The sequence below is a fragment of the Nicotiana tabacum genome, chromosome 19 (assembly GCF_000715075.1).
Source record: "Nicotiana tabacum cultivar K326 chromosome 19, ASM71507v2, whole genome shotgun sequence".
NCBI classification, from domain to species: domain Eukaryota; kingdom Viridiplantae; phylum Streptophyta; class Magnoliopsida; order Solanales; family Solanaceae; genus Nicotiana; species Nicotiana tabacum.
Genome location: NC_134098.1, coordinates 136426134 through 136498222, shown reverse-complemented (window position 1 = coordinate 136498222; position 72089 = coordinate 136426134). Strand labels below are relative to the sequence as shown.

Here is a 72089-nt window from a genome sequence, read left to right as displayed (position 1 = left end):
GGCTTATAGGACGGCTTACAAAACACCGATTGGTATGTTTTGGTATCGGTTAGTGTTCGGGAAAGCTTGTCACCTACCGGTGGAACTTGAGCACAAGGCTATGTGAGCATTGAAGAAGCTTTATCTTGAATGGGATGTCACCGCCAACTTAAGGGTGGCACAATTGAATGATCTTGATGAATTCTGGTTCCATGCATATTCAAGTTCGTCCTTGTATAAGGACAAGATAAATAACCTTCATGATAAGTACATCCAGAACAAGGAGTTCAAAGAAGGCGATCTTGTGCAATTGTTCAATTCTCGGTTGCGGATGTTTCCAGGAAAGTTGAAATCCAAGTGGAGTGGTCCATTTGAGGTTGTGCATGTGACACACTTTGGTGCATTAGACTTGAAGAACAAGAATGATGAAGTGTTTAGAGTCAATGGTCACCGGGTGAAATATTATCTTGGAAAAGTTAATGATGGCCACGTTGTGGCGTTAATTCATTTCAAGTGATTGATGGTAACCTGCGTCGTGTCACGATGTTAAATCAGACGCTTCTTAGGAGGCAACCCATGTGTCTTTTTCTTTTTATTTTTTATTAGATAGGCTTTGTTTTGTGCTAACTAGTTTTGAAGTGTATGCAGGAATGGATGTGCATTGCAGGGACTGTGTCAAAAATTTTGGCTAAGTGTTGAAAGAGTGCGGACCGCAAAATTCAAAAGGCAGCAGCAAAAATCACTCTGCGGTCGCACAATTCTGTATGCGGTCGCATAACTGGAAGACCAAAATTGAAAAGTCTCTGAAGTTGGCCTGTCAAAATTCATAGCCAATCTACGACCGCACACAAAATTGTGCGGTCCGCACAAATTCTGCGACCGCACTCACTTTTATGCGGACCGCAGAGTTGCTTCAAGGTCCAGGTAAAGAGTGAGGTCCGCACTCAAAATTGTGCGGCCGCACTCGTCTTAAGTTTGGGGCGACTTGGTCAAACTACAATAGAACCTCAAGACACTATTCACAACTTTACCACTTTGAAGTCTTGAACCCTAAGCAAACACAGTGCACGATCAATTAATTCACAATCTTCTTTCATTTCATCACTGTAGAATCTTACCTGCATCCTTCATAACTGGTATGTTCATTACATCTTTAGATTTTACAATTTCTTTTAGTTTTTGTTCTTTTGTGGTGCGAGCTGTTAGACCTAAAATGTCAATTGTTAGTCATGGGTGCTTAAAATCATGTGGGTAGTTTCATATATGTTCATTAGGGAATGGGTAGACCATTAATCATATTAATTTGTGCATGCCATATCTAAATTGTGAAAAGTTGCATGAAACCTAACTTTACTGCCATAAATGCTCAAATTGTGCGGCCGCACACAAATTTGTGCCGTCTGCAGACCACTTGATTAGGGCAAATATTGTGCTTGAAAAGTGCGGACCGCACTTAAAATTGTGCAATCCGCAGAAAAGATTGTGTGGTCGCATAAATATGTATGCGACCGCAGTTTTGAACTTCAGAGAATCAGTATCTCAGAATTGGACTTGTGCGGCCTTGAGAGGTCGAAGAAAAAGGAAATGTGGGAGGATCGGTTCATTTGCATGACAGCCTTCAACATGTTCCGGGAATTGTGGTCCCAGAGGTCGCTCACACTTGGGCGACAATTTTTAATGAAGGATTTGGATATTCATAATCCAAATGTCCTTACACAATTCCACGAGCGCAAGGGGTGGAAGTGGTTCACCCACAGTGTCATCGATGCAAATGAGCACTTGGTCAGGGAGTTCTACGGCAATGTGGCTCACATCAAGAAGGGGCCGAAAGTGACAAAAGGTGAGAAATTTGAAAGTCCGCTTCGACACCTGCTCTTTGAACACTTATGTAGGATTCGAAGACGTGGAGGCAATCCAGTACCTAGAGAAGTTGGCTTTGGGTGACGCAGCTCGCCCGTGGCTAGCCGAGATTTTGGCCGCCCAAGGACCATCACCACCATGTATTACCGCAGGAGTTCTTATCCTCCGGGCCACCCTAAATTTTGAAGCTAAAGGGTGGCAAACCTTTGTCTGTAGTCGGATTAATCCGAGTTTGAATGAGAACAACCTCTCACTTCCCCGGGCAGTTCTGGTGACTTCTATTATGGTGGGGTACCCGATCAATGTGGGTGCCATCATGTCAACCAACATCACATTGGCGGTCCGAAAAAGTGAAAAGTCCTACCCTTATCCAAACACCCTCACAGAGTATTTCAATGATGCCAAGGTGGAGCCGAGGCCATATGACACAAAAGTAAAGGCCAAGAAGCCTTTCTCATGGTACCACCTGCAGGGTGTTGACAACCCAAAGTCAAGGGTAAGGTCACTACCACCGTTGGTCAATCTGACGAGCCATCGGTGGTGGGTTCTGATGTTGCTGCTGATCCATTTACAACTCCCATGCCTTCCACAGCAGTCGGGCCTTCCACCGGGACATCCACTATGCCACCATCTTCATCTTCTAGGCCATCAGTTGCAGTACCAGTTCCAGCCTCATCCACTTATCCTCTCACTGCACTGCGAGTCTCCCAAACTTTGGCGAGCCTCAACAACTGGATGCAGATATCCACTTCTAAGTTGTCTGACATATCTTGTACTGTTGCATCACAGTCCTCCACCCAAGCAGCACCACAAGTCCCTCCGTCATTGGAGGAAACATTGAAGAAGATTCTAGACAAACAAAAGACTGTTATGGATACTCTGGTGGCTCACGGGGGTGTTATTGAGGAGTTGACCAAGCAGGTGAAGAAGATGAGGAAATCACAGGCTTCAAAGAAAGCAATGGAGAGTTTGAGCATGGGAGGTGAAGAAGATAGTAGCAGCAGGTGATTTTCCCTTTGACCTACTAATGGAGACATCCATCAGTACCAGCTGACCCAGTAGCACCATCAGCAGAGGCACCAGCTGGCCAATCTGACAAGCCAGATCTCACTGCCCCCACTGTTGAGGAGATGCTTCGGATGCTCACCAACCTTGTTGTCCCTCAGCCCGATGATGATAAAATACAGTTGGTGGAAACTGAGGGTGGTGATGCTGCCAGTCACCCTGAGACCACATAGGGATTTTTCTTTACTCTCTATCCTTTTTTGTTATGATTTTGCAAAGCATTGAGGACAATGCTTATTATTATTCTGGGGGTGGTCTATTTTGGTTTATTTTGTATGACTGTGATGACATTTGATTACATTTGAGCCTATAATAACTTTAATACTCTTTTTCTTTTATCTTTATTTTTATTTTCTCCCTCATTATGTATATATTCATCCCGCTTGTATATATTATATTCCTCTCGGTTTGTATATTCATTTGCCTTACTTTCAGTATTTTATTTCATAACTTCTTCATTTTGTTTTCTTAATAGTATAGCTTCTTAGTTACTTTATTAGATTCTTTTTGATTTGTTAGCTTCTTTTTATGTTTTAGTGAACAATAAACCTTTGGTTTTCTTAATGCTACGGTTCTTTCCAAATATGGGTCTTGTGTGAACCTGGTGACTCTTCCCAACGATGGATGGCGTAACAACCTTCTTAAGGGATCGAGTCAGTTTTTTATGATTAGGTAGAAACAAGTAGTATTAATGAATAAAGAAGGGTCAAGCATGCTTCATTTGGTACCAACACACTTAACTACGCACTTATGGTTAAAATAAGTTTTTGTAAAGAAATAGCCATAGTTAGTGACCTTGTGACTCTTGTGTTGACTTAGGCAATTATCACGTGGTTTAATTGAACCATTAGAGACTTTCAATCTTGAATATGGCTATCGTGGGCCCTCGACTCTATTCTCTTTGACAATCCGATTGTGTGAGAGGTGAGGTATTTTGTTACAAGTCCAAGTACCCGTGTGAGTGGTCTAAAACTTGCCCCGAATGTATTTCTAGGCGAAATTCTAAGTTAGCCTAGCTTGAGAAGTGATTGTAGGCTTTCCTTGACCCGTTTTGAAACCTTCCATGGCCCACCAATGATATCATTCTTAGTAAACCCTTTTGAGCCTAAAAGCCTTTTTATTCGATAACCACATTACATGCCTTTACCCATTTTATAGTGACTCTCTATTGGCACCCGAACTTTCTTTAGCACTCATGTGATTCAAATGGAAAAAACATAAGTTTGGGGGAGAGACGAGGAGTTTAAAGATGGTCTCAAGGCACAAAAAAAAAGAAATAAAAAAGAAGAAAGGCAAAGAAAAATAAAGGAAGAACAAAAGAAAAACACAAAAAGAAAATGAATAGCGTGAAATGGTTGAAAAGATGCAAAAGATAGCAAAAGTTCAAAGCATGGAGATACCAAAGAAGGAAAGTATGAATAGCATGACAAAGAAAGAGTGATGTCAAGTCTCTCTAATCCCCGTAAGGGAAAAGAAAATGACTCAAAGAGTCGGCAAAGTAAGAGCCAAAAAGAGAATATAAAGCGCTAAAGGGACGATGAACCAATTCCATTCTGACATTTCCCTCCTTAGTCCAAAAGCCTTCATTACATGCCGAAAAAGCCCTACGTGATTTCAAGCCGAGCGAACTTATATTAGTGGTGATCTACATGAGGGGCAAGCATATAGTACTTAGAGCCAAGCTTGTGACATTCTTTTGAGAGCGATGGGTGAATCTTTCTCGAGTCATTCAATTGAATTCTTCATTCGTGAGTGAGATGAGCTTACGGATAGTATAGGAGGAAGAGTTTGGGATCCACAGTGACCTGCATGAAAGTGCGAGCTTCCTTAATGAACAAAGTTAACCCTTGATGCTCAAGCGTCACATTAGAGCCATTTGTGCTTTAACATTCAATTCATAGGCTTGTTATTGATTCATGAGCGTGTGGGTAATTGTTGGTCCAAATTGATTTATGTTTGATTCAACTTAGGCCATCTGAAATAGCCTTTTTCTAGTGGAGGAGGGAAATTGCCTCAATTTTTTGAGTACAAGCAAAAGCTTAAGTTTGGGGGAGTTGATAAGTAGGGATTTTGACCGCTTATTTGCTCTCTTTTACTTACGTTTTAGCTCAAAAATGCTTAAAGGTATTCCCAAGAACTAATGAAATGTGCTTTCTTGCAGGAATATTAGGAAACGAGCCAAAGAAGTGAAAATCAACTCAAAAAGGAGTAAAATTGGACAAGAACCAAATTGGACAAGCGCAAGGGTGCGGCCGCACTCAGAATTGTGCGGACCGCACAATTAGAGGAAGTGCGGCCGCATCTCACTTTTGTGCGACCACAGAAAGTCATACCCACCAGTCAGTCTCAAAGTGCGGACCGCACACAGAATTGTGCGACCGCACAACCTTCGTAGGGGCAATTTTCTCAGATATTTTTAACTAGGTATAAATAGATCTTTTTGTCATTTTTAGGTTAAGTTTTGTGCACCTGAACACTGAGAGCCGTTTTTATTTTTTGTATTGGGTAACTTTATACTAGTTTAGCATTTAAACATTAGATTTTCTTTCCTTAATCAATTATTATGCATTTTATCTTAGTTTCTTCTTTAATTTCTTCTTTGTCCATGAGTAGCTAAACCCTTAGCTAGGGTTGTGACCCAACCCTAGTATGGGTACTTAATGGGTGATTGATTTAGGGCATATTTATGATTGGGTATATGAATTTTAGCCTGGTTCTTGCTTGAATCTGAGAATTGATGGTTGCAAACATTAATTCATGCCTAATTGACTTAGTGTATACTTGAGAAAGTGAGACTAAATCTAGGAAAACTTGGCTAACAAGAATAAAGTGATAACCCAATAAGGGTTGAATCTAGAGATAGTAAGACCCGACTTGAGCATTTATCACTTGTTTCGTGAGATACCCATTTGGACTTGAGAAAGCCGAATTGGGCAAAATCACTCAAACTACCGAGAGCTATAGAGTGAGTAATTACGTATGAATTCTATATTGTATCCCGATCAACCAAACATGCTCTAAAGCTATAAATCCGTTAGGTAACCAACTAGGCGGAAGCCGCAACCCTAGATCTTTTATAACTTGAAAAACAACCAAAACCAAAAATATTGTGTCACGACCCAAAATCCCAATCTGTCGTGATGGCGCCTATCTCGATACTAGGCAAGCCGATAATCTCAATAAACCAAAAGTTCTCTTTAAGGTTGAAAATATAATATTTAAATACAATACAAACACTCCCCAAAACCTGGTATCACTGAGTACATGAGTATCTAATATGAATACAAGTCTGGAAAATATAGTCTATAATTGTCTGAGACCAAATACAGTAAACAAAGAGATAGAGAAGGAGAGACAAGGTCTGCGGAACATGGCAGCTACCTCAAAATCTTCTGAAAATCAACCGCGCGAAAGGATCAATACCCGTTATGTCCGGGAACACCTGAATCTGCACACGAAGTGCAGGGTGTAGTATGAGTACAACCAACTCAGCAACTAACAATAATAAATAAGGAACTGAAGATAGTAACGAGCTACACAATTATGGTTCATTTCCAGTAATTCCAGCAAAGAATAGACATGCTATCAAATCTGGCAATTTAATGTCAAATCAATTTTTTATACAGTTCATGTTCATGTAATTCGTATATCAACAATCTTTCAGAGATTTCACAACAATGAAAGATAACAACTAAGTGCAACAACAAATGAAAATCAAGTACAACCTCTTAGGACAATAATCACTCACTGGACTCCCAGCCCTCATCACTCCCTCGGCTCCCAGCCCTCATCACTCACTCTCAATGGGTACCCGCGCTCACTGGGGGTGTACAAACTCCAGAGGGGCTCCTACAGCCCAAGCGCTATAATTTGCACGAACAACTCACATGCTGCAAGGACAACTCACGTGCCATAATATAACTATCTGGATCCGCACGGCCAACTCACGTGTTGCACGGCCAACTCATGTGCTATAGTATAATATAAGGATACACACGGCCAACTCACATGTTATAGTATAATATAAGAATCTGAATGGCCAACTCACGTGTTGCATGGATAACTCACGTGCTATAGTATCAATATCTCACAATCAGGCACTCGGCCTCACTCAGTCATAAATCTCTCCAGTCTCTCGGGCTCTTAATAATCATGAAATCAACCCTAACAATAATGATATGATATATCAATAATAACAACAGAGACTCAGATAAAATGTGCAAGTAAAAACTGAGACTGAGTACATATAGCATTTAGCAGGCAATTCAACAAGTACGCGACTTTTGTGGGTCCCAACAGTACTATCACATAGCCTAAGCATGATTTCTAACATGATTTACATTCAAATTTCTATCAACACATAGAGAGCATATAGCTAACAATAAATTATTCAACTTTACAGTTTCCCGGGACGGACCAAGTCACAATCCTCTCGGTGCACGCCCACACGCCCGTCACCTAGCATGTGCATCACCTCCAAAATAATCACATGATACCAAAATCTGGGGTTTAATACCCTCAGGACCAGATTTAAAACTGTTACTTACCTCAGAGAGTGAAATTCTTTACTCTGCTATGCCTTTGCCTCACAAATCGGCCTCTGAATGCCTCGAATCTAGTCATAAATAATTCATTTCAGTCAATAAAATTTATTGGAATTAACTTCATAAGAAATTGCTAATTTTTCATAAAAAATAGAATTTTAGCTCAAACAATCGCCTGTGTGGACCACGTCTCGAAACTCGACAAAAGTTATAAAATCCGAAAGCCCATTCAATCACGAGTCTAACCATACCAATTTTATCAAAATCCGACCCCAACTCGACCCTCAAATCTTCAATTTAAACTAAAAGGATTTTCAAACTTTTCCAACTTAATTCGCCAATTAAATGATAAAAATAATCATAGATTCGGGTAATTTAACCAATATTGAGTTAAGAACACTTACCCCGTTATTTTTCTTGAAAAGCTCCCGAAAATCGCCTCTTCCCGAGCTCAAATCCGTCAAAAACTGATTTCAGAACTTAAACTCTCTCTCCAGACCTATCTTCTTCGCGAACGCGACAGGTCCCTCGCGTTCGCGAAGCACAAGTCGACTGCCCACAAATTTAACCCTTCGCAAACGCGACCGTGACCTCGCGAACACGTAGAACAAGGACTCGGGGGTCCCCAATAGCCTCACTCCTCTTCACGAACGCGACACCTCTCACTCGTTCGCGATGCACACACAGACCATACCTTCGCGTTCGCGTTCGCGTCCTCCCCTTCGCGGACGCGAAGAACAAAACCTCATACTCAGAAAATACTCTTCGCGAATGCGAGGGCCCACTCGCGAACGTGAAAGAGAAAATCAGAAAAATGCAGTAGCAGATATCAGCAATCTCACCAAGGCCAAAAATGATCTGTTAACCATCCAAAACTTACCCGAGCCCCTCGAGACCTCAACCAAATATACCAACAAGTCCTAAAACATCATACGGACTTAGTCGAACCCTCAAATCACCTCAAACAACGCTAAAACCATGAATTACACCCCAATTCAAGCCTAATGAACTTTGAAATTTTTAATTTCTACAAACGACTCCGGAACCTACCAAATCACGTCCGATTTACCTCAAATTTTGCGCACAAGTCATAAATGACATAACGGAGGCACTCAAATTTTCAGAATCGGGTTTCGACCCCGTTATCAAAAAGTCAACCCCCGGTCAAACTTCCCAAAAATTTAACTTTTGGCATTTCAAGCCTAATTCCACTACGGACCTCTAAATAATATTTCAGACATGCTCCTAAGCCCAAAATTACCATACGGAGCTATTAGAATCATCAAAATTTAAATTCGAGGTCGTTTACACATAGGTCCATATCCGGTCCACTTTTCTAACTTAAATTTTTAATTATAAGACTAAGTGTCTCATTTCACTCCGAATTCCTTCCGGACCCGAACCCACTAACCCGGTAAGTCATAAAATAACTATAAAGCAGTATTGTCTGAAATAGTTGACACATGCTTAATTAAACGGATAACAAAATATCAGATATTTCAGACAATATCTAAAAATATCAGATATTTCAGACAATATCTGAAAATCAAACTATGACAACCATATCTGAAAATAAAGAATAGATATGATCTTGTCATAGTCTTTATCGAACTTCTTGTGTCAAAATCATATCTATTCTCTAAATTAATTAAGCAGTATTGTCATCGAAAACCTATTTGTTTTTTGTTTTTTCCTAACGTCACTGAAAACCTAATATGCGGTTGGTTTTTAGAATACCAATTCAACATACATAATCCAATTACTTCTAATTAATTAAGTATTTCCCATGTAAACTGTTGCATCGCCCTAGCGAATTACCTTAATCTAATATGTAAAATAAAATTATCTAGTAGCCATTTGTTTTATAAAATAATGAACCTTTAGTCATCTCTGACCCTCACCATATATAATTCCAAATGACTTGATCTCCCCTTTTTCTCGCTATAAAGTTAGTTAGGATGACGCCAACCAGAATTGAACATGATGCTAATTTGGTTTCTATCATTCACTTTTCTGCTTTCGCAAAAATTTGGAATCCCTAAATATCTTACGTACATATCTTACCCATAGTTTTTTAGCCATGAGTTAGAAATTTTAGCTTTAGCCTTTTGATTAGCTTAACAACAAGTGATTAAAAATATTTTTTTATTTTATTCAAACACTATAAAATAGCTACTTAAAAGTACTTAAAATACGTCAATCCAAACGGGTGCATAATATCATTTCTTTCTTACCTATAGTTTGATGTAGACTAATGGCTATTGCTCAAGTGCAAATTTAATTAATCTTAAAAATTAAACTCATTAAGTTTAAATTGTAGATTTGTCTCTCAAATTTGTAGGTTTGGATGCTTTGCTTGCTTTCTTTGATCAATTGGAAAATTAGTACTTAAAATATAATGATCAATGGAATGAGATCGAGGACCAATCTGGATCTCGGAAATAGTGAGAATAAAATTTAGTCATGTAAACTAATACTCCATCCGTCTCATATTATCTGTCATGATTATCTTGTACGCGCTCCTTAAGAAAAACTAATTAGGATGAGATTTTCACTACTTTACCCTTATTCATGTCTTAATATTTAATCTTTATTCATTGGCAATTGAACAAAGTTAGGTGTTTGTAGTCTTCAAGGATAATTATTACTCCCTCCGTTTACTTTTACTTGTCCATTATTGATTTTGCACGTCCCTTAAGAAATAATAAATAAAGTGTATAATTTATCATGATACCCATATTAATTGGTGTATAGCCTTAATGGATTTGAAAAATAATTTGGAATGAGTAATTAATGCTAAGGGCAAAACAAAAAAAAAATATTTTTCTCTTGATATGCGAAAGTAGACAAGTAAAAGTAAAAATTTATTTTTAGAATAGTGGACAAGTAAAAAATGAACGGATGGAGTACTAAGGGTAAAAAAAGGAAAAAAATAATCAATTTTGTCTTGAATTTCTAAAATGATAAATAATTTGAGACAACTAATTTTAGTAACCACGTCTGATAATATGAAATGGAGAGATGAGTTGAATTGAGATTCTTTAGTTTCCTCTTAATTATTAACTGAATACCTCTTCCTCCTAGCTAGTTTCTTTAGAGTTTAGACCCTTCTCATCAGTTCGCGGTGGCCAAAAAACCATGATTTAAATTGCATTGTTATGAATATTAAATTAAATCCAATCGTAACCTTTATATATTAATGTTCAATTAGATCTCACAACCTTATTTTTGAACTTTTTTTAATAAGTTCTTCAAAAAGAACACCCCCCCCCCCAATTAAACACTATAATAAAAGAAGCCATCTTTTAGAGCTCTATAAGACTACATATAAACATGTTGTGGTAACAGGTGGTCCAATATGTGTATATATTTACACTAGGTAGACCCAAATTAATTATTTAGTATAGCATAACTTAGCATGAGGCGAGGCTACTTTCACGAGGAAAAATTAACTTTGATCACTATTTTCGGCTGTTATGATGTAAACATGTGAAAGTTTTATTTTAATCTATGGACGAACTAAATGGTGTTGATTTCTTATGTGTAGTACAAAGTTGGCAAAATAATATGCAGTGCCATAAAAAAGTTAGTTATTTGTAGGTATTACACACATAACTAGCCTTAGAATTGCGACGGTAGGTTTTTACTTGGTTTACTTCAGTCGAAGCATGATGGACCAGTTATTTAAATAAACATATAATCCCTCCGTTAACTTTTACTTGTCCACTATGGATTTTGCACACCCCTTAAAAAATAATAAATGAAGTGCACAATTTATCATGATGCCCATATTAATTGATGCATATTTTTAATAGATTTGAGAAAATGATTTGAAATGAGTAATTAATATTGTGGGTATAACAAGAAAAAAGAAATTGTCTTCTCTTAATATGTTAAAAGTGATAAGTAAAAATTAAAATATATTTTTAGAATATTGGTCAAGTAAAAGTGAACGGAAGGAGTATATACCTCTTTAATTAATCAATCTCCTCTAGATCGCTACAATTAGTTTACTATAATTAATATTGAGCAGTAAAACAGCCAAATACTAATTAGTTTTTCCAGCTTTAAGTTTTTAATTTTTTTTAAAGGTCTATTATATTGCAAACTGATACAACGGATAATTAGTATAATCAGGGAAAGACAATGCAACTAGTCTCTCTTTTTTTAGTTTTCATTCGGTGTCATATAGTTATTTCAGGGTCAGACTAATCCGAATTCGCACTGAGAAGTTGACGAGATAGAAGAATAAATTCAGAGAATTTTTCTTTTCTATATTGATTGTGTGTCTTTCACTGTACAAGGAATGTGTATAAATAAAAAGAGAAAAGAATTTGTACATAACTAAATATCAAATGTATCTTTATTGTATTGGCTATTCTATAACAAACAAAGAATAATATTTACAATTGTTATCTTTCTTTTATTCCCTTATATTGGGCTTTATAATGGGCAGACGGATAAAAGGCCCAAAAGAGTGATATGAGCTGAGTTGAGAAGGCCCAAGTCGATGAAACCATCCCATATATAGGAACAATCTAGAACATGCATGTGCCAAACATGTGCAATCAAAACAATACAAAAATATTTGGTCTTTACAGACAAATTAATTTGACCAAACCCTAGATTCAACTCAAATCCTCTTCTCTGTCAAACACCATCGAATAATCAGAAATTCCTTTGTCTCCAACAGAAGTCTTATTTTAGTAGTAAAGCGTACCCAACTTGCCCAAAAGTCTATGGTGAAGCGGCCCTGTGAGGGATTTTGTGAAAAGATCAGCCTACTGAGAAGAGGAGCTAACAAAGGATAGAGAGATCAGACCTGCAAGAAACTGCTGACAAATAAAATGACAGTCGATCTCCATATGTTTCGTTCTCTCATGAAACACGGGGTTCTTCGCGATGTGGATTGCAGCTTGGCTATCGGAGTACAAAGGAACGGGGAGATAAATTGGAATGGCAAGGTCATCCAAAATAAGCACAAGCCATGTGTGCTCTGCAACTACACGCCTCATTGAGCGATACTCAGCTTCAGCAAAGCTTAGGGCGATGGAAGTTTGTTTCTTTGACTTCGAGGAGACGGGAGAACCTCCAAGTGAAATGTAAAATCTACTATCGGATTTACGCGATTCAGGACAAGTACCCCAATCGGAATCACAAAAAGCGAGTAGCTGAAAAGAGGGTGACGAAGACATAAATAACCTAAGACTAGGGTCCTTGAGCAAATTTCGAAGTACAAGAAGGGTTGCATGCATATGAGGCTGCCGGGGATCCTGCATATATTGCTGAGGTTCTGCACTATAAAGGAGAGATCTGGCCTTGTATGGGTTAAGTAATTTAGCTTACCCAATAAATGGTGATACAAGGTTGGATCTTGAATAGGATCACCAGTTTTGGCCAAGAGTCTGATAGTTGGATCAGGTGGGCAGGAAATAGGGATTTTGTTCAATACATCAAATTCAGTGAGGAGATCCAATACAAATTTACGCTGGGACAAAATCAGACCTTCAGATTTTCGGAGTACTTCCATGCCTAAAAAATAATGTAAGGTCCCTAAATCCTTGATTTTGAACTCTTGGTTTAAAAATAACTTTAAAGCATGTAGTTCTTCAGTATTATTACCTGTTAGTAGAATATCGTCCACGTAGACTGCAACTATGGATATTGAGGAATCCATCTTCTTAAAAAATAGGGAGTAGTCATTTAAGGAATGTGAATAACTCTTAAAATTTAGAGTTGATGTTAACTTAGCATACCATTGACGGGAAGCTTGGCGTAACCCGTAAAGTGACTTCTTTAAACGATAAATTTAAGTAGGAGAAGAATGTGAAAAAACAGCAGGGAACTTCATATAAACCACTTCATTAACATCACCATGTAAAAATGCGTTATTAATATCTAATTGGTAGATCATGCATCCCCTTTTCACAGATATAGCAAGAATACATCTAATTGTAGTCATTTTCACCACTGGGAAAAAGGTTTCAGTAAAATTCACTCCTTCCCTTTGAATATCTCCTCTTACTACTAGCCGAGCCTTTAGTCTTTCCACGCTACCATCAGAATGGTGTTTAACCTTATATACCCACTTGCAAGGTAGTGCTTTTCTACCAGGGGTAGTTCCACTACTTCCCAGGTTTGATTCTTGTTCAAGAGCTTCAATTTCCTTTGCCATGGCTTCCTGCCAACCTAGGTAATGTGGTTCTTCACTGTAGCTGTAGGCTCTTGAATACTAGACAGGGGATTTGGTAAATTCTGATTAGAAATAGAAAGACCAGAGAAAGAAAAATTAGGTGGTGTAACAGGGGAAAGGAAACAAGTAGTGCTCACATCTATAAGTTGAATAGCATTGCATATGCAATCTTTGAGATAAACTGGAGGATTATGAGGTCTAGATGATTTTATGATCAAATTGTCTATCATAGGTTCAGATGTAGAAGGTGAGGTAATAGGAACAAAAGAAGGTGAGGCAGTTGGAACAGAAGAATGCTGAATATGGGAAGATGTGAGTGAGAGAGTAGGAATAGGAGAAAAAGGGGTGGTAGAAGAAGAGATAGGGTCAGAGTTGGATGTAGGAGAGATGGGGTGTGCACTATCATTAGTAGATGGTGTGGGTTGTACTTCTAAGATTGAGTCAAACATAGTAGTGGTGGAATTAGGTATGGATGACAGAGGCAGAAAAGAATCAGGAGAATGCTGAGGTAGTTTAGAAGAGAAAGGAAAAACTTCCTCATGAAAAACAACATCGCTGGATATAAAAGTCTTCAAAGTCTTGAGATCTAGGATTTTGTAATCTCTTTTACCATGTGGATAACCCAGAAATACACATGGGATTGCCCTGGGTTGAAACTTTGTTCTATGTATGGAAAGGGTAGAGACAAATATAGACATCCAAAATATTTTAACTTTATGTAATCAGGTTTAGAATGAAAAAGAACCTCATAAGGTATTTTAAAATGAAGAACCCTTGAGAGAAACCTATTAATGAGATATGTTGTTGTTAAAAGACAATCACCCCAGTAAGAAATAGGTAAAATTAGACTGAAAAAGTAGGGCTCTAGAGGTTTCCAACAAATGCTTGTTTTTTCTCTCCACAACTCCATTTTTGTTGTGAGAAAGCAGTACATGTAGTCTGATGTATAATCCCTTGGGAAAGAAAATATTCTAACTGGGCAGTCCCACTCCCTAACTCAAAAGCATTATCTGATCTAATGGTCTTAACTTTTGTATGAAACTGTCTTTCTACCATAGCCAAGAATGATTTTAAGATTGAAAAAGTATTTGATTTGTTGATGAGTAAGTAGGTCCATGTACCTCTACTATAGTCATCCATAATAGCTAGAAAATACTTAAAAGCCATCATAAGTAGGTTTATTATAAGGGACCCATGTATCAATATAAATTAATTGAAAAATATTCTTTATGGTTATGCTGATTGTGGGAAATGAAAGTCTAGATTGCCTTGCCATAGGACAAATAACACAAGGAGAAGAAGAATTGGATGAAACAGAAACAAGAATAGTAGAAATGTTTCTCATATTACTGAAAGGCATATGGCCTAATCTATAGTGTCATAGCTTATCATTAACATTGGAAAGAGAACTAAAACAGGAATGTAAAATAGGTACATATTGTCCTAGATTAAGCTTCTTGCTAGAAAGAATACTATTGCTAGACTTGGATGAAATTATAGGAATGGCCGTTGTTGGCCTTGATTGAAGGATGTAGAGTCCTATCTTCTCCTTATAACCAATCTCCAAAGGGCTCTTCAGTGAAGGGCCCTGCAGAAAATATGAAGATGAAGTACAAAAAAATGGGTGTTTTAACTGTTACACAACTTGTGAACAGATAAAAGATTATATTTAATAGAAGGGATATACATGATATTTTGTAGTATTAGATTAGAAAACAGAGTGACTGAACCATAATGAGTTACAGAACTTTTTGAGAATTTGGTAAGTTAACAATTCTAGGCTTGATTAAAGGTTTAAGGACACAGAAAAATTTTCTGTTGTAGGACATATATTCTGAGGCTTCACTATCTAATATCCAAGACTGACTACTGATTTCAATGAAACAAGCAGGAGAATTAAAGAAGGAAGGTATACCAGCACAATTAGCATTTGCAAAAGCATCAGATGAAGTCCCTGTCACTTGTTGTCCAAACTTAACTTGCTGAAGAAGCTGAAGTAGTTGAGCTACATTCTCTTGGGTGAGTGATTTTGTCTCTAAAACACTGATTGCCTGCTCATTTTCATCAACTGCATTAAGAGTATTATTTGTTTGTATTGGTCATTGGAACTTCTTCTGTCTTGTGGACTTAAAGTCTGTTGGAAAACCATGGATCCTGTAACACTTGTCTATATGTGTCCTGGCTTCTTACAGTAGGCACAAATGGTTGAACTCTTCTTAGAATCAATTGCACCCTTTTGACCTTTGTGTTTATTGTGTCTCTTCCCCTCTTCCCCCATCCTGGCTGATTAGCAACAATAAAAGAAGCAAAGTCTCCTGGATAAGCAGGGGAAGCATGAATTTCTCTCTGCTTTTCATCTTGGATCACTAAGAAGTATGCATGTCCAATAGTAGGTAGAGGAGAAGATAACAGAATGTTACTTCTCACACCTATGAAGCACTTATTTAACCCCATAAGAAATTCCAGCAGTCTTTCATCTTGATGAGCTTTGTGGTTCTTTATCTTAGCTCCATAATCACAATCACATACACAAGCAGAAAAGGTGTTAAGAGCATCAAGCTCTTCCCATAAGATCTTCATCATAGTGAAATAAGTTGTAACACTAGAGTTTCCCTGCACGACAGCACTTAGTTCTTTTTGAAACTAGAAGAGTTTAGCACCATTTATGTGACCAAATCTGTCTTCCAGGTCAGCCCAAAGGTCTTTTGCACTTTGTGAATACAACACACTTTCTGATATTTCTTTGGAGAATGAGTTGAGAAACCAATAAAGGACCATATTATTGCAGCGTGTCCAAGCTCTTTGCAGCCCTGAAACAGCAGCAGGAACAACTAGGGATCTATCAATGAACCCTAGCTTGTTCTTAGTAGACAGAGCTATCACTACTGCTCTTCTCCATCCTCCATAACCTCTGCCATCAAACACAGAAGAAACGAGGTTTATGCCAGGATAATCTGAAGGATGGAGGTAATAAGGACGTACTGAATCAACAACACCAGAAATAGCAGTTCTTGCTACTATAGAAACTCCAGCCGCATGTGTGGAAGAACCTAATACATCGTTGGGCTGACTTTCAGTTGCCATTATAGTGAGAAAGAAAGAAAAGGAAAATGATGTAGTTTGAATCTATAGCAGATCAAGTATGCTCTGATACCATGACGAGATAGAAGAATAAATTCAGAGAATTTTCCTTTTCTATATTGATTGTGTGTCTTTCACTGTACAAGGACTGTGTATAAATACAAAGAGAAAAGAATTTGTGCATAACTAAATATCATATGTGTCCTTATTGTGGCTATTCTATAACAAACAAAGAATAATATTTATAGTTATCTTTCTTTTATTCCCTTATATTGGGCTTCATAATGGGCAGACGGATAAAAGGCCCAAAAGAGTGATATGAGCTGAGTTGAGAAGGCCCAAGTCGATGAAACCATCCCATATATAGGAACAATCTAGAACATGCATGTGCCAAACATGTGCAATCAAAACAATACAAAAATATTTGGTCTTTACAGACAAATTAATTTGACCAAACCCTAGATTCAACTCAAATCCTCTTCTCTGTCAAACACCATCGAATAATCAGAAATTCCTTTGTCTCCAACAGAAGTCTTATTTTAGTAGTAAAGCGTTCTCTACTACAGCCAGACTTCTCTATAACAACATTCATATATAATAATCATTCACGATAAAAGTCAAGTTTTTTTAGGAACTGATTTTTATATTTTGTTGTAATATATCTCATCTATAACAACACTTCACTATAACAACCCAAAAATAGCAGAACAAATAAGTTTGTTATAGAGAGGTTTAATTGTATATGTGACTTTATTCCTTTACTTCAAACTTGAGATATCTAGTTAAAGATATTGCAAACCTTTGATCCGCCTATAAATTATTTTTACTTAATTCATACCTAGTAAAGTAAAAATCATTTATAGCTAGAGGATTGCATCAATAACTCCATTTTTTTTTGTCCCCTCAAATGTGGATAGGGTGGGTTTCCCTTCTAGTATTGTGCATGGGCCCATGTGAATATATACGCCTTAGAACTGCTTCCTCTGTCTCAAATTATCTATCATATTTGTTTACACGACTCCTAAGAAATATTAATTAAAAGGGATTTTTGACTATTTTACGCTTATTTATATCTTAAAATATAATCTATTTTCATTGAATATTTATTCTATTTGTATATCATATCCATCTTCAAGAACAATTACTACTAAGGGTAAAATGAGAAATAAATAAATAATTTTGTCATGAAATTCTAAAATGACAAATAATTTGAGACAACTAATTTTAAAAACCACGATAGATAATTTGAGACGGAGGGAGTAAAGATAAAAGAATATACTAATTTGGAACGAATAACTATTTCGTAGTTAATATAATTTTATTTAGTGATCAAATACTAAGTTCTTTTTATATACTTCTAGCAACGTATGTTATATGGACGAACAATTAACAAAAAAAAAAAAGATTGTCAAAAAAGATTTCTTCCGACGAAGTATGACTTTTAAGAAATTTATCACTGATAATCATATTTGTTAGAATGCTTCCCTTATAATTTGCTCCTATAGCTAGAGGTATATCATCATTTCTTCTTCCTTCTAATTATAAATTTTTAAACGTAGCTTGTATTTCACTCCAGTACTGATGATAAATTTTTTAAGAGAAGTGAATTGTTTATGCCCATGTGTGTTCTGGTAGTCCCGCCAATATTGCTGTATTTGTAAATAATAATTCTGGAAAATATAAGTTATCGTAATGAAACAGTAATTAATTCGAACCCACTGAATTCACAGTGTTTCCTTAAGGAATTTAATCCCCTCCTAGTACCCAAGGTTATGGATTATTTCCTCCCAGGATAGAACGAATCACACACTGGTGTAGCGGTACTTCAAACCCCAGTGTTTCAGCGAACACAAAGTTCGGTAGCAAATCACACTTACAGTTGCTTTGTTTGAAGTTAAAACAATGCAGAACAAAGGAGTAGAAACTCAGAAAATCGTATGAAAATGCTGAGAGGAAGGAGTGCAATGTATAGCCAAAGTTGAGCATTTTAAATTTGGTGTTTTTTAATTCTTCAACAGCTGCTGCACATATTTATAGCAGTCAGCTTTGAAGATGAACGACCCTCCACCCTCCATGGTGGAGCATGCACTAGCTTGTTTGTGGAGCAAGCACTTGGCCATGGTGGAAAGGTCAATACACGGATTGGAACATATCCGTTACAAATGCGGATAATCTTACGTTAATATTTACTATTAACAAATAAATTTGGTCCAAAAAATTAATCAATCAATCATTTGACCAAATTCAAATCCGAAGCCGAAGCCGAAGCCGAAGCCGAGCCGAGCGAGCGACGACGAAGGCGGCGCGAGGCTTGCTTTCTTCTTAACTCTTTAAGAGCTACAAGAAGAGCAGTTATATATATACCCACCAAAAATCTTTTCCTCTTCCAATATGGGACAATGTCTCATTGTCAAGAGGGGGAAACTTAAAATTTTACTCAAAAATTTTATTTTCCCTCCATTTTCCATTCACCCTCATTTTAAGACTATTTCATCTTAAATAACAAAAATCTCAACAATCCTCCACATGAATGGGGAATGGCTATATCACGGAAGTATGCATGGAAAAACTGTGTGATTTGCAAGCAAGGATTAATCGCATCTGGATAAGTAGGTTTTCCTTTGAACTTTCCGTAGTGAACTTATGTCGGATATACTCGGTCAATCGGTAGATTTGATATCTTTGAACCGTCGATCTTTGGTGTATACCTAGACAAATATAAGTCACACAATCAACCCTTAACCGTCTTTGGTTCTCATTCTTGTGTTCGTTTCAGCCATGAACACCGCCTGGTTTCATAAGTGCGTAGAGAACTAGCCTTACAAAATTCTCCTTGAAGCGGCTAACACTTCACACTTACATAGGTGATTCCTAAACGTATCATCCTATAGATACACTATTTGATATACCCCGTATCAAATTTAGAAATCATTAAAAAGCCTTAATGTTTTATCCTTGGTACTGAACATTGTCTCATCACGAGAACGGACTAAAATTTTATTTGACAATGTTGAACCATCATTAATGACTTTGTTTGATCTCCTTGAACCTAGATCTTGGGATCTCCAGTCTTCTAGGTAGAGTTACCGCCACAATGACTTGTTCGCGGCCATAGCCCCATTCCTCTTGATGATTTCTCAACTACCTCTCTAGTTAGGCCTTTTGTAAGTGGATCCGACACATTATCACTTGACTACATAGTCAATCGTGATAATTCCTCTAGAGAGTAATTGCCTAACGGTTTTATGTCTTCGTCGTATATGACGAGATTTACCGTTATACATAACGCTCCCAGCCCTTCCAATTGCCGCTTGACTATCACAATGTATGCATATTGGTGCCAACGGTTTGGGCCAAAATAGAATGTCTTCCAAGAAATTTCGGAGCCATTCAGCTTCTTCACCGGCTTTATCTAAGGCTATGAATTCAGCCTCCATTGTAGAGCGGGCAATACATGTTTGTTTGGATGACTTTCAAGATACCGCTCCTCCACCAATAGTGAATACATATCCACTCATGGACTTAGAATCAGTTGAACCGGTGATCCAATTTGCATCACAGTATCCCTCAATCACCGCAGGGAATTTACTGTAGTGCAAGTCAAAGTTCTGGGTATGTTCTAAATATTCCAAAACTCGTTTCATTGCCATCCAATAAGATTGGCCTAGATTGCTCGTATATTGACTCAGTTTACTTATATCACAAGCTATATCTGGTCGTGTACAATTTATGATATACATTAAGCATTCCAACACGCAAGCATAATCCAATTGTGATATGCTTTGGCATTTATTCTTTGCTAATGCAAGATTCACGTCAATTGGAGTCTTTGTAACTTTAAAGCCCAAGTGCTTGAATTTTTCAAGTACTGTCTTAATATAATGAGATTGTGACAATGCCAGACCTTGAGGAGTCTTATGGATCTTAATTCCCAGAATTAAATCAGCAACTCACAAGTCTTTCATATCAAACTTGCTATTGAGCATACGCTTAGTAGCATTTATGTTGGCAATGTCATTACTCATTATCAGCATATCATCCACATATGGGCAAACAATGACTATGTGATTTGGAATATTTTTAATGTACACACATTTATCACATTCATTTATCTTAAAACCATTTGACAACATTGTTTGGTCAAATTTCGCATGCCATTGTTTGGGTACTTGTTTTAGTCCGTAAAGAGACTTAACAAGTCTACATACCTTCTTTTCTTTACCTGGAACCACAAACCCTTCAGGTTATTCCATGTAAAATTTTTCCTCCATATCTCCATTTAAGAAGGCCGTCTTAACATCCATTTGATGAATTTCAAGACCATACACTGCAGCTAATGCTACTAACATCCGTATGGACGTAATTCTTGTAACTGGAGAGTATGTATCAAAGTAGTCTAGACCTTCTCGTTGTCTATACCTTTTGACTACGAGTCTTGCCTTGAATTTATCAATAGTGCCATCATCTTTGATTTTTCTCTTAAAAATCCATTTAGAACCCAAAAGTTTATTTCCAGGAGGAAGATCAACCAATTCCCATGTATGGTTGTTCAATATGGATTCTATTTCACTATTGACTGCCTCTTTCCAAAATAATGATTCGGAAGAAGTCATAGCTTCTTTAAATGTTTGAGGCTCATTCTCCAATAAGAAAGTCACAAAATCTAGTCCAAATGAAGTAGACGTTCTTTGACGTTTACTACGTCTTGGATCCTCCTGATTACATGTACTTTCTTTTGTTTCTTCCCGAGGTCGTTTATATCCTTCACCAAACGACTCACATTCCCTTTTATACGGATATATATATTCAAAGAACTCAGCATTATCTGATTCTATAACCATATTATTATGAATGTCGGGATTTTCTGATTTATGAACTAGAAATCGATATGCTTTACTATTTGTCGCATATCCTATGAAAACACAATCAATGGTTTTCGGTCCTATCTTTACCCTTTTAGGTTTAGGAACTTGCACTTTTGCCAAACACCCCCACACTTTAAAATAATTCAAGTTGGGCTTCCTTCCTTTTTATTTTTCATATGGAATGGATTGTGTTTTGCTATGGGGCACTCGATTTAATATTCGATTAGTCGTAAGAATGGCTTCCCCCCACAAGTTCTGTGGCAAACCAGAACTTATCAACAACGCGTTCATCATCTCCTTTAATGTGTGATTCTTTCTTTCCGCAATCCCATTAGATTGGGACGTGTAAGGGGTTGTTGTTTGATGAATAATTCCATATTCTAAACATATTTATTCAAAAGGAGATTCATATTCACCACCCCTATCACTTCTTATCATTTTTACTTTCTTGTTAAGTTGCATTTTAACTTCATTTTTGTATTGCCTGAATGCATCTATTGCTTCATCTTTACTATTCAGTAAGTAAACATAGCAATATCGAGTACCATCGTCAATAAAAGTTATGAAATACTTCTTTCCACCGCAAGATGGTATTGACTTCATGTCACAAATATCTTTGTGAATTAAGTCTAAAGGATTTGAATTCCTTTCAACTGACTTATAAGGATGTTTAACATACTTAGATTCCACACATGTTTGACATTTTGATTTTTCGCATTCAAACTTAGGCAGTACTTTCAAGTTAATCATTTTCCGCAAGGTTTTATAATTGACATGACCCAAACGTACATGCCATAAATCATTTGACTCAAGTAAGTAAGAAGAAGCTGAAATATTATTATTGTTTTCCACAACTATTACATTCAGATTGAAAAGGCCCTCAGTGAGGTAACCTTTTCCTACAAATATTTCATTCTTACTAATGACAACCTTGTCGGACACAAAAATGTACTTAAAACCGTGCTTAACAAGAAGTCCAGTAGAGACTAAATTCTTTCTCATTTCGGGAACATGAAGGACATTGTTCAAAGTCATGACCTTGCCAGAAGTCATTTTCAGAAATATCTTCCCATATCCTTCAACTTTTGCTGTTGAAGCATTTCCCATATAAACTGTCTCTCCGGGTCCAGCAGAAACATAAGTAGCAAAAGCTTCTCTAACTGCACAAACATGGCGAGTGGCTCTAGAATCAAACCACCACTGTTTAGGATTTTTCACCAAGTTACATTCAGAAAGCATGGCACACAAGTTATCAACATCATCATGCTTTACTACCATGTTTGCTTGACCCCTTTTTTTGTCTTTCTTCGGAGCACGACACTCCGTAGATTTGTGTTCGATTTTCTCACAGTTGTAGCAGTTTTCACTGAACCGCTTCTTGCTTGGGTTGTATTTTGGAACAGAAGCCTTCTTCCTCTTTTTGTTATCTTCAACAATATTTGCTCCCATTATTGTTGAATTTCCACGGCTTCTCCTTTCAGCAGCTTTATTGTCCTCTTCGATTCTTAACCGAACAATGAGATCTTCAAGGGACATTTTCTTTTATTTGTGTTTCAAATAATTTTTGAAGTCCTTCCATAACGGAGGCAACTTCTCAATCATTGTTGCTACTTGGAATGCTTCATTGATGACAAGACCTTCAGCAAGTAGATCATGAATAATCACTTACAATTCCTGAACTTGGGAAATAACAGACTTGCTATCTACTATTTTACAACAACAACAACAACCCAGTATAATTCTACTAGTGGGGTCTGGGGAGGGTAGTGTGTACGCAGACCTTACCCCTATCATGAGGTAGAGAGGTTGTTTTCAATAGACCCTCGGCATCCTTCCCTCCAAGAACTCCCCACCATGCTCTTGGGGTGACTCGAACTCACAACCTCTTGGTTGGAAGTGGAGGTTGCTTACCATCAGAGCAACCCCTTGCTATCTACCATTTTGTAGTCCAAAACTTTTGCGGCAACGAATTTCTTCATCCCGACATCTTCAGTTTTATATTTTTTTTCAAGCGCATTCCACAATTCTTTTGACGTCTCCACGCCACTGTATACATTATACAGATTATCATCCAGTCCGCTAAGAATATAATTCTTGCATAAAAAATCAGAATGTTTCTACGCTTCAATCACGACAAAGCGTTCATTCTCTGGAGTTTTATCTGGCAGATCAAGGACATCTTCCTTGATGAACTTCTGTAGACATAACGTAGTTAAGTAGAAGAACATCTTCTGCTGCCAGCGCTTAATTTTTCGGGTTTTTCTGATGCCAATGCCGGTGTTCGGCTTGTCGATGCGTTGGCAGTCACCGTCGGAACAGCTTGGTTTTCGCTTTCAATCGTCATTTTTTCTGTAAAAGAATGACACAAACAAACGTTTTTAAACTGGAGTAAAAATCACATAGATTTTAATCTCCAACAAAACGCCACGAAGGCTTTACTCTCCAAAACGGGAGTACACAAAACCACAAAGGTTTTAGTTTGCAGAATAATAAGAATAACACAAATACAGAAATAAATAATTAAATTCCTTAAGCTTGTTAGTCCCGCCAATATTGCTGTATTTGTAAATAATAATTCTGGAAAATATAAGTTATCGTAATGAAATAGTAATTAATTCGAGCCCACTGAATTCACAGTGTTTCCTTAAGGAATTTAATCCCCTCCTAGTACCCAAGATTATAGATTATTTCCTCCCATGATAGAACGAATCACACACTGGTGTAGCGGTACTTCAAACCCCAGTGTTTCAGCGAACACAAAGTTCGGTAGCAAATCACACTTACAGTTGCTTTGTTTGAAGTTAAAATAATGCAGAACAAAGGAGTAGAAACTCAGAAAATCGTATGGAAATGCTGAGAGGAAGGAGTGCAATGTATAGCCAAAGTTGAGCGTTTTCAGTTTGGTGTATCTTTCTTCAACAGCTGCTGCACATATTTATAGCAGTCAGCTTTGAAGATGAACGACCCTCCACCCTCCATGGTGGAGCATGAGCCGAAGCCGAAGCCGAGCGACGACGATGACGGCGCGAGGCTTGCTTTCTTCTTAACTCTTTAAGAGGTACAAGAAGAACAATTATATATATACCCACCAAAAATCTTTTCTTCTTCCAATATGGGACAATGTTTCATTGTCAAGAGGGGGAAACTTAAAATTTTACTCAAAAATTTCATTTTCCCTCCATTTCTCATTCACCCTCATTTTAAAACTATTTCATCTTAAATAACAAAAATCTCAACATATTCTTCCCTATTTTTTGAACCCAAATCGACCCTATTTGAAAGAAGAAAATGATAAAAGAAAAGGTTTTTGGTGATGACTTTTTATGTAGGCGTGGAGTTTGAGAAAGAGCAAGCGTCGCCGCAGCAAATTCTCACGTATCTCGTTTATAATGATACTTCTCATTAAAGACTAAACAAATTAAAGTATTATAGAAAATAAAAATTATCACAGTTTTTTTTTTAATTATTGGAATCGGAACACTCAACAACATTCATGAATTAAAATTCAACATGTGTTCTCTCTATATCCATATATATACTTAAACAATGAATCTCAAAAAGATATGCTTAATTACTTATAAAACAAAGTTTATCCTATTTTCCCTGTTTACTTTTGACCTAGGTCTGATAAATTATTATTTTTAGATACTCTTTCTTGATCCCCGAGTGTTTTTTTTTCAACCAACCCCAAACGAAGTTTCCCCATATGAGTAATATATTCTAATCCACTTTGATTTATAAACCAGCTCTTAACTATTTGCAGTCCTAGTTTAACCTTTAAACTCATAAACTTATTGAAAAGAAAAAAAAAATGTACAAGTAATGAAATTAAAGATTCGCGCTCATCATATGTGCATATGTACAACTTTCACTTTCTTCATTCTTTTACTTTTATTAAAGCTGAGTTTGCCTCCAAAAATTCAGACTCATGACTGAAACCTGTACGTAATTGCTTAACTCTTTAGAGGGCAAAACTTGCTTGTCTAGCTTGACAAGAACAAAACATTAAACTTATGGAGTGTCCTCCTCAAGTCATAATATTACATTAATTTGCCATTTTCCTTCTTATTACTTGCATTCTTTTGTAATTATTTTGGTTTTGTTACTTCAATAATGGTATGAAGAGTAACCATCATTATTCATGAAGTAATACTGGTCCTAATTAACGACATAACTTGGGGCAACAAGTGTACCAACTGTGAAGAATAATATTGACGAGCAAGAAAGTTATATGTATATATATATATATATATATATATATATATATATATATATATATATATATATATAGGGGCGTACGCAAGGAATTTCTGTAAGCGATGTCAATAGTTATAGAAGTACAAGAATAATAACTTCAATTATCATACTTCTACACAAGAAATATTCCCTTTCAAATATTTGCAAAAAAATGTGTTAAGAAATATTCTCTTTCAAATATTTACAAAAAAATGTACTAGTTGAGGTTTGAAACTCTGACCTATTAGAGCAAAATAAAGCATATAACTAATGCACCAAGAGACAATTTATGTCAAGTGGTGTCATTTTTTCCTACTTATCCGTTTTCTCACAGTACTAATATATAGTATATTTAGTAAAAATAATTCGACGAAGCGGTGTCGATATATACACGCGTATTCTTATGCCTTGGATGAAACAGAAATAATGTTTACATAATAAACCTTGATAATCTATATCATGGACATTAATATAGGATAACCCTATTTGAATCTTGTCATAATCTTCGTCAACTTTCTTGTGTCAAAAGAATCTTTATTTTCTAATAGTTAAAAGCCTCTTCTCTAAATAAAAAAAATGAAATTGTCATTAAAAACCTAATATGCGTCGGTGCATAATTTGAATAGTATAATCGGTTACCTCTAAGAATTATTTGAATATTTCACTGTTATTTCTGTCTAATATTACAAAATATATCCTAGTAGCCATTACTTTTACACCAATTTATTTATTTTTTTACTTTTTATTCCTTAAAAATATTGAAAATAAAAGTCAACTTCTCTGATACACGCCCTATATGTGTCCAAATGACTTGATCTTCCTATTTTCTAGTTAATGTTGGTCACTATGACCACAATCAGAATGAACTTGATGCCAATTTGATATACAATAATATATATGCATATTCTCATTTCTTTCTTGCCTATACATTGACGTATACTAATTTTTGTTTAATTTATATATAATAAGAATGAGAAAAATTAGTATAAAATTGATTGGATCAAGGACCAATCCATTCTTGGAGATAGTGACAATTAAGAGAACTTGGCCCAATTAACTAAATGGTTGACCGGACTTTGGTTTTTAATTTCCTCTAGCTAGACCTTCTCCTCGCCTTTGTTTAAACCTTTGTACCGTTTTGTTAGTCGGAGTCTAATGATCAAGATGTCACAATTCAAACTGTAAATATTACCAACTAAAAATAAATTAATCTTTTGATCATTACCATACAATTGAAAGGTCATCCTCTTTTATTAACTTTATTAGAACATAGAATCTTAAAAGTTATTAAACACCTCCCTCAGAAAGCCATAGAATTAAAAAAAGTAAAACCATGCGGTACACTATAAAAAGATGAGTGTGGGGGGAAAGTGGTGGTCTAAAATGCACATAGCTTTACACTAATCCCTATTATCTAGTGCTATTTAATATAATTGAGCATGAGGTCTAGTGCTAATTAATATAATTGAGCATGAGGTGCTGCTACTTCCACAAGGAAAAACTATGGTCACTATTTTCGGCTGTGAATATTTAAGAGTTAAGACTTTGGAAATCTAATCCATTGAGGTACCATTACAAAGTTAACCAAAAATATCCTATTCCATAAATAGTCAAGAATTAGTTGCTTGTACTTGTAGGAATTAGACACATAATTTTAAAATCAGCAGAAGATTGGCGGAATACAGGTTTTTACTCGGTTTACTTCAGTCGTGAAAAATGAAGTTATGGAATACGTTGTTCAGTTAAAACTTTGACTTTGAATGTCTTCATTTTCCCCAGTTATTTACTGCTGTACGTGGAAGGTCTAAATCACCAATCTTTATTTATTGTCAGCTCCAGAAGAGCAAAATAAAAAAGATACAAGTATTAAAGAATAAAGAAGCACAGGGGGAAAACGATAGTTTGTACCGTCAACGGTTTAAAGAACCATTACAAATCCACATATTCAACATACTACATCGACATTACTTATTAAATAACAATAAATATAACCCAGAAACAGGTGCATTCTTAACAAAGTAATTTCTTCTGTCGAGTTAAGCATACTAACATTTTAACACTAACGTAAGGGTCATCCTTGGGGAATTCTTTCCCAACTTTCCTTAAGAGCTCTAAATATAAACCTGGACCATCAAAAGCATATATTAAAAAAATAATAATAAATAAATAAAAAACATATATTATATGAACAGGGTCTCTAAAAGGTCGAAAATCTGTAAAGTATGAAGGTTGCCATAGCCAATCAGAATCCATCCACAGAACTAGACAACCGAGATTATTCCTATTCACTCCCTAAAAAACACAGTAAGCATTGCCTCACTCTCTCTATTCTCATTGCTTCGCTCAATCTCCACCCCAAAATCTATGGAATGACCAAAACAAGGATCAGAACATTTTGCCACCTCTAATAAAGTACTAACAAAATTCAATAGCCATTTTGGTGTTTCATTCAGGTTGAGCAAGATCAAGAAGAAATACCACCAACATCTCCAATTCCAGAGTGGAGAGGCAAAATAAACCCTGATTGCACTCCTTGCATAACTTTAAGTGACAGCTTCGAATTGATGTACTGCACGCACAAAAAAAGACAGATATTAATGCTAGAAAACGTTTTCAAATGAATAAGCTGGAGCGTGTACTTCTAACCGCATCCAAATGGCGATTCCACAAAGCCTACACCTCCAAACAGAAAGTATGTATGTATGTATGTGTCTGTGTGTATATATATATACACACACACATATACATATATATGCTAATAATACAATAAAAACCCGGTCCATACAAACTATCACAGCATGTTATGACAAAATTTCAACTGTTCCATGCATTCGAGAATATGGTGTGTCAAATAGAAATAAAAATAAATACCTTTGTAACATCTCTGTAGAAGGAACTGATCTCCTCCTCGGTAAGGCCGCCCTCATCAGCATTTTCCTCCCAACCTAGAGAACGCAAAAATGCAGCCTCTTCCTCTTCTGAACACAAGATTGCATCAGCCTTTGAAAAACTCTTGTTGGTACTATTCTTCCCCTCATAAGAGTCATCATTGCATGTATTTTCACCCAATATCTCAGTTGAGTTCTCAATCCTTGATCTCTCCTCAGATAATGCAGCATCTTGATCCTGAGGGATACCAGGCGCAGTCAAAACTTCTGAAATACCAGACTTATCTAAAGGTGGTGATACAGCACATCCTGCACCATTGACAGCTGAACTGCTTGCAATAGATTTCTTTCTCATAAGATTGAAAAAATCATTTCGACTCCGAGCTTGGGATGACAACCTTTTTTCCACCATTAACCCAACAGGCTTGCGTTCAGAGGTAGAGGAAGCAACGTTATTTGTTGGGCCCTGTGTGGAGGCAGATACGGGAACAGCAAGAAGGGTATTTGGCCCTTTGCTGTGAGCATTTGGGCTCAAGTTACTGTTCACACCATAAGAAACACCATTCCTCTCTCTTGTTGGCTTAAAGATGTGAAGCTTGCTTGGGATACTGTGATTGACAGGAGATGATGAGACAGTTTGCTGCAGCTGCTCAACCTTGGTTCTTGGTTTATCGGAAGGATTTGGTACCTGAAATTAAAGATTGCAGGAATGTATGTTATCATGAAAGTAATTCAAGCCTAGCACCATCACTAATCCTCAAAAAAAAGGGATCTTCAAGGAGAAAAGCTAGCGGTAAAAAGATTCAGCTGAAATGATTCGGTAAAGTCTATCTATTAAACGAAAGATCAGACCCTTTAAATGTGATTGTTGCAGTGTACATTTTTTAATTTCTGCAGCTTCAATAAGTATCTCGTATTCTACCAAAACTTCATCAAACTTTATGCATTCTCTAAAATAGACAACAAATTATTACTTTCTGCCCTCTTTCACTAATTAACTTCTTTCCATAATCTCATGTCTCTAACCTAGTCCACTTATCAATTTCCCTCCAATTAACTCCTTTGGGAAGACATGCAATATGTTACCATAATAATAGTTGTAGCACGTGTCTGTATAGGAGAGCATATCAGAGCCGTTCCCTGTTATTGGAATCTAGATATAATTCTAAATAACACCAATAAAAAAAACGAAATAATACAACAAAAGCTGCTGTCCTGAATCTCTGCCCTTCAGTCCTGGGAGACTTCCTAGCTAGACAGTAAATTCGAGAAATTATTTTAAATTTGTCCACTGACATAGATATGCCAAACAGAAAACTCAATGATGTAGACAACTTCAGATACATGAAAGGAGCAATACTGGAGGAGTAGATAATACTATGAAGAGTGTCAAAAACTTCTTTTAATCCAATTGATAAAAGGCCAACATGGAGAGGGCATTCAACCATTCGATCTGTCTTTTCCCCTCAGTTAGCCACAGTTTTCATTATAAATAATTTTCCTTTGAAATGGTGGCAATTTTTCAACAATTCATCCATGTGACTGTAGGTGCTTCCTTCTTGGTTTTAGTATTTTAATATGTTTTGTATTTTCCATTACAGGCCACAGAAGTTGGAAAACAAATCACCTTGTATGCTTTTCACAAGTGGCCCCTTAAAGCATCACCTACAAAATCAGGATTTGCTATTTCGAGGAAAATAAAAGATCGGTATTGGTAGGAAAAAGGTTTGTCCTCCCCGAGTTAGTAAATTTGTCACGTCTACCTTACATGACCAAACTAGGTGTCAAATTTCACCGACAGGAAGAACCTGTGACATGTACAAGCAATATGAACAAGGAACAGCTCATGAATAATACTACTCACTCCGTTCACTTTTACTTGTCCATTATTGACTTTGCACACCCCTTAATAATTAATAAATAAAGTGCATAATTTACCATGATACCCATATTAATTTGTGTATAGTCTTATAGCCCGTTTGGCCAAGCTGCAAAAATCAGCTTATTTTGAGAAGTGTTTTTTTCTCAAAAGTGCTTTTCTCAAAAGTACTTTGGGTGAGAAACAGTTTGTGTTTGGCTAATTAATCTGAAAAGCACTTTTGAGCAGCAATTGGTGTTTGGCCAAGCTTTAAAAAACTGCTTCTAAGTATATTTTTCTCAAAAGTGCTTTTCAAAAAAGTGTTTTTGGAGAGAAGCTACTTTTTTCTGCTTCTCCAAACTGCTTCTGCTTCTCCTCAAAAGCACTTTTTTTCCTTTCAAAAGCTTGATCAAACACTTTAACTTTAGAAAAAAAGCGCTTACAAAAAAAAAACGCTTTTGCCTCAAAAGAAGCTTGGCCAAACAGGCTATTAATGGATTTGGAATAAGTAATTAATGTTAAGGGCAAAACAAGAAAAATAAATTATTTTTATATTGATATGCGAAAAGTGATAAGTAAAAATAAAAATTTATTTTTAGAATATTTGACAACTAAAAGTGAACGGAGGGAGTACCTCCTGATTCATGAAGATCAGTCAGGATAATAGTTGGTAAGTTTAATATCATCCTCAAAGGAAAAATGCTTTGTCACAATGATGTAACTCAATCATAATGCAAAAAACCATTCTTGATTTTTGTATTCTTTCCACACCCACCCCCTTCAATCCTCGAATCCCTCACAACTCTAAATCCAACGATTATTGTATGCAATGTTTGATAACAACAATATTTTTCTCGGAATTGACTCGTTATAAGAAATCAGAAATTTAGGAGCAAAAAAGGTTTTGAAAAAATGGAATGGCTATAGTTATATTTCGTGGGCTCATTCACTGTGGTCAATTTCAAGGACTCATTCACAATTCCACTTAACTAAAGAGACATTTTGCTAAAAGATGAACACCTTTTGCATCTTGCTTGGCTATGACCACATACTTTCATGCGCAAATCTGTTGTTAGAATGTAAATCCAAAACCTCCCCCAAGCCCACCAGTGGTCTGGAGAAAAGATAACCAATAAGGAACACGTATACACTGATGAGGAAAATATGCAGCACCACTAGGCCTGGTTGTTGGTTGAACTCAGTCCAGTCTGTAAATTTCAGGGTTTAAAAGTACAAGACAGCTTCAAATTTCACTTTTATGACAGCAGGAGGGAGGTAAGTTAACTTATAATTAAGATATAGGGCCAAGGCAATTTATACAACAATAAAATAGCTTTTTACAATTGAGCAAAAAAGCATGGAGACACGAAGAATCAAAATCCACAAGCATTGGTCCAGATCAAGGATTAAAAACAAGAACCAGTTCAATTTAAGAATTAAATTGAGCTCAAAAGGATGAAGACGTGAAGGATCCAAATCCACAAGCCATAATTACCGGATTGAGGATAAAAAGGAAGAGCGTTCACCAACTCCCGAAGTTGTGAATCAATGCACGAATCTTTAAAATAGTTATGAAAATCTCACAATTTAATTGTTTTAGGAAATTTTTGAAAAACAGTTCATTAATAACTGAAATAAATGTACGGATAATTCTCCAAGTTTCTAACATCTCAAAACAAACTTAATAGAGTGTTTTTTCTTCCAGTTAAATGTTAAAGAAGAAAGACAAGATGAGACTTTTTTTCTTTCCTCCTCATACTTGAGGAACTATTTCAAGCATCAACTATGTGGAAAGACCAAAGTACACATTTTTAATTGGCAGAAGTATTGACTACAGAGGAAAAGATTGCAAAGCCAATAAGACGGATGTGCCTGATGGTATATATGCTACTTCTGTGTTACTTTCTGACTGAAGGAGAAACTGAATAGATAAGCCAATAATGAGAAATAGCTATTTGAAGTGAATAATCTTAATTATCTGATGGCAAAATGCAGTTCAGAGCAATCGCAAAATAACCAAAAACGGGAGAAAACGAAACAAACGGGTTATGACAGGCTATCAGTTACCCTTAATTTGGATAATTACTCTAAGTTCCTAATACATTCGCTTGTTTCCTAATTGGAACTGAATTATGAGATTTGAATTGCAAATAATCCAGTTTTAGAAACGATGTTTGTGTGTTTCATGCAAAGCACATGATATCATAAATGAAAAAGAAGTGTGATAAAGAAAAGACCAACTCTGTTTCCCAGGAACATCACACGATGTACTCCCTCTGATTATTATGTATACATTGTCTACTCAATTCTTAATGGTAACTGACATTGAATTGTCCTTGGTAAGGATGCACATAAACCACGTGACAGCCTTCTCATTATGCATAATAAATGCAATTGTATAATTCATCAGGCAAGACAGAGGAAACTACATGAGTATGTAACACAATCATCACCAGCGAAACAGGTGTGAAGCTCAATTTAGTAGAGTCTCCTAAGCGTTACTTGAGGACTCCCAAGGATTCCCCAATTAAAAACTTTTGATAACGATGTTAGTACCATCCAAGGGCAACGCCATTCTGTCAATTAATTGTCCTTCATAATAAAACTTCGGGAAATAGCTTCCATGTATATAATTATTGGAGATAGAAAGTCCAGAAGATGCAAAAGAAGAAATTAAATAAGCAATTGGACACCTAAGCTATCTGAAAGATGATGGCTTCAGAAACCCTTACCAAGGACTTAGCTACCAACGGTTTCAATGGTATCAATTGCCTAGATTGCTTCATTGCTAGCTCTTCGAGTCGCTGATTTGCATGGGATAACTGTTATGGTAAACACTAAGTTATGAGCACGAGAAACTTCTAATGTAAGCCACACATATAAACGAAACACAAAACCAACCTGAGAAGTAGTCTGAGCACAAGGAGGACCCTTAGCGACTGTTTCAGCCATATTAAGACCCCTGCTAATAGCCTTGATAGAAATTGGAGAAGAAGGTCCAGAAGAAGCACCTTGTTTCACGGAAGAGATGCCAGGGTTATTGTTTCCAGCCACTGTCATAATGTCTGCCAGAGAAGATGCCGACTTATTGCCAGTAGTGCCTGATGCACCAGTCGGTAAACCCTGAGTCATGGTACCCAAACCAGGAGATCGGACTCTTCCAAACCCAGGTGATGCTTGCCGTTCTTCAGTTGCTAGGGGCTGGATGCCTCTGTCAATTGCATTATCCACACTATTAACTGAAGCAAGCGGGCCATTGTTGTCAGTTGGGTTGATTTTACCAGCAGTGCCCAAATTCTTAGGCCATTTCTCACTAATTCTACCAGAAATCACTGACTGTGAGTGTCTTAACCCCTCCTCCTCAAATATTTCCCAATGATGTTTCCTCAAAGTATCAGGAAGGTCCCTTGACCTATGATTTCCTAAAGTTGATTTCTCGTGATACTTGTTAATGTCTTTATCCATGTTCCTATGACGAGGACTTCTAAAACTACTGTAAGATCTCAAGTTAGGGGAGCTACTACCATTGGAGTTCCATCTGGTATGTGGTGAGATGGCTCGATCTGATGCAGCAGGATGCCTCAATTTGTTATTGCTCATATTCATTGACAGTGATCTATTATTTGCAAGTTTTGATGGAGCAGGATCATCTATAAAGAGTACAGAACAAAGGAAATATTTTTAACTGAAATGAAAGTGCATGTTTTCAGAAAAAGTATTAGAGCATGAAAGTTACCTGAATGCAACGAGGATGATGCAGTCACGGAGCATGTCACATGTCTACCACTCCTTAACCATTGCGGGGCTAATGTAGGCTCACTTCTTTCCATAACACTACTAATGAACGTTATCCAAACAAGAACAAAAGGAAAAACAACTCACTTTCCTTCAGTGCAACTCCTAATATCAATCTCCGCGTGCCAACCTAAATCACTAACATGCCTCCAAGAAGGCCAGTTTCTCTCTTGAAAACATAAGACCAAATGCCCAAGAACTGAACCAAGTTGCATGAACCTCCGCTGTCCATTAGCCCCAGCTTCTCACCAAATTCCCTTTAGAAACAAAACCATTTTCCTATAAGCAATCACACTAAACTAAAGCGTAGCGCCCAACTACCTGAAACAATCTCCTGTAAGGGTGGGTAAGTTTAGTCAATTCTGCCCGAGAAGCCTTCGTTTCAACTACCAATTCGCCTTGCCAAGTTTCTCAATGAATTGGCTTTAGAAACAAAAGTCCTTTGTCTATAGGGTCGATTAAAAATGTTCAGAACCCTATAATTCAAAAAGAGACCAACATTCTATTCACTTCAACTAGGGATTATTCATTCTGTACATTACATACAGTAAACTGCAAACAGCAATCACTCTATTCAACCATAACAATGCCTGCCTTCAATTAAGAACATAACACACTCCCCTCTTCACCTTATCAAAAACCATCAACGAGAAGCCTTTTTAAGTGCTTCCTTCTTCCACTAAAATCGACTATAATACTTTGGTGGAATAGAGTGCTACTCACTAAAGGTAACAATGAGATAGTCAAACCCTAGATTTCAAAATCAGCAAAAAAGACCAATATGGGACACCATTCACGAAAATATAGTCCACAACAAAACTCGGTCCTCCAACTACCCACAAATCAGAACAATAAGCTATCGAAGAACAGTTAATTACCCAAAAAAATTGGATGAAACCCCAATAAAGAATATAATAATCAAAATAACATCATTATGGTACCTAATTCAGTCCCTGTTAGGCCTTTTTTTCTTGTTTATGTCAAAGTGTATTGAGGAAATTCTCAAATAGTAGTAATTAATTAATCCAAAATGAAAAAATTTATACTGACAAGAAGAGATTCATAAGTCTGGAAATTGAAGAGTTGTAGAGAAAGAGAAACACTAGTCGCTTCTTCGATTGATGAGGCGTGTAGAGGAAGAAATTTATTTTGTAGCCTATGTGTGTAACCGTATGAAATATTAGGAGATCAGAAATAGAGATATTAAAGGGAAGTAAATACTTGTACTCCGTTTTCTGCGTGTAAGTTTGAAAGACTAGAAAAAGTGTGGTCACCAAGCATTCCCCTTTTTTCTTTTTAACCAAAAATTTTTGGAGAAGTTTATTTTTAAAAACTGTAAACTAAAAATTTCGGAAAACGAAAAATAACAAGGAGAACGATAAATTCAGTGTAATTTTACGAGTGAAGTATGGAAAGAATAATATGTGCACAACGTTATCACTACTTTATGGATATAAATAACATATTTTTATAGACTCCGACTTAGACCAACATAATTACAAATCAAAAAAGTGTTTGAATAATTTAGTTTTTAATAAATTCTTCGGAAAAAACTTTTCCAGGTAATGCACACTCCATAAAAGATGAGTCTTGGTTTTGAACTCTGAGATCGAAAGACTTCCATGGGTATTTTTCTTGATTGTTCTCCTAGTAATCTTTTCTGCTTGAATATCAATTAGTCGAAAAAACGGGGAAAAAAAGTGATTTTTTTCTTTTTTTTCTCACCTATGTATTTTTCCTTGCCGTTGAAAATTACAACTTCACTCCCAACTGTCCAAGTATCCAACTATGACTTTGTTGTTACTTGGTCTTTCTTGTTTCTTTTATTTGTTGTTATCTTTGAAAAAATCTTGTTCAGAGGTCATTTATTATTTTCTTTATTTGATAGGATTGACAGTAAAATAATGCACACGAAAAGATAATGTAACAAGATTAATTTGGTCACATCCTAATTAACTTGAAAGTTGAAACGAACACGCTATGCAACAACCCAACTTTATTAAAGAAAGAAACAAAAGAAGAAGAAAACAGGGAGCTCACCTAGTCACTACCGTAACATTTATTTACATTGATTATTGTGGCATACGTAAATAAATTAAATGTCAAGATTGCTTCACTTAATTTCCAATGTAACGCTAATATCACAAACCACATGCTCTCTCTTAATTAACTAATTTGATTTTATTGCTATAGCTATATATATGATCCAGATGATATGTAAGAGGAACAATTGTTCAACTTTACGGTGTACATTTAAAATGATCCTTTATATATGTCGAACACTAATAGTAGTTCAAGTTCACATAAATGGAGTTACTTTTGCTCTTTTCGAACATAAATGTTTATTTCTGGAGTAAATATTCAAAATGATCCCTTATTTTGGTCGGGTACCTTCAAATATAAGGGACCATTTCGAGTTATTTATCTTATATTTTTTTATAAAAAAATTACTATTACATTGTAACGACTCGGCCGGTCGTTTTTAGAATGTAAGTCCCGTCCGGCGGCATAAGGCCCTGAGCAGCTTCGTATTATGTGTATTGACTTGTGTGCGTGGTTGAATTCAATTACCGGATGATTCGGAGTAATTTGGGACACTTGGTCCCTAAAACGGAAGCTTAAGTCTTAGGATTTTGACCGTAGTCGGAACTGTGTGAAGACGACTTCGGAATAGAGTTCCGTCGGTTCTGTTAGCCCGCGGGGTGATTTTGGTCTTAGGAGCGTGTCCGGACTGTGAATTTGAGGTTTGTAGCTGATTAAGGCTTGAAATAGCGAAAGTCAAATTTTTGGAGATTTTGACTGGAAGTGGACTTTTTGATATCGGGGTCGGAATGCGATGTCGAGAGTTTGAACAGCTCAGTTATGTTATTTGGGACTTGCCTACAAAATTTGACGTCATTCCGGGTTGGTTCGATTGGTTTCGGCACGAGTTTTCGAAGTTGGAAGTTTTGAAAGTTCATAAGTTCGATTCGTGGTGCGATTTGTATTTTCGGTGTTGTTGGATGTGATTTGAGACGCCGAGCGAGTCCGTGTTAGGTTATAGAACTTTTTTGTGTGTTTAGATGGGGTCCCGGGGGCCTCAGATGTGTTTCGGATGGGCTACGGGTCATTTCCTCCAATTTTGAATTGTTGTTATCTGTCATCTGGTTTCCTTCATCGCGTTTGCATCTTTGCCTTCGCATTCGCGTAATGTTATTTTGGAGGGTGAAATATTTCCTCTTCGCGTTCGCAGTCACCCTCTCGCGTTCGCAAAGTTCTGTTACCCCCTTCTTCGCCTTCGCATTCCCTATCACGCTTTCGCGAAGTGCAAACCAGGCCCTGGGCACTGGTGATCATTTTCCTCTTCGCGTTCACGTGTCACTTATGCGTTCGCGTAGCTATGCCATTCCACTCTTCGTGTTCGCGTACTACTTCACGCGTTCGCGAAGAGCAGTCGTTAGGCCATCAGATTTTTCCTCTCCGCGTTCGTGAACGTGTTGTCGCGTTCGCGAATGTGTTGTCGCGTTCGCGAAGCACAACTGGGCAGCTTTCATTTTTCCTTCTTCGCGAATGCGATTTCTCTTCCGCGTTCGTGATGCATAAACACCTGGGCAGAATATAAGTTCTTTATTCCGAGGGTTAGCCATTTTAAATATTTTTGGAGTTCTAGAGCTCAGTTTTGAGCGATTCTTTGTGGGTTTTTCAAGCAAATCGATTGGGTAAGTGTTCTTCACCTAGAATTTATTTATTTCCATGATTCTATCTTTATTTTTATCATTTAATTTGTGTTTTGAGTTGAGAAAAATGGTGGTTTTTTAAGAAAATTTTCAAAATGAAAAATCATGATTTGAGGGACGAAATGGTATCGAAATTTGATGATTTTTATATGGTTAGACTCGTGAGTGAATGAGTGTTCGTATTTTGTGACTTTTACCTGATTCCGAGACGTGGGTCCGGGTCAACCTTTTAGGGCGGATTTCGGGATTTTTGCTTAAGTATTGATTTTATTAATTAGATGAGTCTATTATAGTTGTATGCATTATATGCAATTGTGTTTGGCTAGATTTGGGGCATTCGGAGTCGGATAATTGAGAAAAGGGCATTTCTTACGGACTGATTGAGCTTGGTTCGAGGTAAGTATCTTGCCTAACCTTATGTAGGGGATTTTCCCTTAGGATTTGAGTCTTCTATGTTGATTGTAGTCCATGTACGCGAGGTGACGAGTACGTGCTCAGACTTATTTATGAAAAGTTGGCCTTTTAGGGTTCTTAGGTCCTTATATTCACTGAGTATGAAGTTATTCTTGATATGATTAAGTTCCTATTTACTAGTTTCACCTCTACATGCTTTAATTTGAATTAATTGCTTTAGGATTCACTCTTATTGTCTATTTGACTCTTATTTGACTTAGCTGAAGATTTTACCTCTTTTATTGCCGTGCTATCTTTTCATAACTGCTTATTGGAATTATTATTATCTCATCCTATAATTGTTCAGTCTTCATTGGGGTTGTGATTATTTTTCCGTTGTTTATCCTTAATTGAATTATTGAATATCCTTCGTAATTTCTCAACCTTAAAAGAAGTTAGATATCTTACATCTTAGTCGACTTGTTTTATTTGGAATTATTTGACTTGTGTTAGCTTCCCTGTTGTTGAAACGTATATTGTGGGATCGTTGCTACATATTAGTTTTTCCCTTGTTGAGTTGTTCTCTTTACACCTAACATCCTTTACTGTAGTTATTCTTTGTGAATTGGTTCTACCGTTTCTTTGTGATTTAAAATTTTTGAGTTGATTTACTTGTCGTACTTTATATTATTGTCATTGTTGCTGTTGTACTTGTTATTGTGATGCATGAGGTTTCTATCGTGCTATTATTGTAATGGGGTTGCACGAGGTTTCTGCCGTGCTATTGTTACTATTGATATTTGCACATGCGGTGTGACAATGCGGTATATATATATGGGGGAGGTTTGCGCATGTGGCGAGACAAGGTAGGAACATTATTATGCCCGTATGGCGAGAAAAACGGGCATTTATATTACTATTGCACACGTGACGAGACAAGGTGGGCTGTGTCAGGGATTGATTTATAATAATTTATGGCCTGGGAAAATTCTTGTCGTTGATATTTGTGTAGTGGTATAGGTACCTGTGTGAGCTTTATCTTGTGAAAGCTGTGAGAAAATATTCTACGCGTTGTCCGTTCTTCTTTTTTCTTATGCTTATTTGTTGGTATGGACTATGTTAGGACACTTGCACAAGCATACACGTAGTTAAGCACTCTTATCGGATAAGAAGTGTTCTTGATGTTGTTGAGCATAAATGCTCATCCTTGTTTACTTGCCTTCTATGTGAGAATGGCTCTATTAGCACGTGAGTCGTCAGTGCGGTTATGAGGTGTTATAAGGGCACAAGATGCCAAGTGTTAGGGTTCCGGTATTGAAATCCGTGAGTTATGATTTGTCCGAGGTTCGATACCTCGTGGAGTTGTTGGCTAAAACCTGATGTAAAAGCGGTCATACTTGTTGAGTTATTACTTGTCCTTGCTGTATTTGTGATTCCGGATTTAGGTTGTGTTCCATTCACTTTGTCTGTGTCATTTTCATGATATTCCGTTGATACTTGTTGTTTCCTTCCTTAATACCATTACTATATTGTGAGGCATATTGCATAGTCCTTATGTAGACATCATACTCATGTTGTTCATATACTTGTACCCGTTTAGTTTATTAGACCAATGAGTGTCTTGACTGTTCCTCGTCACTACTTCACTGAGGTAGTCTTGATACTTACTGGGCACCGCTGTGGTGTGCTCATGCTACTCTTCTGCACATTTTTTTTGTGCATATCCAGGTATTTGTTCGTTAGCTAACTGTGTGGATTGTTGCTGCGGAGACTCAAGGTAAACCTGTCGCTGCGTTCGCAGGTTTCGGAGTCACTTTCAAGTTTTCGTTTTGCACTCTTTATTCTTATTTTTAGACAATTGTATTTAGAAGTTTTCTAGCAAACACTCTGTAGAGCTTATGACTTGTACTACCAGATTTGAGAATTGTAATTTTTAAGAAATTTCTATTTCAAATTGTTGGAAGTTATTTAGATAATGTTGTTGTTTCAACTAGTGTTAGGCTTACATAGTCCCTAAGACTGGGTGTCATCACAATACCCAAACGGAGGAAAAATTGGGTCGTGAAATACATATTAGAAAGGAAAGAATAAGGGAACAATTACAATCGAACTCCCAACTCATGCTTATTGTGAAAACTTCTATTGTGACCAATTGAATATGAACCTTGGTTTTTTCTCTAAGTAGGCGGTTTTTTTTAAATTTTATTATTATTATTATTATTATTATTATTATTATTATTATTATTATTATTATTATTATTATTTTGCTAATGACCAATACACCCTTGTTTAGAAAGTATCAACATTGCTCTACTTCAATTTGTATAAAATGGAACAATTTTAAATATACCTCGAAAGACAGAGGATCACTGTGAGTTAAGAGTATTATCTCATTATTGCGGTCTTGTGAGTTAATAAAAGACTAGGTCGTTATCAGAGTTTGTTAGATGCGCCTGATTTCCAATTCACGTCTCTAAATTTTATTTATAGGTGCAAATTGGATAAGGAAAGTAGATCTGGAACATTTATAGAACCCATTTGATTTGAGAGCACAGTGTAAATACTATTTTCTTAATTTTTTGTATGATGGTTTTAGTTTTTCATTTATTTATCTAACTAACCTAAACAAAAGATATTACACTTTGATTTGAGAGCGGCGCTAATTGTCTATTTTAAAATGAGACTTAATTTTTAAAATTGTATCAAATGCTCACAATTTTCATGTTTTGCAAAAAATCATTTTCTTTTTTCCACTATTTTTCTTTTCCCAAAAACGTTCTATATATATATATATATATATATATATATATATATATATATATATATATATATATATATATCTCACAAGTTACAACTCTCTTTTTTTTCTTTTAAAATATCCATCAAACACAGTAATAAACTATCAAAAAGTATTTGCATGAAATGTACTTATTCTTCAAAACGGAATACACTAGAAAACGGGGAATAAACAAATCAAAGTGTGTCACGGAATTATGGGCGTACATAGGTCGGGTTGAGTTGGTTCGAATTTTTCAATTATCAAACCAAATTAATAGTGTCGGGTTTTAAATTTATAAACCAAACCAAACTAACAAAGTCGGGTTTTTCAATCTTGATTTTTCTCAGGTTTTCGAATTTTTTCGGTAAAGTCTTCGTAGTATAAAATATGTAATTCGTGCTCCAAATATTTCTTAAGTCCTACTAAAATACAATTATATAATATATTTTCCAAGAAGCTAACACAATAATATGAGATAAGGTATATCATTATAATAAAATATTCAATAACAAAGATAAAATAATAAAATTACATAAATCATTGGTGCTCGATCTAGTAGAATTTTTATGGGGATTCTATTTATCGTTGTAGGATCCCTATTCAATATCACTGCAGTTCTTTTTCGGGCGGCTATAGGACGGCCGCCTATAGGTGGTACCAACTCTTCTAGAAGTAGGGACCGAAACAATGCTTTAGCGGTAGGAGCGGAATCCCCTTTTGATTTGGAAGGTTGATATAGCAGAAACTCAAGTTTTAGACCCTTGTAATTGTTATTTTTCGGAAAATACTGGAAAGAGTGGACAAGGAATTAAAATATCCTTGCATCGTACTCTCTCGACCAGGTCATCATAAGAAAATACTGAAAAATCTTTCCAAAGCGGGGACGGAAATAAAAATCGAGCAGGATTCGCTCAATCAAAGACAGTTCAATTCGATCTTAGCCGATCTAAGGTTTACCGTCTCTCCGGCCCCATTTCGGTGCACTATTAGAGAGCTCACTAGGCCCCCCCACTTTCTCAATCGAAAATGGAAACGTTCATTCAGTACCAATACAAACTAAAACTACACCAAAGTGGAAGGGCGAGTATAGAAGCTAGAAATAGCTAGCCTATAGTAGTCGGTCTAACCAAAGCAGCACGACAACATAAAATTAGCCTTATGAATTGAATCTTAAGTAAGGAAAAACAAATATTGCTAATTAATAAGCCATAATGAAAATTAACATAATCTAAAAATACTATATAGGTCATGCTAAAAATAAGTATAGTTAATAAGTACTAATATTAATTACATAACTAAGCACTAAAGAAAAAGAATAAACTGAGTTATGCATTTTCATTATAAACCAATGTAAAACTAAAATAATTATCCAACACTATCGTCATTCCTAGTATTGAATTGAATTTATTTTGTTAGTATTAGTATTGATTTGAACTTTATTTGAGTTACTACATTTATAGGCTTTATAATTTATTTACCATTCAAGAATGTTAAGTATAAACTTGAAATAATATGTTAAAGATAAATTTGTGAAAAAATTTAAGAAATATTTATAAATTACATTACAATAAATATTTATATATATAAAATATTCTAAAAATATATATAAACGTACTATAGGGCTGGGTTGGTTTCGGTTTGATTTTTCTTAGTTAAAATCAAAACAAACCAATTATGGTCGGGCTTAATTTTCCAATACCAAACCACATCGGGTTTTTTTCCCAATTGTAATGACCAGACCGGTCGTTTTGAGTATTACAATCATGTTTCCCCATTTACTACTCAAATTGGGCTTTATAATTGTTGTGTGACTTGCCGGGGCAATTGATTCAGGTCCGGTGAGGTTTTGGAATGAATTGAAACAATTAGTTCCAAGGTTTAAAACTTAAGTTAAAATAGTGACCGGATGTCGACTTATGTGTAAACGACCTCGAAATTTAATTTTGATGATTCCAATAGCTCTGTATGGTGATTTTGGACTTAGGAGCGTGTCCGAAAAATTATTTGGAGATCCGTAGTGGAATTAGGCTTGAAATACCGAAAGTTAAATTTTTGAGAAATTTGACCGGTGAGTGACTTTTTGATATCGAGGTAGGAATCCGATTCTGGAAATTAAAATAGTTTCGTTATGTCATCTTGTGTGCAAAATTTGAAGTCATCCCGGATTGATTTGATGTATTTTGGCACAAGATATAGAACTTGAAATTTCAAAGTTCATTAGGCTTGAATAAGGGTATGATTCGTGGTTTTAGCGTTGTTTGAGGTGATTGATGCTTCGACTAAGTTCGTATGATATTTTAGGACCTATTGGTGTATTTGGTTAAGGTCCCGGGGGCCTCGGTAAGTTTCGGATGGTTAACGGGTTGGATTTCGAACTTGGAACCCTGCTGGAATTTTTCTGATGCACCATCTGGTTTCCTTCATTGCGTTCGCAAGTGGAGCCTCGCGTTCGCGAAGAGGAACTGAGAGGATGGAAATATTTGCTCTTCGCATTCGCGAAGAAGAGACCGCGTTCTAAAAGGGTGGACTGGGTGTGCATCACGAACGCGAGAGGTGTTACGCGTTCGCGAAGAAGAGAGGAAGTAGCTGAGGATCCCAGGAAATTGGTCTACGCGTTCGCGTAGTGAGGGGGAACGAAGCATCGCGTTCGCGATTGGTTAAATGCGTTCGCGTAGAAGGCATTGAGGCAGAGACACTTTGTGCTTCGCGAACGCGAGGGTGATATCGCGTTCGCGGAGGAGGAATTTGGACGGGAACTATTTTGTGCTTCGTGAACACGAGGCACTGACCGCGTTCGCGAAGGAGAAAAGTATGGGCAGTGAGTTTAAGTTCTGTCCCATTTTCTATTTTTGATGGATTGGAGCTCGGAAAAATAACAGGGTAAGTGTTCTTAACTCAATATTAGTTAAATTAACTGAATCCATGGTTGTTTTTAACATTTAATTGGTGAATTAAGTTGAAAAATTATGAAAACCCTTTTGGTTTAATTCAGAGATTTGAGGGTCTAGTTGATATCGAATTTGAGTAAAATTTATATGGTTGGACTCGTGGTTGAATGAGCAAACATATTTCATAACTTTTGTCGGGTTCCGAGATGTGGGCCCCATATGTGATTTTTGCGGCGTAATTTTGAATTTTTGGAAAATATTAGTATTTTGATATGTAATTAATTCCTATAATTTTTGTGGGCTGAACCAAATTTATTCTGGCTAGATTCGAGCCGTTCAGGAGTTGATATGTGCAGAATAAAATTTCTGGAGCATTGTTTAGCTCGCTCGACATTGGATTCGGCTTGTTCGAGGTAAGTAACTCTTCTAATCTTGGAGCCGAGGGTATGAACCCTGAATATATGTATTATGTAAATCGTTGGGAGGTGACGCATATGCTAGGTGACGGGCGTGCGGGCGTGCACTATAGAAATTGTGACATAATTATTTCTGTGGAATTTTGTAGTTAAATAATCTTGGCATTTTCCATGCAGCTTTATATGTTAAAGAAATTGAGCTGAAAAGCATATTAAAAATCATGTTGAGGCTATGTGCCAGTATTATTGGGACTTACGGAGGTCATATTACTGTGAATTATTTGTTTAAATTAAAAATTCATACTCAGTCATATTTATTTCATTGCATATCATATCTCAGTCTCTGTTGTTATTTATTGATACATCATATCATCATTTTTGGGCTATTCTCATGACATTGTGAGCCCATGAGAGAGAGGCTGGAGAGATTGATGACTGAGGGAGGCCGGGGGCCTGATTGTCAGGATATTTTTGGGATCGGGATGCACGTCGTAGCATGCTATGTTAGCTTTATATATATTATTACTATTATATGGATCGGGGATGCCCGCCTGCAGCAGGTCTTATTGGCTTATTATGGCACGTGAGTTGTCCGTGTGGATTCTGATATGATATTATAGCACGTGAATTGTCCGTGCAATATGTGAGTTGTCCGTGCAGATTATAGCGCTTGGGTAGAAGGACCCCTTAGGAGTCTGTACACATTCCCAGTGAGCGTAGGTACCTACTGAGTGCGAGTGCCGAGTGTTGATTGATTGGGAGGCATGAGTGATTGTGAGATATGCTCAAAGGGTTGTTTACGAGTGATTGTGAGGTATGCCCGAGTGGCTGTTTAAGAGTAATTATGAGGTAGGCCCGAGGGCTGTATACGAGTGATTGTGAGGTAAGCCCGAGGGGCTATTTATGATTTTATCATTTAGTTGCATCGCATTGGCATGCACACATGACATACAGGCATAGAGATGTATTTTCCTCATGTACTGCATCACATCATTCATGATTTTCACACATTTTTGACAGATGGGCATAATGATGCATTTCTTTTTATACGAGCTATCTAGAAGGAAAATGAAACATATCATTTATTATTAAAAGGATTTTTGGGAACAATTATTATTTTCAAACTTATTCATATTTTCGGCAACTTCGGTAAACGATTTGGGTTTTCATTAATATATTTGAAAGGAAGAACTATTATTTTTGAAATCATGATTTTGCTGAACATTGTATTTGTGAGTTACTTCTGGTATTATTTGCTTTATGTTGTTATGGAATGTTGTGGATTATTGGTTTGGGACCCGACCTTGGTGGAAGCTCATCACTACTTTTAACCTAAGGCTAGGTTTATTACTTACTCAGTACATGAGGTCGGTTGTAATGATACTACACTTCTGCACATTGCGTGCAGATGTTGGCTGTTGTTGTTGCTGTGCTCGATGGTTGCAGGATTTGAAGATATACATGCATTCCTGTTGTAGCTGCCTCTTGTTCATGGTAGCCTTAGATTTATAAAATCTTTGTTTATGTACTATTCAAACATACTATATATTTATTTCATTTTCGCATTGTAAACTCTATTCTTAGAAGCTCATGATTTGTACTATTAGTTCTTGGGGATTGTATAAGATTAAGACCTTTATTTACTTAAATTGCTTTAATAATTATTATTGGAATTAGATAGTTGGTAATTGTCTTACCTAACGGGTTGGGTAAGGTACCATCACGACTAGTTGAATTTTGGGTCGTGACAAGGTGGTATCAGAGCTCTAGGTTCATAGGTTCTACAAGTCATGAGCAAGTGTCTAGTAGAGTCTTGCAGATCGGTATGATGACGTCCATACTTATCTTCGAGAGGCTACAGGGCATTTAGGATATATACTTTCCATCTTTCTTTCTTTATCATGCGAAATTTATTCAGCTTGAGACATAACTCTTTGAATTCCTTCCACGTATTCATATGCGCACGTGAGCGCTCGGTATCAGCTGTGCATTGCCGGCTTGTGATTTTTATGAATGAGGTTCAAAATGTGTATTTTGTGTTTTGGTGATGGGAAAGTCTGGAGGACTTGAGGCCAGGTTTAGACCGCAGCTTAAGCTCGGTAGCCTCGGTTGTAACTTGTACATTTGGACTCATATGTCCGGTAATGTCCCTACAAGTGGAATTGTGACTCGATGAGCGGAGGAATGGCGGTATGATGGTATGATGTGACCGTGGGATGTGTTAAGACGATTTGAATATGGCGAGAAGTGTTTCCTTGAAATGTAAAGAAAAGTCCATCGGGTGCTTGATTTTTGTTTTAATGTGACGTATAGTCTCGAGTATGAATGTTTTGAATGATCTTTCATATTGCTAGATTTTGGGATAAATTAAATTCTCATGTCTGGTTAATGAGTTTGGACTCAGGTTGACTAAGTGATTACATAGTAATTGTGACTGTGAAAAGATATAACAAGATGCCAATTTGAGGCTAGGGAGGTGGATTATCTCTTGGAGAGTAATCTACGTAGATGTGTTCCTTATATGTGAGTGGAGAGTTACTTTTTCTGCCAGCAGGGCATATGTATAGAGATTTGAATATGAATCTAGCTGAGAAAGTTGACTTGAGTGTCAAAAGGAATGATTGCGAGCTTAGCAGATGATTTGGGGTATTTTTATGGTTGGCGTTATATGAGCTTGAGAAGAATTTTTCGTTGAACTGACGGAAGTATTATGGCAGTAGTAGAGTATGGATATTGTGAGTTATGGAGTGTTTAAATTTATGGCTTTGAGCCAAGTGGGGGAGCCTGTTGCACACGGCTTAATTTCATGGTTATATATTAAATTTTAGTTTTGGTGTGAGGCATACTTGTGGATTAGTTATGACTTGCAGAGGATACGGGTTATATTATACTTTATGAGTATGTGAAAATCATGGGATGAGTGAGTTGTTATTTTTAAAATATGTAGTATGCACGGAGTATGAATTTGATTGGGGGTATTAAAGTAAAGTTACTTCTTTAAGTGTTGTTGTGCTAATGGGGCACATGTCTTTTGACCCATTTGGGCGGTGCAATTAGATTTGAGCAAAGTGGGTGACTCCCGAGAAAATTCTAGTGGATTTGAGAATTTTATATAGCAATTGAGAATTTTTCCAGACTTGTGTATGGATAAAACATGAGATTTACACTGGATGGTGCCTGGACTTGCGAAAATTCTGTATGACTATGGATTCTATGTTTTAGTATAAGGAGGGTGAGAAGAACAATCTCAAATTCACATAAGGTATTTTCAGAGCGAGTGTTACAATTGTGATATTTTTGAAGGTGCTTAAGAAGAATACAGTTGCTTATGGGCCGTAGAGCATTATGGTTCTATGCTAAGGTTTGTGGGGTGAGTTGTGGTTAAAGATCATGGTGTTTTAGCAAGGAGAAGTATCAATTTCAAGACAAATTCGGAAGGGACTTGGAGAAATATGACAGCTTGGTAGTAGGTTGGATCAGTATGGTAATGGATAAGATCGGTTCTTTGGGTGCTTATGATGTGGGGCTTTTCTACAGGTGCTTTGTGGTAATACTCTTGGGTTTGGCGACCTGCGTGGCTTGGTTGAGTTAGAGAAATTTAAATTTGATGGAATCAGAAATAGTGAGTTATGTGTTATATGGATTTGGAGGCTGGGAGTTCTCAGAAGCAAATTATTTTGTGGTCGTGGACTGTGAAGTCGTGACCGAAGCGAGTCAGATGATATGATGTATTATGAATCAGTCGCGGTGAATTTTTAGAGGATTATTTATCTATTGTGGTGACGAGAGTTGATTTTGGGTCCATAGGTAGGCCCAATTAAGATGTGTGTTCTACACCGAGCCGGAATCGTTGGCTCCATATTTGCTATTGTTGAGGGATGTGTCATTCAATTGAGGTTGAACTTATTCGTGTTCTGAAATAATCTATGAGTTACTCATTTATGCTACGAGGAGTTGTAATTCATTGGTTATGTGCACAGATGGTGCGATTCTATTTGAGCTTTATAGCGGAATTTGAGCGTGATGAGTATTTGGGTATTGCATAATCGATTGCGTAATGGTTATGTTCTTTCAGGTTTTGTGTGGAATTTTTTTGTCATTTGCCTCTTTGTGGTTATTGATTTTGAGCGTGGTGGCTTGAGGTACATATTATGGACTAGAGTTTGGACGGGATCATACATTTTAGCGGAGTTATGTTAAGGTATGAACCTTGTGTTAGAATCGGGTGATGGTTCTACGGTGTATGATGAATTTTCAGCTTTTCGTTGCGGCGGTACTTGTTAATCTGGCGGGGAAGTTCTCTCATTTGCGTCATTTTCCATGTATGGATACATTTGAATTGCTGCGTATTGGTGCACGGATGACACGTGATGTGGCTCTGAGTTATATTGGTATGGCATGTCTATGGAACGGTTGTATTTAGTAATATAAGGTCATTGGACCTAGAATAGGTAGTATCGGGTTTGATTTCGGTATATTCAGGAGTATAATATTGAGAGTCGGCTCAGAAAGTGATTATGGTTATGGTTGGGACGAGAGAGCTCCGTGACTAGTTGATCTCGTAAGTGGTCATGAAATTTCACATGTATCTTTTATTATCAACAATGTACGAAGGTTTTGGGATGAGGTTTGGTTCGATATGTGTTTAATACTAGTATTTGGTTGGTTTTGGAGTAGTCACTGTGGTCAGGAATGGTGCTATGAGTATGCGAGTTGTGTAATATATTAGGTGATTATGTCCGTGGTTATGGTTATGGTTACGGCTTGATACATCTTGTTCAAACTCATACAGGGTGTAAATGTAAGATTCGTGTCTTGAAAGAAATTCTAAAAGTTGGAAATTAAATTCCAAGGTTTATGGGCTAAAGTTAAATCAATAATTTCAGTTGTATTGTGTTGTCAAGCTCATATGGAATAGGGTGACGTGGGTTCACCCCCGAGTACGTGTGTGGTAAGATGGAACAGTGATTTGATGGCTTGGAAACAACTCTTGGCACGTTCGAGAACGAACGTATGTTTAAGTGGGGGAGAATGTAACGACATGATCGGTCATTTTGAGTATTACAAACTCATTTTCCCATTTACTGCTCAAATTGGGCTTTACAGTTATTGTGTGACTTGCCGGGGCAATTGGTTCAGGTCCGGTGAGGTTTTGGAATGAATTGGAATACTTAGTTTCAAGGTTTAAAGCTTAAGTTAAAATAGTGATTAGATATTGACTTATATGTAAACGACCTCGGAATTTAATTCTGATGATTCCAATAGCTCCATATGGTGATTTTGGACTTAGGAGCGTGTCCGAAAAATTATTTGGAGGTCCGTAGTGGAATTAGGCTTGAAATGCCGAAAGTTAAATTTTTGGGAAGTTTGACTGGGGGTTGACTTTTTGATATCGAGGTCGGAATCCAATTTTGAAAATTGAAATAGCTTCCTTATGTCATTTATGACTTGTGTGCAAAATTTGAAGTCATGCCGGATTAATTTGATGTATTTCGACACAAGATATAGAACTTGAAATTTCAAAGTTCATTAGGCTTGAATTGGGGTATGATTCGTGGTTTTAGCATTGTTTGAGGTGATTTGAGGCTTCGACTAAGTTCGTATGATGCTTTAGGACCTATTGGTGTATTTGGTTAATGTTCCGGGGGCCTCGGTAAGTTTTGGATGGGTAACAGGTTAGATTTCGGACTTGGAACCCTGCTGGAATTTTTCTGATGCACCATCTGGTTTCCTTCATCGCGTTCGCGAGTGGAGCCTCGCGTTCGCGGAGAGGTACTGAGAGGCTGGCAATATTTTCTCTTCACGTTCGCGAAGAGGAAGGGTGGACTGGGTGTGCATCGCGAACGCTCGTTCGCGAAGAAGAGAGAAAGCAGCCGAGGACCCCAGGAAATTGGTCTACGCGTTCGCGTAGGGTGTGTCATGTTCGCGTAGTGAAGGGGAACGAAGCATCGCGTTCGCAATTGGTTGAACGCGTTCACATATAAGGCATTGAGGCAAAGACACTTTGTGCTTCGCGTTCGCGAGGGTGATGTCGCGTTCGCGAAGGAGGAATTTGGACGGGAACTATTTTGTGCTTCGTGAACGCGATGTACTGACCGTGTTCGTGAACAAGAAAAGCATGGGCAGTGAGTTTATGTTCTGAAAATGGGACTTCGTCCCATTTTCCATTTTTGACGGATTGGAGCTCGGGAAGAGGCGATTTTCGGGAGTTTTTTAAGGAAAATAACGGGGTAAGTGTTCTTAACTCAATATTGGTTAAATTACCCGAATCTATGGTTGTTTTTAACATTTAATTGGTGAATTAAGTTGGAAAATTGTGAAAACCCTCTTTTTTAATTTGGATATTTGAGGGTCGAGTTGATGTCGGATTTGAGTAAAATTTATATGGTTGGACTCGTGGTTGAATGGGCGTTTATATTTCATAACTTTTGTCGGGTTCCGAGACGTGGGTCCCACGGGTGATTTTTGCGGCGTAATTTTGGATTTTTGGAAAATATTAGTATTTTGATATGAAATTAATTTCTATAATTTTTGTGGGCTAAATCAAATTTATTGTGTCAAGATTCGAGCCGTTCAGGAGTTGATACGTGCAGAATGGAAATTCTGGAGCATTGTTTAGCTTGCTCGACATTGAATTCGGCTTGTTCGAGGTAAGTAACTCTTCTAATCTTGGAACTGAGGGTATGAACCCTGAATATATGTATTATGTAAATTGTTGGGAGGTGACGCACATGCTAGGTGACGGACGTATGGGCGTGCACTATAGAAATTGTGACATAATTATTTCTATAAAATTTTGTAGTTAAATAATCTTAGCATTTTCCATGCAATTTTATGTGTTAAAGAAATTGAGTTGAAAAGCATATTAAAAATTATGTTGAGGCTATGTGCTAGTATTATTGGGACTTACATAGGTCATATTGCTGTGAATTATTTGTTTAAATTGAAAATTCATACTCACTCATATTTATTTCATTACATATAATATCTCAGTCTCTATTATTATTTATTGATACATCATATCATCATTTTTAGGATATTCCCATGACATTGTGAGCCCATGAGAGAGAGGCTGGAGAGATTGATGACTGAGGGAGGCAGAGGGCCTGATTGTGAGGATATTTTTGGGATCGGGATGTATGACGCAGCAGGCCATGTTGGCTTTATATATATTTTTACTATTATATGGATCGGGCTGTCCGCGTGTAACAGGCTTTATTGGCTTATTATGGCACATGAGTTGTCCGTGCGGATTCTGATATGATATTATAGCACGTGAGTTGTCCGTGTAGATTATAGCGCTTGGGTTGAATGATCCTCTCCGGAGTCTGTACACACCCTTAGTGAGCGCATGTACCTACTGAGTGCGAGTGCTGAGTGCCGAGTGCTGAGTGACTGGGAGGCATGAGTGATTGAGAGGTATGCCCAAGGGGTTGTTTACGAGTGATTGTGAGGTATGCCCGATGGTCTATTTACAAGTGATTGTGAGGTAAGCCCGATGGCCTGTATACGAGTGATTGTGAGGTCTGCCCGAGAGGCTGTTTATGATTTTATCATTGAGTTGCATTGCATTGGCATGCATAATTAACATACATGCATAGAGATGTATTTTCCTCATGGTGTACTGCATCACATCATTCATGATTTTCACACATTTTTAACAGATGAGCATAGTGATGCATTTATTTTTACACGGGTTATCTAGAAGGAAAATGAAACATATCATTTATTATTAAAAGGATTTTTGGGAAAAATTATTGTTTTCAAACTTATTCATATTTTCGGCAACTTCGGTAAACGATTTGGGTTTTCACTGATGTACTTCACTGATGTACTTGAAAGGAAGAACTATTATTTTTGAAATCATGATTTTGCTGAGCATTATATTTGTGAGTTACTTCTGGTGTTATTTGCTTTATGTTGTTATGGACTGTTGTGGACTATTGGTTTGGGACCCGACCGTGAAAGCTCGTCACTACTTTCAACCTAAGGCTAGGTTTGTTACTTACTCAGTACATGTGGTCGGTTGTACTAATACTACACTTCTGCACATTGCGTGCAGATGTTGGCTATTGTTGTTGCTGTGCTCGATGGTTGCGGGATTTGAAGATGTACATGCATTCCTGTTGTAGCTGCCTCTTGTTCGTGGTAGCCTTGGATTTATAAAATCCCTGTTTATGTACTATTCAAACAGACTATGTATCTATTTCATTTCCGCGTTGTAAACTCTATTCTTAGAAGCTTATGATTTGTACTACCAGTTCTTGGAGATTGTATAAGATTAAGAACTTTATTTACTTAAATTCCTTTGATAATTATTATTGGAATTAGATAGTTGGTAATTGGCTTACCTAACGAGTTGGGTTAGGTGCCATCACGACTAGTTGGATTTTGGGTCTTGAAGATTTAACTCGAATTATCGGTTTGATTCGGTTTATCGATTTTCTTTGTACACCCAACGAGGAATGATTTATATTCCTTTTATATACACATATCGGAGTTAAACATGGGGTTTAATTGACTTCTATTTTGTTTTTGTCCTGGGTGCCAAGAAATAAAAATGGAACACTCTCTTTGAATTTTTGGTGCAATAAAATTGTCAATTATCTTTTTTTTTCCTTCCTTTTTCTATTGTTTATTTGACAACCAATGATATTTTATGTCACAATTTTGTTTCTGAAATTTAATTTAAAGGTTCTAAAAATTGGCATGTTCCCTTCTTGAGACTTGAGATTCTAATAGATAACTTTTTATAGATTCAACAATGATAATTAAATAACTATTTTACTTTTTAAAGTTAACCTGCGTGGTGTGAAAAAAATTGCTAGAAGTTTTACTAATATAGTTAAGAAACTGAGTGACATTTCAGATCGGAAAACAATTTTAATTTCAGATGTATTATGCACTTTTTAAATAAGTAAATTTTATTATGTAATCAGTGAAATGGGTAACCTCTAGAGGAAATATTGGGCCATTTGCACATATATTCATTTTTTATCTGCCATTGAAGTTATATCTGTATTGCACAAAAAATTACAAAATGTACCCAAAGGGATCTGAAGCTCTTCTATATCTGCGATGATACGTCAAATTTCCTTCAGAAAATCAGATCTTAAGTAGTTTTGCCTCTTCAATGTAACTTTAGAATCAGATATGAAGTTATTCTATCTTTCCAATATAACTTCAGAAAAATCATATCTTAAGTAGTTCTATCTTTTTAATATAACTTTAGAAATCAGATCTTAAATTATTATATCTTTCGAATGCAATTTCAGAAAAATACAAGTCTTAAGTAGTTACTATATCTCTTCACTGCAACTTGAGAAACAAGGTATTAAGTTTTGAAATATTCAATGCCTAAATCTACTCCGAATGAATTCAAAATTGAAACATAACTTTCAAATATTATAAAAAAATAATCCTGAATCATCAAATTACCAAAACAACAAATGTAACAAATTCCATTTCAAGAAGAAGCCCTAAGCATAACCTACAATGGTATTTTACAACTAAGAAGAAGAAGAAAAAGAAACCAAATGGCTCATGGATATATGGGGTGTGGATATAGAGAAGAAGAAAGCAACAACGAAGTTCCCGGATACATGGGCCATAAATATAGAGAAGAAGAAAACATCAGCGAAGTAGAAGAGAAAAACTTATATGAAGTCATCCAAAAATCAGGTATCAGTTAAACTAAAAAAAAAAGTAGGAAAAATACCACTCATGCCCATTTATAAGCATCTTATTATAAAAATTGGCTAATTCATAAAATATAACTAATATTAGCCAATTAGATATTTATAGCCAAAAAAAAAATTGCTTTCTTTTGAGTGGGTATTATTAGAATATTTTGGATACATCTTAATGAGCTTGAATCTCAGTTTTGGGATGATTTGGTGGAGTTTGAGGTAGTTTAAATTGAAAATTCAAAGTAGAAGATGAACATGAAAAAAATGATATGTGTATCACGCTGTATATCACATATGTATCATATTTGTATCAAATGTGTATCACATGTATATCCATATATACCCGTGTGTGAGATAAATGTTTGATACATGTGTAGTAGAAGAATATTTTGAACTCGATTTTAACTACGAATTTTGATACCAAATCAGTCCAAATCACCTCCAATCTTCCTCAAATTTTGTATATTGACTCATATGTTTTCAATGAATCTCAACCATATCCATTGAACGAACCTTATTTATTTAGTTTTTTAATTTTTATATGTGCTTGGCTAGTCTTGATAAGTCTATGATTAATGACTAGAGGTTGGTAAGTTGGAACTTATTTGAGACATTTATGTAAGAATCCCAAAAAGTATTAAGTTAAACAATGGCCCGTGAAATTTCTACTAAAGAATTGACAAGTTTATTTTTTTCTTTAAAATAATAATAAGACCTTGGTACCGTCCTTTTGGTAATTTGACACTCAAAAGTACTTATTTGAAAGATTGGCTAAACACAATTTGTTTACAAAATATTACAAAAAGTATTTCTTAAATGAATTGGTCAAACACAAATATTTTTTTTTCAAAAGTACTTTTGAAAAAAGCACTTCTGAAAAAAAGTAATGTTTGAAATAAGCAAAAAGTTTTTAGCAGCTTGGCCAAACGAGCTCTTAGTATGGTAAGTAAATATCTAAACCCCGTCGAAGATAGCCAGAGAAAGGAAATAAAAGTTTTTAGTAAATATATTAGCCTGTTTGGCCAAGGTTCTCCCAGCCAAAATCACTTTTTTTATTTTTTTCCCAAAGTTAAAGTGTTTGGCCAAGCTTTTAGAGAAAAAAAATAATTTTGAGTAGAAGCAAAATCAGTTTTAGAGAAACAGAAAAAAAAAGTTTCTCCCCATAAGTATTTATTTGAAAATTACTTTTGAGAAAAATATACTTAAAAGCAATTTTTAAAAACTTGGCCAAATACTAATTGCTGCTCATAAGTGATTTTTAAATAAGTTTGCCAAACACAAACTGCTTCTCACCAAAAATATTTTTGAAAAAAATACTTTTGAGAAAAAATACTTCACAAATTAAGATGATTTTTGGAGTTTGGCCAAGCAGACTAGTTTAGAAGAATGTCTATCCAAAAAAATAATTTTCTTGCATCAATATTAATCAAGATTAAACTATTAGTCAGTTAATTGTATATTTTAATCATTACCTTAATGACTTTTATCCATATATTTGTCAGTTAACACGCTGTCACGTGGCACCGCGTCACGTTTTTACCCTTCCCTCCGCGCCTTTACTTGTTACTTAAAAAAGGTGAAAAAACAGCGAAAGATCCAAAGTAGCAATCAGCTCCAGTGTGTTTTGACAAATGCAGTCACCGCCGTCTCTTCTGAATACCTCGTTTCTTTCATCATTTTTCAATATTATACTACCATCTTCTTCTCGAAGTTTCTTTCTCAAACTTACGTATACGTACATGTACGTATGACCAAAGGTGAAGTCTCTCTGTGTGTGAAAATTGAGGGATGTATGCGAAGCGGAAGAAGCTAAGGCCTCGACTTGACAGGCGAAACGCCCTAAGGAACGTCGATTACGACGCTTCACAGTCGACGCCGTCATCTCCGTCTTCGTTCGAAGATCAGCCTACTCATCGGACTCGATCGCTTGACCTTTATCCTTTGACCGACTGTACAAGCTTCAGAATAGACGGTGTTGGTGGTGAATTCGACGTTATTTGCCGCTCTTTAGGGCTTTCAGGTCCTGAAGACTTTGCGATTCCTGTAGCTGCTTGGGAAGCTCGGAAACCTTGCTCCCGTTCTGACCGTTTGCGCAGCTCTCGATTTGCTGATTCCCGCCGTGACTCTGATTATAAGTTCGAGACTTCAAATGAATCGAATCGTCGGTTAAACTATTCGCCGGAAAATGTGATTGAGGTTTCGTCTAGTGAATCGGAGGAAGAAACCAAACCGTGCTCTCACTCGGACCGTTTCAGCTCTGAGAACGAGCTTGAGAGCTTGGATGAGGTTTCTGATAGTGTTAGAAATGGTGTTAGGGTTACTGTTGGCGGAGAATTGAATCACGGTTTAAATTCTTCACCTGAAAATGGGATTAAGGTTAGGATTAGTGAGCCGGAGGATGATAATTTGCCTACGGATGTGAAATGTGGAATTAGGGGTTCTAGGCCACCAAGGCTGGCTCCTCCAGCATCGCCCGTGGACGATTTCACATCTGCTTGGGATTTTATCAGAAGTTTTGGTCCTGCAGACGATGAAGATATGGTTTCACCGTCACGTGTTGAGAGCACTTCCGATGACATACTTGGAAACGAGCAAGTAGGAGACATTATTGCTAAGAATGAAGAGCGTAATGAGGATTTTGTAAGAAGTGCTTCACAAGTATCACAGATAAGCTCAGAGTCTTATGAGCAAGGTGTAAGAGATGCTGCTGAGGATGTTCCAGATTTAAGCTCTAAATCACAGAGTGATGATTCCTACAGCCTGATATCGAAGACAAGCTCCAAATCACCTAGTGGTGAATCCACTAGCGGTGTCTCAAAGATAAGCTCCAAGTCACAGAGTGATGATTCCTACAGCCTGATATCGAAGAGAAGCTCCAAATCACCTAGTGGTGAATCCACTAGCGGTGTCTCAAAGATAAGCTCCAAGTCACAGAGTGATGAATCCTATACATTGATTTTGAAGCCTGTATATTCTGTTTCTCCAAATGGTTCTCCAAGTATAAAATCTTGGCAAAAGGGAGATTTTCTTGGGAGTGGGTCATTTGGAACCGTGTATGAAGGCTTCACCGAGTAAGTGATTACATTTTTACGTCATTACTTTTCCACACACATGAATAGCGATGGTGTATCTTAGAGCTAGGTTGCTTGCTTATCCGAAATTAGAAGCTAAGTTTATTTGGACATATCTTTAACAATTGTGCTATTAAACTCTTCTGGGGAAAACAACATTCTCAGGTGTATATTAGCTTCCTCACCTTCTGGCTATCTCTGATCAGAAAAGAATCATGATATAGTTATCTTTATCATGATCTGACTAGAATTCATGATAAAAGATAAAGCCACGGGTTAGGGATGAGATTTTATTAGCAGCAGTGTAATGAATTGCTTCACCCTTCTAAGACCTTACCAAGGGATACATGCTTCTAGATCTTGCAAGGCATATAACTATCTACACTGCCAACACTCCTTGTTTAGGCATCAACTCCAGCAATAATCAATAAAGTCCTAATCCTAAAAAGAGGATCGGAGATTTTGTACTATAAAATTTGTAAAGCAGAATATCTTGATTTTGGGGAAATTGTGTATGGGGGAAGGGGGAGCCTTGGCGTAACTGGTAAAGTTGCTACCATGTGACCAGGAGGTCTTGGGTTCAAGCCGTGGAAACATACTCTTGCAGAAATGCAGGTAAGGGTGCGTACAGTAGACCCTTGTGGTTCGGCCCTGCGCATAGCGGGAGCTTAGTGTACCGGGCTGGGAAATTGTATATGCGAAGCGAGAAAACCTTTAGAAAACCATAGACCAAGAAAGCTTATAAAGGATTTATATGTTGACCAAATTTTAGCTATTTAGGCCAAGGGTTGATTCTTTGACACATAGGAGAAATCCATATGATGGGTAAGGAAAAGCTCCCTCACTCCAGCTGCTTATAGTAAAGTGAACATGCAAGTATCAGCTTGGGCATCCAAACTACAATATTCATTCTTATTAAAATGGAATCTTTGTTCTGCCCTTTGTCCTGTTGTACTTCTTGATTCCTTGCATTTTCAGATGGACTGCGTCTCCTGACATATATTCCTCTTTGTGATACATATCTATATGTGTGTGTGTGTTTGGGCCGGGGGGGGGGGGGGGTTGTCTAAGACCGACAATTAGCTACTGTAAGATCGGACATCTATCTATCTCACCTTGCTCATATACTCCTACAGAGCCGATCGAAGAAAGGTTCTACTCATCTTGTGTGTGTGTGTGTGTGTGTGTAATTTTGTATGCTTAGTGAATCTTCATATTCCTAACAAAACCTCTAGTGCAGACAATCTTTATTTTATAGAAAGTGATTTTCTTGGTTCGTCATATTGGGGCTAGTGCTAGGGGTTATGATGATGTACATGGCGGGTACGGTTTGGGGATAGGAATGAGGGAGGTAATTCACTGTTGGATTTTGCTAGAGCTTTTGATTTGTTTATAGCTAACTCGAGTTTTCCGAAGAGGGAAGAGCACCTAGTCACTTTCCGGAATTCAATGGGCAAGACTCAGATTGATTATCTTCTCTGCAAGAAATGTGATAAAGGTCTGTGCACTGACTGCAAGGTCATCCCAAGTGAGCACCTCACGACTCTACATATGCTCCTAGTTATGGACCTGGAGATCAAGAGGAGTAGGAGGAAGAGGGCAGGGTGCAGGCAACCTAAGATCAAGTGGGGTAACTTGACCAAGGACAAAGCTCAGGAGTTAAGGGAGAAGTTGTTGGCTATGAGGGCCTAGATGGGTATGAGGGACGCGTCTAGTATGTGGTTGACGACTGCGGATTGCATTAGGGTAGCTGATAGAGAGGTCTTAGGGGTCACGAAGGGCTTCTGGGGGTCATAAAGGGGACTGGTGGTGGAATGGAGAGGTTCAAGGTAAAGTGGAAGCTAAGAAAGCTGCTTATTTGAAGCTAGTAGAGAGTACAAACGAGGAGGAAAAAAGGACTTATCGGGAGTGTTACAGAAAGGCAAAGAAAGAGGCAAAGTTAGCAGTTACGACGGCTAAGAACGCGGCATTTGCTCGTTTGTACGAGGAGCTCGGGGGCAAAGGCGGGGACAAGAGGTTGTACCGGTTGGCCAAGGCGAGGGAGAGGAAAGCCCACGACTTAGACCAAGTCAAGTGCATCAATGACGAGGATGGAAAAGTGTTGATGGATGAGGCACTCATTAGGAGAAGATGGCAGACATACTTCCATAAACTGTTGAATGAGGAGGGGGATAGACGCATTGTGTTGGGTGAGTTGGAGCACTCCGAGAGTCGGCAGGATTTTGGGTACTGTAGGCGGATTATGGTAGAGGAGGTGGAAGGGGCGATGCGCAATATGTGCAGGGGCAGAGCGACGGGGCCAGACGAAATCCCGGTGGAATTCTGGAAGAGCGCGGGGCGGGAAGGTTTGTAGTGGCTCACTTGGCTGTTTAATGTTATTTTTAAGACAAAGAAGATGCCCGAAGAATGGAGGTGGAGTATGATGGTTCCGCTTTACAAGAACAAGGGTGATATCCAAAATTGCAACAATTATAGGGGTATCAAGTTGTTGAGTCACACTATGAAGGTTTGGGAGAGGGTGGTGGAGGCCAGGGTGAGGAGGTGCGTGTCTATTTTCGAGAATCAGTTTGGATTCATGCCGGGGCGTTCGACTATGGAAGCGATTCATCTGGTAAGGAGATTAGTGGAGCAGTACAGGGAGAGGAAGAAGGATTTGCATATGGTGTTTATTGACCTTGAGAAAGTATACGATAAAGTTCTGAGGGAGGTCATGTGGAGGTGTTTGGAGGTTAGCGGTGTTCCGGTAGCGTACATTAGGGTGATTAAGGATATGTATGATGATGCTAAGACTCAAGTGATGACTGTGGGTGGTGACTCGGAGCATTTCCCTATGGTGATGGGGTTGCACCAGGGATCTGCTCTTAGCCCATTTTTATTTGCCTTGGCGATGGATGTACTGTCGCGTCACATCCAAGGAGAGGTGCCTTGGTGCATGCTATTTGCCGATGATATAGTGTTGATTGACGAGACGCGTAGCGGAGTTAATGCGAGGTTGGAGGTTTGGAGACAGACTTTGGAGTCTAAAGGTTTCAAACTGAGTAGAACCAAGACAGAATACTTGGAGTGCAAGTTCAGTGACAGGACCCATGATGCAAACATAGAGGTTAAGCTTGATGCTCAAGTTATAGAGAGCGAGTTTTAAGTATCTCGGGTCTATTATCCAGGGTAACGGGGAAATTGACGAAGATGTCGCGCATTGCATCGGAGCGGGATGGATGAAGTGGAGGTTCGCTTCCGGTGTTTTGTGTGATAGGAATGTGCCGCTAAGACTTAAGGGTAAGTTTTATCGAGTGGTGGTTCGACCGGCTATGTTGTATGGGGTTGAGTGTTGGCCAGTCAAGAACTCCCACGTGCAGAAGATGAGAGTAGCAGAGATGAGGATGCTGAGATGGATGTGTGGGTGTACCAGGAGAGATAGGATTAAGAATGAAGCTATTCGGGACAGAGTGAGAGTAGCCTCCGTGGAGGACAAGATGCGAGAGTCAAGGCTGAGATGGTTCGGACATGTTAAGAGAAGAAGCATTGATGCTCCTGTTAGGATGTGTGAGAGGTTGGCTGTGGAGAGTTTGAGAAGAGGTCGAGGCAGGCCTAAGAAGTACTGGGGAGAGGTGATTAGGCAAGACATGGCGCTGCTTCAGCTCACTGAGGACATGACCCTTGATAGGAGGGTGTGGAGGACGAGGATTAAGGTTGAAGGTTAGTAGGTAGTTTATAGTTGTTCACCGATAGTCTTAGTAGCATGGATGTCTCTTCATATTCTTAGATTCTTATTACGTTATGTGGTTTTGTTCGCCTCAGGTATTGTATTCCCTGTTACTATTATTTGGTACTACTTATCCTTTATCTCTCCCTTTTTCTTTTTTCTTCCATCTTTCTTCCTTCCTTGCTTTCCTCCTCTTCTTCTTCTTGCCCTTCCTGAGCCGAGAGTCTATTGGAAACAACCTCTCTACCTACATTAGGTAGGGGTAAGGTCTGCGTACAGACTACCCTCCCCAGACCCCACCTGTTGGGATCAAACTGGGTATGTTATTGTTGTTGATTTTCTTGGTTCAATGTGGTGCAACTGCAATAATGTTCTGAAGGTTGTACTGGTGGTGGACTTACAAATTACTTATCAAAAAAAAGCATATAACTTCTAATATAGTCTTGTTAGTTAAACATGTTAACTTAGGTCTGAAAGGACATATTTCAACTCTAATCTCCTTTACTCCTGTAATAACTCATCTTTCTTCTAATAAGAAAAAAAATATGATTTTTAAATTTCGTTCCTTATTCTTCTGCACACAGTGATGGATTCTTTTTTGCGGTCAAGGAAGTTTCGTTATTTGACCCAGGAAACCAGCAAAGCCTTTATCAATTGGAACAGGTATACTTCTGCATCTATTGGCCATTTCACTGCTTATCTTTTGGCTATTGTTTTTCCCATTCTCCTAACACCTTGTTTGTTTGTGCAGGAGATATCTCTTCTAAGTCAGTTTCGACATAAAAATATCGTTCGCTATCATGGCACAGAGAAGGTATGCTATCATAATCTAGATTATGCATCTTCTTCAGATTTACTTCCTTTTTGCTGTGTAAGTTTTGTTAGATTATAATGAAACTGTGCTTTACATGGACAAAGCTACTATTAGATGGTTTGAATAGAGAAACTCTTTTCTGTAGTTGTGCAGCTTAGTTGGGAGTTGGATCTTTTAATTGGTAACATCATCTGCTAAATGGAGATCTGATGACATTGATCTTATAATGACAAACTTATGAGAAAATTATTCTTCTCATCTTTTACTTACAAATTCACAACGTTCTTCTATCTTCAGGACGAGAGCAAACTGTATATCTTTCTTGAGCTTGTTACAAAAGGTTCACTTGCAAGTGTCTACCGCAAGTATCGCTTGCGTGATTCCCATGTTTCAGATTACACCAGGCAAATTTTGAGTGGGTTGCATTATCTTCATTCCAGAAATGTGATTCACAGGTGATACATACGTTCTCTCTACATTGCTGATTTGTGGTCATTACGAGCAGTGACCAGTGTCTTGATTCTTTGCTGAGATGTGTGCATGTGAACTTTTCTTTTCATCGCTAGAAGACCGTTTAGTCATCAATCATCATACCATGTTTCTAAATAAATGACTTAGGTCTGAGGGGATTGTCTGTGGGCATTTCTTGTTAGGAATATCTTGCTGTGATATCATCAAGCTACAGCATTATCCTGGTATCTTCATGTGAGCTGAAGTTGGCACAAATAATTATTTTGTCTTCATCAAACCTATGAAGAAAGAATATCATAGGCTGGTCGATAAGTTTGTGCTCTTCTGCATTTACATTCTCGGTGCTTTAGGTTGTTCTACTCTAGCACCAGAATGCTTACTCAAGAAACTAGAGGAAGAGCCGGAATTTCTTATCTTTCTTTAATATGATAGGACAAAAACGTCAGATGGATATGCCATTTTCTTGATCTGCTTGCCATAGCAGCTGGGTGCTCTTTTCGGAGAAATTAGAGAGAGAAGGGAACTTCTTCTCTTTCTCAATATGGTAGGACAAGGACTGCAGATCAATATGCTCATGGAATTTTACCAATCAATAATAATAATAATAATAATAATAATAATAATAATAATAATAATAATAATAATAATAAATAAATAAATAAATAAAAAATAAAATAAGAAGAGGCTCATGGAGTGGTGTTATTGGGGAACTTTTGGAAGGTGTATGCGATGTGATGTGCCTGTATGAGTTCATTTTAAATGTGGTCCTTGCAGCTTACCAATAGCTTCGTTCCTCCATATCTGCAAAGAACTCTAATTGGGAGGTTGTCAAATAAGTGTTGCTCCTGGCTTTGGTTAAAAGGGAGGATGATAGGGGAAAGAGGATCAAATAGCTGTTAGCCTGTCATGTTGTTCTGTACATTCTGTGACACTAATATCTGTATGACTAGTGAGAATCTGGAAAGTTCAAGTACATTTTACATGATGTCATGGAAACTTCTTCTTTCTTAGACTTTTTCGAGAAATTGTTTCTAAGATTTCTATTTATGCTCTTCTTGAAGGGACATTAAGTGTGCCAATATTTTGGTGGATGTTAGTGGTTCTGTGAAGCTTGCAGATTTCGGACTGGCAAAGGTGAGATAGTTATGCAGTCTGTAGTTTTTTCCTTTAGTTGGTCTTATATCAATCAATCAACTAAGTCTTAATCGCGTACTAGTTGAGTCGGCTATATGAATTTCTCTTATTTGTTCCACTTCTATTCATCCTGGTTCATTTTGATACCTAGTTACTGTCTCTTGAAACAAATTAAGACTTCTCTATTTCCTTCAGTCTTGTAACTTGCTAAATTTCTTTACAGGCAGCAAAATTGAATGACATCAAGTCTTGCAAAGGAACTGCATTCTGGATGGCCCCAGAGGTTTGTCTTCTGCATCAGAATTTCTTGAAAATTGGATGTCTACGATTCCTACTCTCTCCCCCCTTCCCCCCTAAAAAAACCTGCTCACCATAGATGTGCATGCTCAAAAGTAGTTGGGGTCATGGGAAAAGTAGCGGATACAATCTTTCAGCCTGTACAATATGTTTGATGCTTTTTATCCGCCCCGCACTCCCTATGCAGACTTAGCGCAGAATAGCGCACAATGGAAGAAAAAGATCCATATAGGCGATATCAGTTAGTTGTGAGTAATGTTTAGTTCAATAGGAGTCTTTTAGTTTTGTTAAGAGTCTTAGAGATTTGTACGACAATAGAAAATGTAGAGAACCTTTGGTACTAGATGACCTAAATTTTCAAATATCGGATTGATACGGGTCTAAATGGAACGACATGGTTAGCGAGGGTTCCTATAGCTGATCTAATTAGCTCGGGATTTAGGCGTAGTTGCTGCTAGCGCCTCACTCAGGGGTTTCTTTGCCATTCTAAAATTCATCCTGTATCGACACATTTTGTTGTTCCTTTTAAATTTTTAATTCATTTTCAAAATAAATAAATAAATTAATTCATTTTAATGAGAAGCTATTAAATAATGTTCTATAAGTGGTCGCTTAGGTTTGGTAAAAGATAGATACATGCAAGTTGTACATGTCTATGCTGCAAAGGATGTGTAAAGTGTTGTAAAATCACAGTAGTTTGGATAAAAGCTGCTTGTGCAATTATGTAGCTAATGAGATACAACGTGACCATTTAGGAGTAGATTTTCATATATCTTTGCTGAAGCAAATGTCTGTTGGGAGAATCATAACACTTCTAGTTAATCTGCCTAGGAGATGTTGTTGCATACTTCACCCATTAAGTTTGCCATATTAAAGATTATTTCCAGGTGATCATATTGTTGATGATCATATTTACTCTTTGCTCTAATCTGTTTGCATTTTTTTTCTTATTGTTTGAGTGTATTAATATAGTAAAAGAAAGAGTTCTAGATATTTACAGGTTTGGCTCATAAAATTTGTCTTAGAGCTGTTTCAGGTCGTTAATAGGAAGAACAACGGATATGGGCTTCCTGCTGATATATGGAGTCTGGGTTGTACTGTCTTAGAGATGTTAACTGGCCAAATTCCTTATTCTCACTTGGAAGGGGTATGTTATAGCTCAACGATCAAATTTTTCTACATGGAAATTGCAACATTTGATTTATAACATCTGTTTTGTTTGAGTTGGAGTATGGGAATGACTTGACCCGATTCTAAAATTATTTTCCTGCTTGTTTAATGTATGAAACCACTGAAAGTTATAGCCTAAAGTCAAATAGGAGGTTATACCTCATAAAAAAAAAGGGTCAAATGAGGTTATTATGAACTCAAATGCAAAGCTTTAGTGACAAATATATTTTGAAGAAGTTTACATTCACGATCTAGGAGCAGACAACTGCAGTGAAGCAGCTGTATGCTAATTTTATGCTTTCTCTTTTGACTGCCAGTATAAATTTTCCTGAAAATATTCTTCCATTTAGCATAAGCGTTTACTGGTCTTTCAGCTTTTTTCCTCACTTCAATTGTAATAGATGTTCTGTAGCTGTAGCTGATCTAGAATTCAGAGGCAACATCTGTTGCATGAGATTATAAAGCCAGTCTAAGAGCCCGTTTGGACATAAGAAATTTTTCCTTTTTTTCCAAAAAAAATTCACTTTTTTTCAAAATCAGCGTTTGTTCATAAAATTTTCAAATTTCACTTGAAGATACATTTTGTAAATTTTCGAAAATTTAAAAAACTCCAAAAAGTTGTTTTTCAAAATTCACTCAAATCACTCACAAAACTTCAAAAACAACCCAAAATTATATTCATGTCCAAACACAACTCTAAATTTCAAATACCATTTTCACTTGAAATTTTTTTTCCCCCCTATTTTGAAATTTTACAATTCTTATGTCCAAACACCCACTAAGTCTCTTGTATTCTTGGAAAAAGTTCAGTTTTTTTATTGTTTAAATTTTTATTATATTTTTGTCTGTGATTTTAATTTAGAATGTTAGTGTTGGTAAATACCTGATTATTACAACAATATGTGCCCTGAATTTAGCCTGTTTGGCCAAGCTTTTTTTGGGGCCAAATGTGCTTTTTTGGCCAAAAGTACTTTTGGCCAAAAATTGAGGTGTTTGGCCAAGCTTTTGGAAGGAAAAAAAGTGCTTTTGAGGAGAAGCAGAAGCAGTTTTTGAGAACCAGAAAAAAGTTGCTTCTCTCCAAAAGCACTTTTCTCAGAAATACTTTTGAGAAAAATACACTTAGAAGCAGTTTTCAAAAGCTTGGCCAAACACTAATTACTGCTCAAAAGTGCTTTTCAAATTAATTAGCCAAACATAAACTGCTTCTCACCAAAAACACTTTTTTAAAAAGTACTTTTGAGAAAAGCACTTCTCAAAATAAGCTGATTTTAGAAGCTTGGCCAAACAGGCTAGTAGTTTCTTGTAGCCAAAAGGAAGACATTCTGAATGTTGTTACATGTTACTTAAACAATGGCACTTCATTAAATATGAATAGGCAAAAGAAGAAATAAAATATGGTTTATGGCTTAGAGAAACTCTAGTTTACCTCAGGTATTGCGGAGATTCACATGTCAAGCTCTTTTTAATTGGTTTGTGCGACAGATGCAAGCACTGTTCAGGATAGGCAGAGGCGAACCTCCTCCTATACCAGATACGTTATCGGCAGAAGCTCAGGATTTCATAAATAGATGTTTGCGAGTTAATCCAAATGATCGGCCAGCTGCAGCTGAACTACTGGAACATCCATTCGTAAAGAAGCCACTGTCAAATTTCTCAAGTCCTGCAGCACCATAAATTCTGCTGTCAATTGTAGTGAGGTAAATACCCTCTACATCTGTCAAGTTATAGGGAGTTCTACTATAGTTCTGTCCTCCTATCCACAAACTCAAGAGAAAGAAAGTATTATATTGGAGGGGATATGAAAATGCTTTTTTGGTAGCATTGAGAAATCTTACTTCTTTATAAAATGGGCTTATAAAAGACTATTGAGTTAAGTTTCCCTTTGGGAAGAGACAAACGTTTTTGCTTCAGCTTTTTTAATCTCACAAGTCACCTTAGATTTGAGGTCCACAATTAATTCATTACTGTCACTCTTAGGATTAGTATTCATTGTTAAGGGGAAAAATTTAAGGTCTATTATGTGTTTCTCTTGTATTTGTTTGTTAGTTTTTTTTTTTCCTCATTCACCTGCCTAGGATTCACACTTGCACTGACATGGTTTGCATTTTGCTGCAGTGCAGTATACTGTTATGTCTGCAAGTACTGGTCTGATGCTTTTAGGAATGTGCAAGCCAAGGATCAGTTTCAAATGAGATGCTTGTACAGCGAATTGGTTTGTGTAGCATCCGAGAAGTCTTGTGAACTGAAATTGCAAATATTTGGACGTGAGCAGTTGAATACAGATGGGCCCATTGTATGTTGTAAGTAGAATGAGCAACAAAGTTCATGTGTTGCATTTGTGCCTGGACGTGTTCTATCTATCCAAGATAGACTGTAGATTATTAGTGAATTAGATGATAACCTTATAAAGGAAATTGTAAATAGTAGATAAATGGGTAGTATTTGTTTGGTTACACAAAAATGTTTACAGTTGAAAAATGAAAATGCGTTTTTGCTGTTTTTCCCCTGCTACGTTAGATGTGTAACATGCGATAGACTTTGTTAAATTTCCTCATTGACCTTATCTGAAGGAAGAAGTAACTGTTCTTGCCAAGATTGCCGAGAAGTGTGGTATGATCGAGGTTCATATCATTACTACTGTAATATACCCTGCTAGAAAAGTCGTGTCCTTGCCAATTACTCCCTGTTTCTACCTTAATAAATATTAATTAGGAAAAGGATTGGACTATTCTACCCTTATTTATGTCATAGGATGTAATTTCTTCATTGAATATTTATTCTATTTATGTGTTATCTGCATCATCAAGAATAATTATTCTAAGGGTGAAAAAGAAAAAAAAATAATTAATTTTATTTTGAACTTCTAAAATGATAAATAATTTGAGACAACCGAGTATTTTTTAGAGTGGTGTATGTCAGTTTCCCGGTTTTTTATGGGTCAATTGGCTGGATCAATTAGGACTAAACAGTGGGTCATAACTCAACTAGTCATACTTAAGCATTTTTCATGTTTATTTGCTCTTTTAGAATTTGGTTAATTATCTAAATCAAAGTTACATTTTTTTCCCCTTTTATCTATCATGACCGTAACCAACCAAGTTTGATTTTTTTATTTTTATATTTAGACAATTCCCCCCCCCCCCCCCCCCCCGCGGCGGTTAATTGAGGTACATAAGCTGTCCAAATTGGTCCAAACTTTTAGTTGAATTGACTTGGGTTATGCTCAAATTTACCTGTCAACGGATATATACTCACTCCAATCGGTCAAATTGGAACAGGATGAGCAGGTAAAAATAGGCTAGCTAGTTTTCGGACTGGTAATTCAAAAAATAATCAGCGTTTGCAAAGTCATTGAAAAATAGCTACTATTTTGCTGCAACACGGACCGGTCCACCATAATATACTGGAGATTGGTTCATCTGTGTATGAACTTCTAGCATATTATGCTTGAACTCCAACACGCAAAAAGTTCCAGCATAATATACTTGAGATTGGAGCACATGTGTATGAACTTCCAGCATATTATGTTTGACCGATATATTATACTGGAACTCCAGTATATTATGCTGGAATATTTTTCGGATTTTGAACAGTGTTTTCGTTCAAATTTATCTTTGCATGAAAAGTGGCTAAAATTCGATTACTTTTGAAACTGTGACTATTTTTCAATTATCACTTGTAAATCTGGCTATTTTTGAATTTCTCCCAAATGTTCATGAGTATTACATGTGTCATTTATGTTGTATCCAATTTTTCTAAAATATTTAACTTTGTAGCCAGTATTGACAAATTTCAGACAAAAGCTAAATTTTTCTAAAATATTAACTTTGTAGCCAGTATCTTGTAAATTTTTTACTTCTTTACTAAGTTGAAGCGCAAACCCATGATAAGTAGTCTGGTAGCTGTAAAGTATCTTATCTTCTTAAATTAATGTGCTTAACTAAGTCATGCTGCAATCTACCATTCAACCTAATGATAATCAAATTCTATTATGAAATAAGTAAATTACCAACTATTGTATTCATTATGAATAAGGAATTATAGCTATATCAAATGCTTATAGTAGACAATACTGAAGAGGTATAAAATACAAGGACACAAAAATATTTGAATATAAAACATTTTGCTTAACGGAAAACATATCTATAGAAGCTCAAACAAGAACTTAGATATAATTTCTCAGAAATGAGCGTAAAGAATCCAAATAGCTAAGATCTCCATAACCATTGGCCAAAATATTTGAAGTTAGAGTTCGTAGTCCCTTACTTCAAACATATCTAAATGTTGAACTACCAAGCCTAACGTCAGACATTTCAATCAATATGTCAATTTCAGACCTTTGGCAAACTCAACTTTCGATTTTGAAGCGGCTAAACTTGAAAATTTTATATTCTTCGGCATAAACCTCAAATGGCTATATGTGCACTTGACCCCAAATTTGAGTAAAAATGGCGTGTGGTAGCCACTAAATAAGGTGGTGTTTATTTTTTATCCACCAATTCTAATGTTGAGCAAAAATAGCCACTACTCTATTAAAATTAATATGAAAAGACATTTTTACCCTTTCTTCTATTTCTTTTATTCCCAAACCCTTCCTTTATACGCTTCTCTCATTTAAGTTCAGAGCCAAAATTTCATAGGCAAAATTTCGCTGCCTCAATATCGTTCCTGCATGCGACTCTCTTCTCTCGATTGAAGTTCAGAGCCAAACTTTCATAAGCAAAATTTCGCTCCCTCAATATCGTTCCTGCCCAGCCCACAATAATTCTCTGTGTATACTTTGTCCAACTTAATCTCTTCTCCTTTGTCATCTCTCTGCAGCGAACCAGCGTACTGGTATGTTTTCGATTTTGCTTTTATGCATTTTTCTTTTTGTATATCTCTAATCGTGATCAATGTTGTGTTTGTCATCAAGTATGTGTGAAATGTCCAAAATAATAATTATATTATAACTTGATTCGCTGAGGAATAAGGTGCAGATTTTTGTGAGAAAGTTATTGAGAACCTTTTGGTATTGAAATGTGTTTGTGGTTCAATCAATATATTGATTATGTAAGGACATTTCAGAAAAATAGTCCTAAGAATTTGTAAGCTAACTGTGTTTAGAAATTTTAGTTAATTGTGCTTCTATTAAAGATGCATCTAATTAGGTCCTGGATTTTAGTTTTTTAGTTTAAATATTAAGGACATTTCAGAAAAATAGTCCTACGAATTTGTAAGCTAATTTTAGTTAATTGTGCTTCTATTAAAGATGCATCTAATTAGGTCCTGAGATTTTAGTTTTTTAGTTTAAATATTAAGGACATTTTAGAAAAATAGTCCTAAGAATTTGTAAGCTAATTTTAGTTAATTGTGCTTCTATTAAAGATGCATCTAATTAGGTCCTGGATTTTAGTTTTTTAGTTTAAATATTAAGGACATTTCAGAAAAATAGTCCTAAGAATTTGTAAGCTAATTTTAGTTTATTGTTCTTCTATTAAAGATGCATCTACTTAGGTCCTGAATTTTAGTTTTGTAGTTTAATTATTAAGGACATTTCAGAAAAATAGTCCTAAGAATTTGTAAGCTAATTTTAGTTTGCTGTTCTTCTATTAAAGATGCATCTACTTAGGTCCTGAATTTTAGTTTTGTAGTTTAAATATTAAGGACATTTCAGAAAAATAGTCCTAATGTTTACGTTCTATTTCCTTCTTTGTAGTGTGCTAATGGAAGGAGATCGTGTTTTCGAGTTTGATGATTGGCGTAATTCGATGAGCTATTGGAAAAGAGATTTTCAGTATAAGGAAACAATAAAAAGTTTTTTGTCGAACACGCAATGGAAGAAGTTGAGGGATGGTGTTTTCGGAAACTTTTTCCGATTACAAGGTGTGAAGTTCTGTGGTAGACTTATTCATTGTGCGTTGCTTTCATAAATTGTAAGCAATGACTCGTATTCAATAACATTCAAGGTTTTTGATCATGAAGTGAAGTTTACACATGAAGCGTTCCAGATAATTACTGGGTTGGAATATTCTTCTTTATTAGACTTCAAAGTTTTACGTGAAAGGGAGAATAGGCTTTCGAAAGTCTACTTCCCTGGAAAGGATAGAATCGAGTTAGGCGATTTGTGGAATTTTATTACTAGTCACCCATATGGTACAACTGCATCATTTGTAGGCAGCCATGATGATGCGGTGAAGTTGTCAACAATTTATTTTATTGAATTTGTGTTGATGGGGAAGCGCAAGAATCAGAATGTGTCTGAGCGGGTAATGAAAATCGTAGATGACGATGAACTCTGCTCTTCTTTCAATTGGGGCTCTCTTTGTTATGAAGAGTTACTAAAATCATTGAAGAGCTGCTTGAAGCCCAAAAAAAATACTTCAGACAATGAGAAAGAGAAAGATAAAGAGAAGGACAGGTATACTATACTTGGCTTCCCTTTCGCCTTCTATGTTTGGATTATGGAAATATTCCCAATTTTTCAGGAAAACAATTTGTGAACTTCAGATAATGTGGGTTCCCTCGGATGCTATGTTATTCAGATATAAAATCTCCACATTATGACACCCTATGTAAAAAGTACTTCCATAATGAAAAAGTAAGTTAACAGGATTACTAGCTATTTTTTCGTTTATGTGTTTTAGTTCTGAATACTTACGTTTTTTTTCTTATATAATAGTTGTATCAGTTGCTCGAGATGGTACCATTTCTTTCTTCTGAAGTAGATGCGGAGCCCACTAGTGTGCATGTGCCATTGTCTCAAGATCAAAGTTCAATGCTTTCAACATAATTTGATGAAGTCTTGCTTAAGAAAATTGTTAACGTAGGTTTTCTGTCTTTGAATACCATTAGTTTTTTATTTGCTTATTTTTGCTTAAGAGACTTTTTTGTTTTTATGGTTTTTGATTCAGAGATTATCGGAGAAGTTCAAAAAGGATATGGAGGTAGAATGTACTAGAATACATCAAAATATAGCTTTATCAGAAAAAAGGATTCAAAATGACATCAAGGTAATATCCTTAATTTCTGTACTTGTAACTCTAAGTTAAGGACACCATATCCTTAATTTTTGAGCTTGTAACTCTCAGTTTAGGACTTCCTGTTCTTAACTTTTGAACTTGTAACTATAAGTTCAGGACTACATGTCCTTAACTTTTTAACTTGTAACTCTAAGTTTAGGAATACATGTCCTTATTTTTTAA

General features: G+C 36.7%; 3 protein-coding genes across 4 annotated transcripts; 1 reads left to right on the top strand and 2 right to left on the bottom strand.

Moving 5' to 3' along the window:
* Positions 1-16284: 16284 nt before the first annotated feature.
* LOC142173740 (uncharacterized) lies at positions 16285-16725 on the bottom strand. Its single transcript, XM_075239381.1, has one exon. It carries the CDS (start codon positions 16723-16725, stop codon positions 16285-16287), a length of 441 nt encoding a protein of 146 aa, XP_075095482.1.
* Positions 16726-27709: 10984 nt separating this feature from the next.
* On the bottom strand, positions 27710-35666 carry LOC107807188 (uncharacterized). The gene is made up of 6 exons (XM_016631522.2): positions 34306-35666; positions 33471-34219; positions 33302-33391; positions 28695-29399; positions 28302-28392; positions 27710-27946 (listed from the first exon to the last, which is right to left on the bottom strand). Exons 1-6 carry the CDS (start codon positions 34397-34399, stop codon positions 27834-27836), a joined length of 1842 nt encoding a protein of 613 aa, XP_016487008.1. The 5' UTR covers positions 34400-35666; the 3' UTR covers positions 27710-27833.
* A 20172-nt stretch (positions 35667-55838) lies between these two features.
* On the top strand, positions 55839-67416 carry LOC107766395 (mitogen-activated protein kinase kinase kinase 1). Of its 2 annotated transcripts, none has more exons than XM_075238692.1 (9): positions 55839-57316; positions 61604-61682; positions 61771-61833; positions 62131-62288; positions 63366-63438; positions 63662-63721; positions 64772-64882; positions 66388-66602; positions 67026-67416. In XM_075238692.1, exons 1-8 carry the CDS (start codon positions 56034-56036, stop codon positions 66577-66579), a joined length of 2019 nt encoding a protein of 672 aa, XP_075094793.1. In that variant the 5' UTR covers positions 55839-56033; the 3' UTR covers positions 66580-66602; positions 67026-67416. The 2 variants fall into 2 exon arrangements, with proteins under 2 accessions (XP_075094793.1, XP_075094792.1); XM_075238691.1 differs by having other exon boundaries at positions 67021-67416.
* The last annotated feature ends 4673 nt before the right edge of the window (positions 67417-72089 follow it).

What these genes read in the sequence shown, in the direction of transcription:
- LOC142173740 (XM_075239381.1), bottom strand. Translation starts at nt 16,725, where the DNA reads ATGGCAACTGAAAGTCAGCCCAACGATGTATTAGGTTCTTCCACACAT.
- LOC107807188 (XM_016631522.2), bottom strand. Translation starts at nt 34,399, where the DNA reads ATGGAAAGAAGTGAGCCTACATTAGCCCCGCAATGGTTAAGGAGTGGT. An exon ending in ATCATCCTCGTTGCATTCAG is followed by an intron (nt 34,220 to 34,305) that starts GTAACTTTCATG and finishes TACTCTTTATAG; the next exon opens with ATGATCCTGCTCCATCAAAA. An exon ending in CGTTGGTAGCTAAGTCCTTG is followed by an intron (nt 29,400 to 33,301) that starts GTAAGGGTTTCT and finishes CTTTAATTTCAG; the next exon opens with GTACCAAATCCTTCCGATAA.
- LOC107766395 (XM_075238692.1), top strand. Translation starts at nt 56,034, where the DNA reads ATGTATGCGAAGCGGAAGAAGCTAAGGCCTCGACTTGACAGGCGAAAC. An exon ending in GCCTTTATCAATTGGAACAG is followed by an intron (nt 61,683 to 61,770) that starts GTATACTTCTGC and finishes TTGTTTGTGCAG; the next exon opens with GAGATATCTCTTCTAAGTCA. An exon ending in GCTATCATGGCACAGAGAAG is followed by an intron (nt 61,834 to 62,130) that starts GTATGCTATCAT and finishes TTCTATCTTCAG; the next exon opens with GACGAGAGCAAACTGTATAT.